The sequence below is a fragment of the Medicago sativa genome, chromosome 7 (assembly GCF_051527215.1).
Source record: "Medicago sativa cultivar Bolivia chromosome 7, Bolivia_mono, whole genome shotgun sequence".
In the NCBI taxonomy this organism is placed as follows: Eukaryota; Viridiplantae; Streptophyta; class Magnoliopsida; order Fabales; family Fabaceae; genus Medicago; species Medicago sativa.
Window position 1 is genome coordinate 47876481 of NC_140755.1, and position 72089 is coordinate 47948569.

Genomic DNA, 72089 nt, shown 5'->3' on the forward strand with positions numbered 1-72089 from the left:
ATATTATGGAAACGACAATGTTCGTATGAAGTCAATATCCTACGGGATACACGGGGATATGTTAAGAATGTATGATGTATGTGCAAGTAAATTTGCTAGGAAGTTTCAAGAACATGTTAACCACAATGTTGCATGTTAGATTGTCAGATAAAGTAACAAATTGATTTCACTTCTTGTGTAAAGCTATATGAGATACCCATGAGTTCGGATGCAATGAGATTGTAATGAAATTGGAAGATTTCTCAAGGCTCTAGAAAGAGATTCGTGGAATCATCTATACGAGTAAAGAATGTAAGAGGCATAAGTCGCAAAATGCGGTAAGAAAGATTATGTATGCATGAAAAGATGTTTTAAAGTTACAAGTAGGCACTGTAGAGCAAACCTGGTTTTTGGTAGGATTCCAGTTAAAAGGCAAATCCTGAGTGTTCATGTTTATGATAAGATATCTTTATGAATGGTTTATGCTAAGCGGGTAAAGTGCGAGTCTGAGACAATAAGTCTATGTGTAGCAAAGAAAGTTCCAAATCATGATGTAGCAAGTTAACTCTAAATTTTGAGTGATATTAAGATCAAGAAAACTATATGCTTATGAGTATGAATCAAGAAACAAGATGAAACACAAGCAACGATGAACTTCTTGAGAATCTGTGATTCGAATTTGTAGGGCTCAGACTGAAGATGATAAGTTTATGTCTTGATGATTGGTAGTCAGTCTCTAAATTTCGAGGACGAAATTTTTTTAAGGGGGGTAGAATGTAATATCCCGCCTGTCAGTATCGGTGTATTATCAGTCGATCACGTCAGAGGAATTAAAATCATGGAAAGTAAGTTAATGGAAATATTTTACGAAAAGTCAGCTTTTTACGGGAAAAGTATCAGAGTCGTTTTTGAACACGCTTGAGGCAAGGGCATTATGGTAATTTCATGGGAAATGATATTTATATGTTTTTGGATGGAAAATATCTTATTATTTCCTTATCCTTTCTCTCTCTTGTTTTTGGCAAAGACTTTCTCTCTCCTTTCTCTCTTCTTCCTCACGCCTCTTTCTCTCTTCCTTCACCAATCTTTCTCAAACTTCTTCCCACCAAAGACTCATGTCATATGAGGCTCCTTCAAGATCTTTTGTCACTAGAAGCTTGGATTTTGTTGTTTTCTCTACTCTCTACTCTTCTCCTCTTTGGATTTAATCAAGAAGCTAGGGTTTCTTTATGAGGGATGATTATGTTTGAAACTTGGTGGATCATTATGGATGTTAGGAACTTAACAAGCAAGGTTTAATCATGGGTTTGAATGGAAGCTTGAGGACAACTTGGAATCAAGAACAAGAATTAGGGTTTTGGAGGAAGCCTTGAGTTGGAGCATGGACTCTAAGTTTGGTAATCAACAAGTGAACATGGTGCTTTAAATTGCAAGAAAAATTATCAAGATTCAATGGTTTGATCAAAGGAAGTGGGTTGACATAAAACTAGGGTTTTGGCTTGTTGAGCTTGGAACTTGGAGATGTTGCAAGAACCTTTCTAGGTGAGTTCCATAGATAGCTATCCTACCCTTTGGGATTATGTTTATGTCATGCTAGAATGTTATCAAACTATGAAACTCTAGGGTTTTTATCTAGTGTTATGTTGCCCTTTTCTTTGTTATGCTTGCTATGCTTGTGAATGCTTGCTCCCAGACTGTTTTTCAGGTTTCCTATGACCACTAGAGATGTCATATGCCTTGGGAAACTTAGTGATGATGATTTATGGCTTAAAACTACATTTGTACAGGTTCTGAACTGCACTAACTCGCCACTGCGAGTGCAGGGCTCGCGAGGCGAGCAGGAAGAGTCGAATGGGGGTGGTTGTTCGCCCTAAGCTCGCCACTGCGAGTAGCAACTCGCCACTGCGAGTAAGCTTGCTCGCGAGGCGAGTGAATGGTGGCTGCTGCCCTGTTCGCTCGTCTCGCCTGATTATCATGTTTCGGTTCGGCTTTCTCTTACATAAACTTTTATAAATGTAAAACCTTCATAACTAAACCCCAAGGCATAGGTGTTTCAAGTAAATCTCTTGTAAGGGGCAAGTATTTAACAAGGTAATAAGACATAACATATGAGAGAAATATGTCATGAATGGGGTAGCAAGATAATCTTTAAGGAAAGGGAAGAACTAGAGCCTCGGTATAGTTATCGAGAACTAGAATAGCTAGTAAAGAATAGAATGCTATGCATTAGAGATATGCTTGATAAGATGCGAGGTAATAAAGATTATTATCTTTGCCTAGAAGCAAGTGTCATACGAGTATGGCAAGACGTGAATCGATTAGATGTCTATTCACGAAGTAAGTTAATCAAGCATATAAGTTTACCTCTAGTGGAATGTTTAATAGTATGAATAGGTCTAACCTTCATTCATGCATAAGACTAAGACTTATAAGAAAGAAAGAGTGTTATGTCTCTTGAATTCCTTCCAAGGTTGGATTCAAGGGGTTCCCCAAGGGGGAATGGTTAAGCCGAAAGGGAGCCGCATTTCACTAAGTTATGGTGCCGTGTCTTTTGTATTCCATCTAAGGATGGGTACAAAAGGTTCTCCAAGGGGAATGGGGTAAGCCGTAAGGGACCCGCACGTTCACTAAGGGAGTCCGGTGCGCTCTTGCTAAGCATTTCACCGGTAGTAAGGGATTATCTTCCGGGGTTACTCCACTCGGGACTAATCCATAAAAAGAATTCAAGATAATTGTTTGTTACACGCTAACATAATCAATGAAGCTAACTATGCATATTGTTTATATATTTATGTGTTATGTCATAGAGCCTTGACGTAGTTCGTCAAGAAGTAGTAAGTTAGCAAGATTCACTTTTGTGATAAGAGACGATATGTTGTTAGATGCAACATATTAAGCAAGTAGAAGCAAGTAAAGAAAGTTATGCCGACGACGTTCTTAGGTTACCCCTAATCGTCCGGTTTAGAATCGTGTCATGATAGAGATATAAGAGAGCCTTGATGCTTAGAGTGTACTCTTGGCAATGCGGTTTTAGTTCCCCCTTCACCGCCATGACACGTATAGTAGTAAAGCCTATAACAAGTTAAGAATATTAAGACGGCCCTAGCAAGCACCGTCGTCTAAGAATGCAAGTCCCCACACACGTATAATCAACCGTCAGGTTGTAATGTAGACACGTGGTGACCGTAGGTTTCCCCTTGAGGTTGCCTATAGCCTAGGATTTAGGGGAACTCACTGAGACATTATGTCTCATCCCAATCCTTATTTGTTGCAGACAAACAGGTTGGTTTTGCAAGCTTGAAGTCGGATGGATATTTCAACAAGTGTGCGTTCGTGTCGCTGCAGGATGCTTTGGGTTCTAAGGATGAATTATATATGTATGGTTGAGATGTATATGTTATTTATGTTCGAACGCAATTTGTTGTATAAATATTCACTCGTATGTAGTTTATGTTGTAAATTTTAATGTATCCAATACTAATATTAACGCACGTGCTAGACTTTCTAGATACGTCTGGTATGGGTGTTACAGAATTCAACTAAGAGGATATCTCTGCAACACTAGACCAGATATTGCCTTCTGTGTTGGTGTGATCAGCAGAGTTATGGACAGGCCTAGAGTATCACATCTCATGGTAGCTAAGAGGATCATGAGATATTTGAAGGGAACTATGAGATATGGAATTCTGTTTCCATGTAAGAGCAATGAGAATATGAAGGAATTGTATGGTTACACTGATGCAGATTGGTGTGGAGATAGAAATGATAGAAAAAGCACTGCTGGTTTTGTGTTCTTTGCAGGAACAGCACCTGTGTCATGGTGTTCCAAAAAGGAAGCTGTAGTTGCATTGTCATCATGTGAAGCTGAATACATTGCTGCTGCAATGGGTGCCTGTCAAGCAGTGTGGCTAGATACTTTAATGCTTGAACTCAAGATGAAGAATGAAGATGCAGTAGAGCTGTTTGTTGATAACAAATCAGCAATAAACCTTGCCAAGTTTCCAGTAGCACATGGAAGATGCAAGCATATAGAGACACGATATCACTTCCTTAGAGATCAAGTTACAAAGGGAAAGCTCAAATTGAGCTACTGCAGCTCAGAGGATCAATGTGCTGACATTTTTACCAAGTCCCTCAAGAAGGACAGCTTCAAGAAGATGAGGAACAACCTGAACATGATTGATTGTAGCAAACTAGATTAAGGGGGTGTGTTAGTTGTTTAATAAATAAATAATCTAGTTTTGGCATTCACATATATAGCTTACACTTTGTAAAGGCATATACATACATTCTGTAAGTGATATAAATAGTGTGACCCTGTGAATAAAATCAGTTCAGTTCCTTTTCATAGAAAATTCTGTTACAATTCTATTCTCTCTCTGAAAGTGTGTGTGTGATATCAGTGAAAACTCCACCATTGTTAATCAAGCTCCAACAGAAACATCATTCTTTGTTCGAACCTAGAAGCAATAACTAGAACCTTCAAAAATGTGTAAATAAAATAAATAGCATCACCTCTAATCCCGACGGAATGTCATATAAGTTTTTGTACTGCTAATTGTTATAGCTTTCATTCTGCTGGTTGAACGAGTACAAGATTCAGGGGCTATATATAGAAGCAGCATAGATCTAATCTTTATTTGCACTGGTTAAGTGTAGCATTCTCTAATTGTAATTGAAGAACAAACAATATGATTTACAAAGGAGATCAAGAAGCTAATCAGTATTCAGAAATCTAAAAGAAAAACAAACATAATACTAATGAATTAGCGCAACTTTAAAACTTACAAGACATTGCCAAATAAGTACTAATTAAATACAAAGACAGAATTGATACCATAGAGGCCGTTGAGGTGGAAGTTTTCATTAAAGAAGACGAGCAAACATTGACAGTGAAGATTCATCTCATTCTTTCCAGTTATAGGAAGCTCGGTCGACAACTAAATAGTCTCCTCTGATATCCTTTGCAACTCGGAGATCATCATCGAGGTATACAATATCAAACCTACAAAATCAAGATGCTACTACATCATCACTGACATCACATAAATAAAACGTGACAGACCAACGCAGGATTGTTCAGACATTTTGCTCAAAACAATCAAGGTGTGGAAAAAGAAAATGAGACAAATCATACAAATAAAATCACAAAGCTAAGATATACAATCGTAAAAACTTTGGAATATGGAATGTAGCTATAGGGGATGAGTGGCAAGGGGTATCACTATTCGATCTTCAGTTAGTGGTTGGACTGATAGAGAATCATCTTTGAATAATAACTCTGGTTTTCTTTATGAGTGGAGGCTCTTTTGCTACCTATTCAATGCATATTATTGTAATTCAGTAATCATTTCCTATATGTGCTATCAATTGGTCCTACCTGTCGGATTCTACTGGAAATTCAGTCATGCTACTACAGATGATGAAAGGAGTGGATCCGATGGAAGAAGCTCACAACGTTAGAGGATTCTATGAAGCTTTCGATGGTGGAGTTTCGGTTGCTTAGCAGTTGGAAATGACCAAGTTGCTGGAGCAATGTTCATCTGATGAGAGGAACGGAGCAAAAGTGGTCGGGGAGGGCGGGAGGCACAACCAATGGAGGAGGGCGTAGTAGTTTGGGAGGATGTTCTCGAATTTTCTACAAAGATTACTTTGAGGTGTATAAGATGGCAGCAAGCAAGGATGGTGGATGCTAGGGTTCTTTGAAAGAACACAAGTAGAAAAGGAATTATTCTTCCCTGCAATTTATTAATAACCAAAGGAAAAGATACACAAGAGAGAATACTCTCCTTGCACTGGCTAAAACCAATAAAATTTAATATATTGCAAAAGATCCTTCAAACATGGATGGAAATCTTATTTATAGACATCTTGTTTACGTTAAGGATCAATAGCAACTAACCTATAACAGAAATTCAAACAATACCCTGCCCTTCTAATTCAACCTTCTCAAACATGACGTTTAGGAACTGGAGTCCGGTCCTGAAGCTCAGCAGGCAGAACAGCTTCTACTGGATGATTTTCTACTGCATAGTATAGCTTAGAAATATTTAAAAAAAAAAAAAAAAATGTATAGTTGTATAGGTGCTTCTTTAGGAAGATGCAGTTGAAAGGCTACTGTCCATATTTGTTTCATCACCAAATTCCTAGCTGTCAGTTTTGGATGCAACCTGATAGGCTTAGATACCTGCCTGTTAGGATGAATGAGGGAGGATTTTCACGTCAACCCAATCACCCACTTGAATTTTGGATGGTTTACCAAGACGATTAGCAAGCTTGATCATTTGACTCTGAGCACTTTAAGTGAAACTTAAATTGTTTGAGAGCTTCATCTCTGGTGATTAAGTCTTGTGCTACTGCCTCGACAAAGGCTTTCCCAGAAACAAATATGGCTAGAGAGGGTGGTGGTCTGCCATACACAATTTCAAAAGTTGTGCATTTCACAGCCCCTTGATTACCGATGTTGCACCATTATTCATCCCAATGGCATAAAATCGTCCAAGTATTTTGTTGTTCTGAACTAAAACACCTCAAGTAAGTTTCCAAAGTTCTGTTCAGAACCTCAGTTTTCCCATCAGACTCCGGATGATAAGGTGTACTCATCATCAGCCCTGTCCCTTCCGTTCTGAAAAGTTCTTTCCAAAAATGACTAAAATAGGTTGGTTCCCTGTCACTCACTACGGATGTATGCAGCTTGACCGCCTTCTTGGCGAACATTTCAACTATGGATCTTGCAGAATAAAGGGGCAGGATAAGAATGAAATTCCCGTATTTGCCAAACCTATTAACCACCACCAACACCAAAATGGCATCAAACCCTTTTGATTTAGTAAATGATTCATCAAGTGAAAATCCACCTAGGCCGTGTCTTGCATCAAATTTGCCCACCATTGTGATTAATATAGATTCCGATCTAATCCTTTTTTTTTCCTTCACATTCTGATTGTTTCTAAATACTATTGCTTTCACCATAAATGGAAGATTATTCTTTCAAAAAAAAAAAATGGTAGATTATAAACAATCGAAGTGCTGGATAGGATGAAAGAGTGAATGTGTAAAGCCAGTGTTTCGAACTAGAGACCGTACATACAAACCAGTGCCCAACATATAAAATTAGTGGTCACTTCACTTCAGCTTTACAGTGAGACAAGTACATACATGTAACGAATTAATTAAATTTTGACTATAGCTAACATCACAATTTACAACACAAATTAATCATGCTCTCATTTTTTACTTAACGAGAATTTCTTCCTAAGGATTTCTTTCGGCCATAGAAAGTTCTTTTTAATGTCATATGAATTGCATACTAATGGTACGCATAAACATGTCTCAGCAAGTTTCGTCCGCATTGTAAACAGGTATCTGCCACTTTTTAGTGTTCTTTTTTGGGTCATCCGTAAGGCTAAGATCCGTTTCGTCTTCCTTGAACGTTCTAATAAGCGCTTTAGCACCCATCATTATAAGCCTCTCGATCATGAATAATTGGTAGTTATTCTCAATAACTGGATCCAACAAATGGCTATAGTTTGACGAATATGCCAATCTATACCTGCAAATTTGAATATCAAGAGCATAAAGTCAGCATTTGATATCAGCTGATAGTTTCCTTCAAAAACTAAGAATATATGATCAACTGATCATTAGCCTTAAAATCTAATAACAAACCATAAATAATCTAACAAAAAACAGAAAGGACATGATAAAATAAAACTAGCAGAGGGAATAAGATTGTAACTTAAAAATGTGAAGTGTTGTCTTGGTTCAACAAGGATACAATGAAATGAATATTAGCATACTACATATATTTCATTTTCAAATGAAACCACCAAACATGAAGTTAAAATTGACAAACCAATGCATAAACAAAATCAGTTATTCAGTTTCATACAAAATTAAGCAAATGTTTCAATTACTATCAAACTACTAAACATGCTTTATGCTGTCAAAGAAAATCATTGAATGTTTCAATTACTATCAAACTACTAAACAAGCTTTGTGTTGTGAAAGAAAATCATTGTGTATATTTCTAGGAACTCTCTCCTCGCCCTCGATGTGAACATGAAAACAGTTACCTGACAGAGAGCGGTGAAAAAAATCCTGTAGTCCTTTCATTTGAAGCAATAAACAAGGTTCTTCCAGGTGCAACCCACTTTGCTATTCGACAAAGAATAAACTCAGGGCGGGTATCCCTATCAAGATGTGGATGCAGGGTCCTTACCACACCAAACCTGTCCTTCCTGGTTTCTATTTTATCCCCACGACGAACATGGATGGCATCATAATCACCAAGTAGAGCTTTGATCTGTGAGCAAGTGTTTCATCAGAAATTGAAGTGTGTAACAAAGATAGATTGCTCAATTGTAATGCCACAGTTTTAACATGTCAAGCATATTACAGTCAGAATTTGAAGTTTTGAAATGTGGAGAATAATTAGAGCAGAATCATCTATTGGATAAAAAGATAAGTTTCTTCAATTATGTTCCAAGTTTTTATCCGTTTGGTAATTGATTCTATCTCAACTACCAATGCTAGCTTACAGAAAGGAAATTGAGGAACTCAAGAACATATTACATAATATCCTGTATCCATGTAATGTAGAAAACATAGATGATTTTTTGGGAATCTCGTATTTTTTCTTTTCTAATCTTGATTCTCAGGAAGCCAAAAAGGCAGCAACAAAATGATGGGAGGAAGCTCCTACAAAGTAATGCCAAAACACAGACTTGCTACCAGTTAGAAGCTAGGAAGGGCAACCCCAACTCAAAATCATGGTCAGGATTAGCTATCCAGACCGGAAGCATATTTCCTTACATAATACTAGTGTCCCCCACTTCCGTTTGATCTGACATTGGATAGCCATGACAATCCGGTGGCAAAAAATATTAACATTATAACAATTATATGCTCGAAGAAATAGATTTAAAATCCAATATCAAATTGTATTGACTCTACATGTGAATGTTAAGAACTTAAAGAGGTTATGAATGAAGCGAACCTTTTCTGCAGCATCTCTTGGCTTTTTTGCGGCCATTGAGGGCAGGAACGAATATGGTAACATTATAGCACTACGGTTGTTTCGATCCTTGCATTCCATTAACCTGGAAAGCCATCATTAGCACCTCGAAATTCAGAAGAATCTCTGCTTGTAGGATATAACAACTTATTATTTTATGAGCAATCATCTTCAGAGTCGCACCACAATGGCATTTTGTAAGGCATGATTCAAATCTCAACTTAGTTGAGTTATAATGCAAATAAAACTTCAAATTCAAGTACATCAGGCAATATATTGAACTAATAATTAGACATTGGTCATGTCATATCCGTTAGTTTTAAATTTAATGGATTATACAAATCTCTCTCTGTTACATACCAGCTTCTGAAATTCTGTAAGTTCAAATTGAATTCTTTAAATGAGAAAATATAGGTTAACTTAATAGTAGTTAATACAAGTTTCAATGTGGACTGAAGTCAAAAACACATTAGTATGTAGGGAAAGTGTCAAAAAGCTTCACAAAATTCACGAGTCACGAAAAAAGATTTAATGAAAATTCCATACCATAATAAATTTCGTTGTAATGACAAGGATCATGATCATGTTCACAGCTTGTCAGGTATCACCAATTGCACACAGAAAATTTGCAACCCACAATTTAAAACCTCAATAACAATATACCCCACTATATTCTAGACATCATCAACCTTAATGTTCAATATAATCAAAAAAAGATGAGTCTAAGCATACTTGATTGAACAGTTTCAAAGAAAAAAAGAAAAAGAAAACCTACCAAGAAAGAGGGCTAGCAGATTTGTTTATGAGCAACAAATCAGAGTACTGATTGTTTTCTTTAAGCACGACAAGACTAACTCCTGCCAAGTGAGCAACTCCTCTGGCTCCAAGCTTCATGCTGGTCGATAGAACCGTATACCACTCTTTTGAATTGTCAAAAATTACAGGGACAGTCTCCGACATGAGTTCTGCGTCATATAGAGTTCATGGCACAAGAACTTGCAGCCCACCTGTAATGGATAAACAAGGCTGTCTAAATGTGTGTTTGGTATCACAGTGGAAAATATTAAAATTGATTTTAACTAGAAGTGATAAAATGTAGATTAAAGGTTTTGCATTAGATCAGTTGCCTTCAAAATTTGGTTTGCATAGAAGTGAATTTTTTTTTATGACAAATTTTGCATAGAAGTGATAAAAAAGTAGCTTTTGTGTTAGGTTGTACAACTTATACTAATTATCATCAAACTTACTTTACACTAATCGTCTATGTTCATCAAACTCAAAAACATAAATGATGATGATAATATTGAAATGTGAAAAGAAAAGAAAAAAGAAAGAAACTCACTGATCCTCGGAAGTAGCATTAGTTGAACGATGAAGGATCCCTTTCTTATTATGTATAGGATTAATACACATCCTGGACAGCATAACAAAAGTTCTGCAATTCCAAAACCCAAGACCTTATGAACGGAACCCTGGGAAAGTAACTAAGAAGAAAAATGAATTTAAAAGGAGATACTAGACCAACGGAGATAGATTGCTTCCTCGAGGGCGCACCTAAGGCTGGATTCTAGGTGACCTAAACCCTCACAGGATCCACAGTGTTTTCCAGGGCAATCGATTCGTGTACCCCAATACAGGTACTTTCTGTCTTTGTTAGAATACTTAATGTATTGGGATTTTTGGGAACAGAAGCGCTAATACACTCACTATTGCGCCCAACACTACAATTCTGGATTTTTGATAACTACTAATTCACCAATAATCACCACATGAACAAGACCCGTTCTTGAAATGGTGAAATCGGCTATTATCCCTCACCACGATTTCCCTTCCAACAATCTTTGCAATAAATTTAATTGCAGTGTGGCAGTCCGTGCACACTCGAATATTCTTTATTACTCGGATGGTTGTACCAGCAGTAGTGCTAATGATGCCATATGCTATGGCAAGTCTCTCACTATGATTGAGTAACAACTCACGTTTAAGTTCCTCATCAACATCATGGAGCACCTGATTTGTGTCAATGACATAACCTTCTTTCTCCATCTGTTCCAATAAAACATCCAATGCCTTGTTGATTTTGTCATAATAAGGATGTGATTTATCTCCAGCCATAAAAGTATGCACTTGATTTCCAACTTCTATCCAGCTGCATGCAGGGGTTTTCTTCAAGCCCTTTTTTCTCATGTGTGTTCTCAATCTTGCAGCGTCTTTCCATCTCCGTGCAGCTGAATAGATGTTTGACATTAAAACATAAGCCCCCATGTTTTCAGAGTCAACCAAAAGTAACTTGTCAAGAACCTTTTCAGCTAATTCAACATTCTTACAAGCCCTGCAAGCAGCCAACAGTGTTGACCACACACTCCCAGTGGGTTGTGCTCCTCTCATGTTAGAAATGAAATCATAAGCTTCCTCCAATCTTCCAGCTCTACCAAGCAGGTCAGCAACAGCAGCATAGTGCTCCAAACCAGGAGCAATTCCAAAATCCCTCTCCATACTGTTAAAATACCTCCAACCTTCATCTACCAACCCAGCATGACTACACGCAGTCAAAACAGCCATGAATGCCACATAACAAGGCCTTACTCCATTCCCCAACATGTTCTCAAACAAGGAAACAGCATCAAGGGCATGGCCGTGCATTGCACATCCCATAATGATGGCAGTCCACGCCACCATGTCACGCTTCTCTATTCTATCAAAAACATATCTAGCCATGTTAATGTTACCACATTTTGCATACATGTCCACAAGAGAGCTAGCTATAAACTCATTATCATCAAAACCAAGTCTAACTATACATCCATGAAGCTGCCTCCCCAAATTCAAAGCAGTCAAATGAGCACAAGCAGGTATAACACTAGAGAAAGAAACAGCCATAGGTTTCACATTTTCCTTCAACATCCGACGAAAAAATCCAAGCCCTCTATCAAATTCACCATTCTGCACACAACCAGCAATGATAGAGTTCCAAGAAATAGCATCTTTCCTTGGCAAAATGTAAAAAGCACGCAGCGAACATTCCAGTCTATTACACTTTGCATACATATCAATCAAACTACTCCCAATAAAAACATCCCCATCAAACCCATTTCTTACACCATACCCATGAATCTCTTTTCCTTTATTAACCTCAACATGCTCCGCGAAAATAGGAAGAATACTCGAAAGAGTGAACGAATCCGGCTTCAATTTACCATTCTTCCCCATCTCCCTAACCATGTCCAATGCTTCAATATACATCCCATTTTGAGCAAACCCCGCAATAAGAGTATTCCACGAGACAACATCCCTAACAGGCATCATATCAAAAACCTTCTTAACACAATCAATCCCAGATTCCCCTCTCTTAGGAAATACATCAAACACCTTGCCTGCATTATGAAACTTAGCATACATATTGATTAGTGCATTGGCAATATAGAGATCAGAATCAAGACCGAGCCGAACGGTGCAAGCGTGGAGCGAATGAGCGAGTTTACGGTGTTTCAAAAGAGTGGAAGCTTTGAGAAGAGAAGGGAAAACATGGCAATTGGGTGGAACGGAGAGAGAGCGCATGGAGTTGAAGGAAGAGAAGGAAAGGTGAAGAAGAGAGTGAGAAGTGTAGCATTTGATTATAGAAGACCATGCAAGAGGTGGTGGAGGAGAAGGAAGGGAGTTGAAGAGGTGGAGGGAATGGTGTAAGAGGTTGAGGTTTGAGTAGAGTGAGAGTACGAGGATGTTGTCGGAGTGCAATGTTCCTTTGGTTTTTACGATGTGTGCGTGTAGTTGTTTTGCTTGTCTTGTTGAAACTGAAAGTGTTTTGTTTGAGGTTTTTCTTAGGATGTTGCTGATCCTGTGTTGTGTGAAATTACTCATTCTCTCTTTTCTTTTCTTGCTTAATGATGATGGTGGTGAGACTGAGAATCAGGTAATGAATTTATATCAAGAACAATAACTTATCTGGGGTTTTCAAAACAAATTTCAAGGAAAATGATTCAACTGAGATACCCAATTGAACTTGTAATTACAATTCAATAATGTTTATTCTTCTGTCTTTGTTAGAATACTTAATGTATTGGGATTTTTGGGAACCATATGTGAATACAGCCGAGGAAAGTAGAAACAGAAGCGCTATTACACTCACTATTGCGCCCAACACTACAATTCTGGATCTCACTGCCTTTGGTTTCCCCTTTGAGGCTCTGTTAAATGCCATTAGATTGGATTGGATTGGATTATATTACGAGTGTCGATTTAAGACCTCGGTAACGAAGGCATCTGTTTGTTTGTATTCATTGATTGATTATGAGTCACGTGAACAATGTATGTATGTATGTATGTGACTGTTTCCTGGGAAGCTGAGTATGGGTAGTTCACTGCGAGTGGCGACTTAAACCCTATGAAAGAAAGTAAGTTCAAAAGCCATGGTTTGGTTTAACACTAACAATAACAATAGTAACAATTACAAGGCGAAAACCAGATTTAGTAAATGATAATAACCCAGCAGCATGATTGATTAACAAATACCTGAAGAAGTGAAATTGGTGTAAACAAAATCAATCTGACTCTGAAGAACCTCAATTTGGGATTAGGGTTTGGATTTGTGAATCAATCAAGAAATGCTGCTGCTGCCTTCTCCAGAATCCAGATTCATTTGCAAGGTACACTCTCGCTGCTTTTCAACTACCCCCTACACAAATCTCCAAGTAGCACTTTGGTGCCATTAATGGCACCGTGCCATTAAATCTGGTCCATTAATGGCACCAAGATAGATGTGTTGTGTGGCCTAGATACAATGACAATGTGTGACTCGGATTTAATGGCACGGTGCCATTAATGACACTAAAATGCTACCCCAACTCTCCCCTCTTCTTAATTTAACTTCTTTAAAAAATTTCGTTCACTTTTTTTTTTCGAAGGGAAATTTCTTTCACTTTTAATCTTCAAAATATTTTCAGTCCATATCTTTTATCTTTTTTTGAGGGAAGTCCATATCTTTTATCTTTGTTTTTAAATTAAGTAATGTGTTCCTTAAAAAAAATTATAAAAAAAAAAAAAAAAAAAACAGATCATGTGTATCATTTTAATTTTTGAATGATTTTTTCAATGTTGTCTAGTATATTATAAGTATCTCTTAAAAATATTAAAAAAATTAACAAAACATGAATTTAATGTAAAAGTGTCGAAAACGTAAAATATTATGTTGGTTAGAAAATTCTATTTTTTTTAGAGATTCTTACTTAGGCTTTGTTTGGGAGTTTGGAGGGGAAGGGAGGGGAGGGCTCTGGAGGGTTGGAAATATATAGAAAAATGAACAAAAAATTCACATTTTTTGAAAGAACGGTTTTTTAGAGAATGATAAACTAATACTTATGATTAATATACTTTTAATTTTAAGAATATAATAACAACATAGATTGGATTTGAAAAATTCATATAAACCCTCCATAATCCCCCAAAACCCTCCCCCAATACAATTTTTGAGTTCCCCCAAATGAGGGGGATTTTTTATTATGAGTAAAAAATTAACCTCCAAAGCCCTCTCCTCCCAATGTCTTCTATTTCTTCCACTTGTTCCTTCCTTTTTTCCAAAACCCTCCCCTCCCCTCCCCTCCAAACTCCCAAACAAAGCCTTATAGTATTTTAAACATGATTGTGAATTTTTTTTATAAATAATACATATGAATTGAATTAAAAACAAAGACCAAAATTGATAATAGAAAATTTTTGGTGACTAAAAGTTAAAAGATTTTAGGATGAATATAACGAAAAGATGAAAAAATTATAGAGATTAAAAGCATACTTAACCTTTTATTTTATTAAGCAAGGTATCATGTAGTATTATAGCTTATTAAAATACTTTTTTCCCTTCAAAAAAAATACTTTTTTAAAAGAGAAATAGGCACATATACATAAATGATAAAATTTAAAAGAGAAATAAATTAAGTCACACCACTTAATATCATTTCACTTTTAAATTTATCATATATGTGTGTCCAAATCTTCTTCTTAGGCCATATGATTTCTTCTTAAATTGGATCTACGGTTCCTACACAAAAGATTGTGATGACCTTTGCTAAGATTTGTTTGCAAATACCATCGCCAGAATTCTCATAAGGGAATCAATTCAGAAATCTTGATAGCAGACTTAGCTGGTGAGTGTGACAATTATAACTTAGTCTGAACTTGACTCAAGTACACCTGTAATTGCAATTGCAATTAAATGAAGTATTTGTCTTCATCTTTCAGGTTTTGAAATAATTTCAGAAATACTCATGAAGCATGTCATACGCTTCGATAAAGAAACTTAAATTCAATGTGTCAAATTACCATATACTCCTATTTCACTAGGAAGTAAAGAAATATGTGGTCTGTAAGAATTGCAATTCATGCCTCAAGTCAATTCCCATATTGTAAGCAAAAAAACCCTCACTTTTTCCAGTGTCATTAAACAAAACACTCTTGCGGTAAAATTTGTGGCTGGCCTCAAAGTTGTATGATTCCAATTTTTGATATTACAGAGTCCACGAGGGGTGTTTCTAATGAGCTAAAAATCCTGTCATATTAAGATTTCATGTGCAACTGAACAGAAGATAGAATTGTTTACTTTTTGTTTGGTTAAACCCTATTTGTTCATAGAAAAAAAAATAGAAATGTTAAAAAGATTCACATAAATGAATATTCTGGTACTCTTAATGATAGATGTGTAGTAGAACATTGGAAGAAAACGAATATAGATAAAGGAGGAGGAAGGAGGTAGGAGAAGAAAGATTGAATATACTCTACCAAGTGAGTCTACGAAGCAAGTTTGTGCTTTATAATGCTGGTTAGTCTCACGTCGTGTAGTGCAGAGAGTAATTAAGTGTATGTGTGATATAAAAGCTGAAGTGAGTATCGCATATAATTCATACCTTTCTCCGCCCTTTCTTGGCCGTTTGGTTAAGATCAAGTATATCACGATATTAAATTACTTTTTTTTAGGAGGGAGTAGTTTGTTGGTTAAAATGCCTAACTACTTGCTTCGTGTTCTGAGTTGGAGCACATAGACTCCTACTTCAGGAGCGTTGGTGGAGTAGGAGTATCTGCGAGGTGTTCTAAGTGGGTACATGACCATTGGTCTTTGATTGGGTATTTTCACTACATGATCGTTGGTGTGTTGGTTTTTGATTGGGTATTTTCACAAAACCACCCCAAAACCCTTGACGAAGAAATCTTCAACATCCCAAGATGGGGCACTGTGCTATGATATTTTCTTAATGACATCAAAGGAATCTATAACCATTTGTGCAACATGCCGAAAAACTCAGTTGTATTACGAGTATAATTTGATACTATTTGTAGTTTATACTATTTTACTTTGATAATAATGTCAGGTGTTAAACAAAGGTATGCGACCACAATATAGACCGTGACATCAGAGTTTTCAATATATCTACAACTGCTATTGACCTCGCATCCATTGCATTTGACCGTGATAATGAGAAAGAAAAGATAGCACTAACCACACGAGAGATACAGTTGTAAACAAAGGTATGCGACCACGATCTAGACTGTGAAAAAAATACTATTTATATAGAATGTAGTATCTCATGAGAAATACGGTAAAAAAAAATAAATTGCTTCAGAGTTCAGAGTACTAGGCAATATGAGTAAGAATGTAAGAGTAACACCTCAAAAAAAAATATAAACATAAGATTAAGACGACTTGATGTTACAATTGGTTATAGACCTTTGCTTTAAAAAACGTATCTTGAAAATGAAAACTAAATTGGCTGCATTGGGGATGAGATGAAACAAGATATAGGGGAAATTTGGGTTAAGTGATTCGACGTTGTGGAGCTCAAGGGAATTTTGATTTTATAGAAATCACAACCACAACAACCAAGTCTTATCACACTAAGTGGGGTCAGCTACATGGATCAAATGACGTCACAATGTTATATCATAAACCAAATTTGGATTCAACTCATTGACCTCTAAATCCTTTCTAATGGTTTCTCTAATAGTTTTTCTAAGTCTTCCTCTACCCCTTCTAATTTGACTCTCCTCAAATTGATCTACTCTTCTTACGACGGCATCTACATGTCTTCTCTCTACATGCCCAAACGCATATTTTCTACCAACTTTTCTAATAGAAATCCTACCATAAAATAAAAAAAAAACAGAGAGGCTAATATTCTTACAAAATTAAAAAGTGCGATTTTTTTATATATATAGATTTAAGAATAAAATTGAAGATATTTATATTAAAAAAGGCTTGATGATTATATGCTATGCATTTCAACTTTAATAATTTATCACTGTGAACATATTTCACTTTGTTTCGTCATGAAGTTAGGAAAAGAAGAAAATTCTTAAATATTTTGAGACGGCTTGCATCAAACATATAATTCTTGGATCCCAAAAATTGTTTTGAAAACACCAATGGAAAAGTTCAAAGTATGATATTTGCCGTCTAGGTTAAGTGTTTTTTATTTCACTTTTAAATGTATGGCTTAATTAGTCCCCAGTCCCTTAACTTAATTGTTTGTCTCAAAATGGTCCCTTAACTAAAAAAACGTCTCAAAGTGGTCCTTTAAGTTTTTTGCCGTTATAGCTTTCGGTCCTCTCCGTTATCATCTAACCTTAAATGTCTTAGGTAGACCAATATTAAAAGGGGTTCACCATAAACCTTATTATTTTTTGAATATTATCTCTTTGATCTTTTTTCAACAAGATGACCGTTGGATCATGATGGTCTATCGTATCTTACACTAAACCAGCAACACATTATTTTTATTCTTCCCTTTTCTTCATCTTCTTCAATCATCTCCTTATCATCTTCAACAACAACTTCATCTACCTTCATAGAAAAACCTAGAAAATCAAAACAAATAAAATTAAACCCACTCTTTAATCACTACATCACCAACGTCATCTTCATCAATCACATAAAACCCAACCTTAATCATCATCAACTCAAACCCAAAATACTCCACCGTCACTATATCCATCCCAAAACCAAAATAAAAGCTCAAATTCATTACTTCCAAAACAAACATACCCAAAATCATATTTGTCAAAACAAAACTCCTTCTCATTTCCAAAGTTCTAGTCCATTATTTCTCAATGCCTTAACTCCACAATCCATACCCTTTCTTTCTTTCTTTCTCCACGTGTTGGTTGTATAATACTCAATCTCCATTGTTTTCAATTTAATTTCTTCTTCAATTTCAATAAGCCACTTACGATAGCTGGGCTTTTCCCATTTGAAAATTGATTCCAAGATTTTAACAAGGTTAAGATGAATTTGAGTGTATGAACTAGAACACGCATCCTGGGTTCAATTTTTTTTTTCTTGTGATTTTTGCGTTCCACTCTTCTAATTTCTGTTTGTTCATGTAATTTTTCCCTAATATATGTTATTGTTTTTGATTCGGAATGAAACACAAACATTGAGATAATTTCCCCTCATCTTTGTTGTGAAATAAATTGATTCTATTAATTTTGTGTTTCTAATTGTTATAATTTTGAAATGAAAGAAAGGGATTTATGGGATAAACACTTGTCTATTTTAATTTATCAAATAATTCTATTGATTTTGGAATGAATTGAATGAGATGAATTTGATTTTGGTTGAATGAGATGTGATTCTTGGATTTCTGGGTTTGAAGGTAATGAAGTTGTTGTTGAAGATGATGAGTTAACGTTTTTTGATAAAAAAAAAATAACAGAAAGGACCTAAAGTGTTAACGGAGCAAAACTTTGAGGACTAATTTGGTACAAATTATATTTACGGGACCAATTTGATACAAATAATTAAGTTAAGGGACTAGTGGACTAATTAAGCCTAAATGTATCTAATTTGATTTTAGAAGTGTCCTAAAACAGAAAATTTAGAAGTGTAAAATTCATTTTGACATTTGCATGGATTTCAATATAATTGATTTTGTATGTGTACTGTTTGTTGAATTCATGAGTGTTCTCTTAATCTTAAGTGCCAACTTCCAGCCAATACATCAATCGTTTTAAATCACTGGTATAAATAAATAGATTCGTATAAATAAATGGATTTAATTTTGCAGTATTTTCTGTTTACCATGTTACTGTGCTCTCGGGTTGTGTTCATCCTAAGCAGACCCTCGTGCGTGTAGTAATGGCCAATCTAAAGATACACCAACCCATTCAAGTTTGTAAATTTGCAAACCAATGTTCTGCACGTGACTGTGCCTTGTTCAATGATCTTTACAATTGAGGACATATGAAGATTTAATAAATAAATCGAAGGAATCATGATATATTCTACCAACGTTTATATAATATATTCCTAGCTAGCTAGTTTCTCGTACTTGAGACAAATAAATATCCTATGCAAAACAAAACAAAAAACATATGATACTCCCTCCGTCCCGGAATAACTGACCCATTTTCTAAAAAAAAATGTCCCAAAATAACTGACCCATTTCAATTTTCAATACAACTTTCATCATTCCCAATACAATATAACACTAAATAATACTACTTTTATCATTCCCAATACAATATATTCCACTTTCCCCTTTATTTATACATTTTTCTTAATCTGTGTGAAAAACCAAAGTATGTCAATTATACCGGGACGGAGGTAGTACATAGTATATATATAGAATTGAATCCATACATACTTTTCATTCACTTTGCACTCAGCATTCTGCAATATGATGGATCCATCACTCTCCATATCACAAAAACATCACCCTCTCCCTTTCCCTGACTCAGTGCCTTTCCTCTCCTCCTCATCATTATCATAATGACACATCTGATCTCTTTGTAACATCCCGATTTTCGCTAGTTTTATTTTATTATTTATTTATGTGTGCTATATATGTTTATCTGTGATTACTTGCTTTTGTGTGTATTTTGGTTGGGATTCGTAGAATTCGGTATTGGAGGGGTATTTTAGTCATTTGAACTTAGGGGCATTTTGGTCATTTTGAGAGCAGTGACAATTTTTGTAATTTTGTTGGAGGTTATTTTTAGTGCTTAGTAAGAATATTATTTTACCAAGTTACTAGAGGGTGTAGTAATTATTTTAATTACCGTTAAGTGACCATTAGTGATATAATTTATCATTAAGTGAGTAGTGACATTTTGGGTGTTAAAATAGAAATGGGTTAGGCCCATTAAGGTTTGAGAGGTAAGCCCAGTTGAGTAGAGCATATATATAAACTCTAGTTGTTGGTGAAATTAGGTTTTACAAACATTTCACATTTCATTTCATTTGAGAAGAGAAGAGATAGAGGCTAGAGAGAAGAACAACAACAAGGGTTAGAAGGCAAAGAGGGGATTCATCATCTAGGAGCTAAATTGAAGCTTGGGTTAGAGGATTTTGGTGTTAGAGGTAAGAGGGTTAGAATTCAACCATAATTCATAATTTTTTTTCCTTTTTACCCAATTTGTGAAATTGATGAATTGAATCTAATTGTTGTAAATTCGTGCATAATTGTTGTTGTTATGTTTGAGAACATGATTTGTGGGATAATTGTGTGTTAGTATGTGAATTAACATGTTGAAATGTAAAAATATGGGTATATTGTGTTCTTGAGTAAATTTGTTGAAAAATGAAGTTGTGGTGTTAAATTGTGCATGAATTCATGTTCATTAGTTGTTGTTATTGATTTGAAACATGTGGTTGTTGGATTGATGTTTTGGGTATCAAAATTGATGATATGAGATGTTGTTGTTGATGAATTGTGATGAATTCATGATTGGTTGTTGTTGTTGAATTTGTGAGGTGTTGTTGTTGATGTTAGAAACCTTGGGTAATCATAATCTTTGATGTTGTTATAAATTTGTGTTGTTCTTGAGGTTTTCATAAAAATGGGTTGATAATGAAGAAGTTTAATTTTGATGATGTTGAATGAATTAAGAAGATTGTTAGAATGGTATGATTTTCTGTTTTAATCACTTGGTTTTGGAGAGAAATTATTTTGGGAAGAAAATGGGTTTTTGAGTAAAAGTCATTTTAAGAGCTTTTACAAAATAAGTCATTTTGGGATGAGTTTGATTAAGTTGTTTTAATGTTGAAATGTCAAGTTTTCAAGTGTGGTTTGTATGGTCTAAGTGTTAGGAATGACGGAACTGAAATCGGATTCGAAAACAAGATTTTATGCATGAAAACGTAAAAATGCATTTTTGCTGTACTGGTGGAATGACACGACTGTGTGTCTGGATGACACGACCGTGTCAGAGTCTCCTGTAAGGGATGACACGACCGTGTGTCCTGAACACGCGACCGTGTCAGTTCTGCAGAATCCCAAAACCTTGTTCTTTCGTGTTTTTGTGTACTTTTAAGCATGCCAATGGGTTCCAAACACCTAACCTTATTCAATCAATTTATAATTAAGCTTCTAAGAGTATCATAGCTTGGGTCTAACTTGGTTTTGTTTTGGAAATGAATTGATTTTGCAAAATGATGCCAAGATACGAACTTCGTGATTTTTGGGAATTCTTCATGTGTGGCCGATGAAATGCTTTTGTAACCTCTACTGCACACACATGTGACTCGTGAGAATACATGGCATAGGCAATTGAACTTGTTAAATTGGTTTTGGTTCATAACTTCTAATATTTTCAAAGTTGTGAAATGTGAGACGAACTTGACGGAAAATGATTATTGAGAGTCAATTGCTTATGAACCCTTTATGAATAGATTAATATGATTACGAGAGGATGTATGAATGGTTGTTGAGTGATGAATATGATGTTTGTGATCATATGTTGTATTTGTTCCTTTATTTGAATTGTAAGGAATTATGTGGAAATGTGGCAACTATATGTTGATTTATGTGGAGATGATTAATGATGTATGTATATGTCAAGTGGTGGTGAATTGTTGTCGATGCATATATACTAATTGAATGGTGATGAACATGTTTATGTTATGTTATTTGTTGAACATGTTAAATGTTGATTGTTGGTGGTGTATATATGTGACAACTATATGTTGTTTGAATTATGGATGTTGTTGGTGATTGTACATATGCTAAGTGGTGGTGAATTGTTGATGATTGCATATATACAAGTATTGGTGATGGTGAGGTGATTATTGTTTGTGTGAACATATGCATTTGTAGTTGAGTCATATGTTCATGCATTCATGACTGATGGTGGTGGATTTTATATCCAAGACTGATGGTGGCGGATTTTATATCCAATTGAGGTGAGTACGATGTTTTTGTTGCATCGAAGGTGACGACCTTGAGGTGATTTGGTACCACATGCATCTAGAGAAGAGTCTAGAGCATCATATGCATTTGATTAGTTGATGAGTCGTGTCATAATTGAATATATGACTTGGTGAATTTGTGTATTGATGAAATTGGTGAATGTTGTGATTGTGTGGATTGGTGTATATGTATATTGCTGGATTTTGTTGATGGTTCTAAATAATTGAATTATGCTCTAATTGCATGTCTTATTTGTTTGTGCTTATACACTTGGTGAATCTATTTGATGATAATTAATTTGATAATAATGATGAAGTGAGAGTTGTATATGTATATGCATTTGATGTGGTGATTTCCTTGATGATGATGATTACTTGCTTATGACTTTGAAATGATGAATCGTACTCTTGAATTAAGTATGCTAAGTGGAGATTAAGGTGAGTAACCCTTCCATTGATTGATAATTGATGAACTTATGTCGATGATTGATTTAGAAATTGGATAAACTTGCTATGCATGTTAATAATGTGATAGCTTGAAATGCAAGTGATGGGGTATAATAATCATGTGATGCTAGTATTCTAGGAGGGATGGTTTGTATATGTGATATGTATGATTCCTTGAATACTATGTTTTCATATGGATTATTATGATGTAATGCTAACCCTCAGTGGTTTACCACCTACCTTTCTGTATGGACGGGTAGATGGAGTGCAGGATGCTTAGTTTGTTGCTTGTTGATGCCGAGGAGTGGAGTTCCTCTTTTTATGCAAGTGTCTAGATTAGGGCTCTGATCTAGGGTAGTCTTGCATGTTGGATTTTATTTTGGACTATGTATTTTGGAGTTGAGATGTTATTTGTTATTTGAGAATTGGAGAATACAATTGTATTGTTGTTGAGATCCGGAGATGTTTATTTATTATATGTATGTTCCGCTGCTATGTTGTGTAACATGATCTTGATGCATGTATTTTTGTGGTTTGATTCGAAGACGTAGCATCTATTTCTAGAATATGTTTGTATATTCGCGCGTTTTACCGCTTATTAGAAATAGGGTGTTACAGTTGGTATCAGAGCCGTGGTCGGTCTTGTCCAGACCAAAACCCGTTGATTTTCCTGTTTGTATGCGACATGTACGGAAGTACTGTCGGTACTTGTTGTGTTGTTCCGTTCTTTTAGGTGGGTTTGAGCGTAGTGGGGGAGTAGCAGGTTGTTTCAGGTTTGTTGGGTCTGGTAAGGGAATGTATCTTTGGCTGCGGAGGCTCAGTTGGTTGTGGTTTGTGTTAAGGTTCATGTTGATTTTGAGTTGGATCTTGTGTGTCTTCCGTTGAAGCATATGGACGTGATTTTTGGTATGGATTGGATGTTGACTTTTGGTGTTAACATTAATTGTTTGACCAAGAGTGTGACGTTTTCTAAGCTAGTAGCTGAGGAAGGTGGGAAGTTCTTGACCGCGGAGCAAGTGAAGAAGTCCTTGGACGGTGAAGCTAGTGTGTTTATGATGTTTGCTTCATTGAAGGAAAGTAGTGAGAAAGGTGTTGGTGATTTTTCGGTAGTGCAAGAGTTCCCACAAGTTTTTCCGGACGACATTACCGAGTTACCGTCGGAGAGGGAAGTTGAGTTTGCAATTGATTTGGTGCCAGGAACGAGTCCTATTTTGATTGCGCCGTATCGGATGTCTGCATCAGAGTTGGGTGAGTTGAAGAAGCAATTGGAAGAGTTACTCGAGAAGCAGTTTATTAGACCGAGTGTTTCTCCGTGGGGTGCTCCAGTGTTGTTGGTTAAGAAGAAAGATGGAAGTATGAGGTTGTGTGTGGATTATCGGCAGTTGAATAAGGTAAAGATCAAGAATCGGTATCCGCTCCCGAGGATTGATGATTTGATGGATCAGTTGGTTGGTGCAGAAGTGTTTAGCAAGATTGACTTGAGATCAGGATATCATCAGATTAGAGTAAAGGCGGAAGATATATCCAAAACTGCGTTCAGAACGAGGTATGGACACTATGAGTATTCTGTGATGCCATTTGGGGTATCTAATGCGCCAGGTGTTTTCATGGAATATATGAATAGAATATTTCATCCTTTTCTAGACCGTTTTGTGGTGGTGTTCATAGATGATATTTTGGTGTATTCGAAGTCTGAAGAAGAGCATGCCGAGCATTTGAGGATTGTGTTGGGAGTGTTGAAAGAGAAGAAGTTGTTTTCTAAGTTGTCCAAGTGTGAGTTTTGGTTGCGGGAAGTGAGTTTCCTTGGTCATGTGATTTCTAAAGGTGGTATTGTCGTGGATCCGTCGAAGGTTGATGCAGTGTTGCAATGGGAATCACCTAAGTCTGTTTTTGAAGTGAGGAGCTTTCTTGGATTGGCAGGTTATTATCGGAGGTTCATTGAGGGATTCTCTAAGTTGGCGTTGCCATTGACGCAGTTGACTCGGAAAGGACAAGCTTATGTTTGGGATGCTAAGTGTGAGAAGAGTTTTCAAGAGTTGAAGAAGAGGTTGACTTCGGCTCCAGTGTTGATTTTGCCGAATCCGAAGGAATCGTTTGTTGTGTATTGTGATGCTTCTAAGATGGGTCTTGGTGGTGTGCTTATGCAGAATCGTCAGGTTGTGGCTTATGCTTTGAGGCAGTTGAAAGTGCATGAGAAGAATTATCCGACACATGATTTGGAATTAGTGGCCGTTGTGTATGTGTTGAAGATTTGGAGGCATTATCTGTATGGTTCTAAGTTTGAAGTGTTCAGTGATCATAAGAGTTTGAAGTATTTGTTTGACCAGAAGGAGTTGAATATGAGGCAGAGGAGATGGTTGGAGTATCTTAAAGATTTTGATTTCCAGTTGAGTTATCACCCTGGGAAGGCGAACGTTGTTGCTGATGCTTTGAGTAGGAAGTCGTTGCATATGTCTGCTTTAATGGTGAAAGAGTTGGAATTGATTGAGCAATTTAGAGATTTGAGTTTGGTTAGTGAGTTGACGCCGGATGGTGTGAGGTTGGGAATGTTGAAGCTGACAAGTAATATCTTGGAAGAGATCAAGAATGGTCAGAAGGAAGATTTGGAACTTGCAGATCGAGTGGTGTTGGTTAACCAAAGTAAGGGTGGAGACTTCAGATTGGATGAGAACGGTGTTTTGATGTTTCGTGATCGTGTTTGTGTGCCAAGTGTTATTGAGCTTAAGAGAAGGATTTTGGAAGAAGGTCATAGAAGTAGTTTGAGTATTCATCCAGGAGCAACTAAGATGTATCAGGATTTGAAGAAGTTGTTTTGGTGGCCTGGAATGAAGAAGGATATTGCAGGGTTTGTGTATGATTGTTTGGTTTGTCAGAAGTCTAAGATTGAACATCAGAGACCGTCAGGTTTGATGCAACCGTTGTTTGTGCCAGAGTGGAAGTGGGATAGTATATCAATGGACTTTGTTGAAGCGTTGCCGAAGACTGTTAAGGGTTTTGACTCTATTTGGGTGATTGTTGATCGATTGACGAAATCGGCACATTTTATTTCTATTAAGACCGGTATGTCTGTGACGAAGTTGGCTGAGATCTACATTGAGCAGATTGTTAGATTGCATGGTGTTCCTTCTAGTATTGTGTCGGATCGGGATCCTAGGTTTACTTCTAAATTTTGGGAAAGTTTGCAAGATGCTTTAGGGACTAAGTTGAGGTTGAGTTCCGCTTATCATCCTCAGACTGATGGTCAGACGGAGAGGACTATTCAGAGTTTGGAAGATTTATTGAGAGCTTGTGTGTTGGAGCAAGGTGTCAGTTGGATTGAATGTTTACCGTTGATTGAGTTCACTTACAATAACAGTTTTCATTCTAGTATCGGAATGACACCATTTGAGGCTTTGTATGGTCGGAGGTGTAGAACTCCGTTGTGTTGGTATGAGTCAGGAGAAAGTGCTTTGTTTGGACCAGAAGTTGTGCAAGAAACTACGGAAAAGGTTAAGATGATTCAAGAGAAGATGGAAGCGTCTCAGAGTAGGCAGAAGAGTTATCACGATAAAAGGAGGAAAGACCTTGAGTTTCAGGTTGGTGATCATGTGTTTTTGAGAGTGAATCCTGTAACCGGTGTTGGTCGTGCTTTGAAGTGTCGGAAGTTGACTCCTCGTTTTGTTGGACCCTTTGAGATTGTTGAGAAGGTTGGGGTTGTAGCGTATCGGATTGCGTTACCGCCATCTTTGTCGAATCTTCATGATGTGTTTCATGTGTCTCAGTTGAGGAAGTATGTGTATGATGCGTCTCACGTGATCCAAGTGGATGAGTTGGAAGTAAGGGATAACTTGACCGTTGAGACTTGGCCAGTTAGGATTGAGGATCGTGAAGTGAAGCGTTTGCGTGGCAAGGAGGTCGTTTTGGTTAAAGTGATTTGGGTTGGACCGACTGGTGAGAGTGCCATTTGGGAATCGGAGAGTAGGATGAGGGTTTCGTATCCGGAGTTGTTTCCTTCAGGTAATTTTCGAGGGCGAAAATTCTTTTTAGTGGGGGAGAGTTGTAACAGCCCGATTTTCGCTAGTTTTATTTTATTATTTATTTATGTGTGCTATATATGTTTATATGTGATTACTTGCTTTTGTGTGTATTTTGGTTGGGATTCGTAGAATTCGGTATTGGAGGGGTATTTTAGTCATTTGGACTTAGGGGCATTTTGGTCATTTTGAGAGCAGTGACAATTTTTGTGATTTTGTTGGAGGTTATTTTTAGTGCTTAGTAAGAATATTATTTTACCAAGTTACTAGAGGGTGTAGTAATTATTTTAATTACCGTTAAGTGACCATTAGTGATATAATTTACCATTAAGTGAGTAGTGACATTTTGGGTGTTAAAATAGAAATGAGTTAGGCCCATTAAGGTTTGAGAGGTAAGCCCAGTTGAGTAGAGCATATATATAAACTCTAGTTGTTGGTGAAATTAGGTTTTACAAACATTTCACATTTCATTTCATTTGAGAAGAGAAGAGATAGAGGCTAGAGAGAAGAACAACAACAAGGGTTAGAAGGCAAAGAGGGGATTCATCATCTAGGAGCTAAATTGAAGCTTGGGTTAGAGGATTTTGGTGTTAGAGGTAAGAGGGTTAGAATTCAACCATAATTCATAATTTTTTTTTTCCTTTTTTCCCATTTTGTGAAATTGATGAATTGAATCTAATTGTTGTAAATTCGTGCATAATTGTTGTTGTTATGTTTGAGAACATGATTTGTGGGATAATTGTGTGTTAGTATGTGAATTAACATGTTGAAATGTAAAAATATGGGTATATTGTGTTCTTGAGTAAATTTGTTGAAAAATGAAGTTGTGGTGTTAAATTGTGCATGAATTCATGTTCATTAGTTGTTGTTATTGATTTGAAACATGTGGTTGTTGGATTGATGCTTTGGGTATCAAAATTGATGATATGAGATGTTGTTGTTGATGAATTGTGATGAATTCATGATTGGTTGTTGTTGTTGAATTTGTGAGGTGTTGTTGTTGATGTTAGAAACCTTGGGTAATCATAATCTTTGATGTTGTTATAAATTTGTGTTGTTCTTGAGGTTTTCATAAAAATGGGTTGATAATGAAGAAGTTTAATTTTGATGATGTTGAATGAATTAAGAAGATTGTTAGAATGGTATGATTTTCTGTTTTAATCACTTGGTTTTGGAGAGAAATCATTTTGGGAAGAAAATGGGTTTTTGAGTAAAAGTCATTTTAAGAGCTTTTACAAAATAAGTCATTTTGGGATGAGTTTGATTAAGTTGTTTTAATGTTGAAATGTCAAGTTTTCAAGTGTGGTTTGTATGGTCTAAGTGTTAGGAATGCATTGGCGAAAACGGAACTGAAATCGGATTCGAAAACAAGATTTTATGCACGAAAACGTAAAAATGCATTTTTGCTGTACTGGTGGAATGACACGACTGTGTGTCTGGATGACACGACCGTGTCAGAGTCTCCTGTAAGGGATGACACGACCGTGTGTCCTGAACACGCGACCGTGTCAGTTCTGCAGAATCCCAAAACCTTGTTCTTTCGTGTTTTTGTGTACTTTTAAGCATGCCAATGGGTTCCAAACACCTAACCTTATTCAATCAATTTATAATTAAGCTTCTAAGAGTATCATAGCTTGGGTCTAACTTGGTTTTGTTTTGGAAATGAATTGGTTTTGCAAAATGATGCCAAGATACGAACTTCGTGATTTTTGGGAATTCTTCATGTGTGGCCGATGAAATGCTTTTGTAACCTCTACTGCACACACATGTGACTCGTGAGAATACATGGCATAGGCAATTGAACTTGTTAAATTGGTTTTGGTTCATAACTTCTAATATTTTCAAAGTTGTGAAATGTGAGACGAACTTGACGGAAAATGATTTTTGAGAGTCAATTGCTTATGAACCCTTTATGAATAGATTAATATGATTACGAGAGGATGTATGAATGGTTGTTGAGTGATGAATATGATGTTTGTGATCATATGTTGTATTTGTTCCTTTATTTGAATTGTAAGGAATTATGTGGAAATGTGGCAACTATATGTTGATTTATGTGGAGATGATTAATGATGTATGTATATGTCAAGTGGTGGTGAATTGTTGTCGATGCATATATACTAATTGAATGGTGATGAACATGTTTATGTTATGTTATTTGTTGAACATGTTAAATGTTGATTGTTGGTGGTGTATATATATGTGACAACTATATGTTGCTTGAATTATGGATGTTGTTGGTGATTGTACATATGCTAAGTGGTGGTGAATTGTTGATGATTGCATATATACAAGTATTGGTGATGGTGAGGTGATTATTGTTTGTGTGAACATATGCATTTGTAGTTGAGTCATATGTTCATGCATTCATGACTGATGGTGGTGGATTTTATATCCAAGACTGATGGTGGCGGATTTTATATCCAATTGAGGTGAGTACGATGTTTTTGTTGCATCGAAGGTGACGACCTTGAGGTGATTTGGTACCACATGCATCTAGAGAAGAGTCTAGAGCATCATATGCATTTGATTAGTTGATGAGTCGTGTCATAATTGAATATATGACTTGGTGAATTTGTGTATTGATGAAATTGGTGAATGTTGTGATTGTGTGGATTGGTGTATATGTATATTGGTGGATTTTGTTGATGGTTGTGAATAATTGAATTATGCTCTAATTGCATGTCTTATTTGTTTGTGCTTATACACTTGGTGAATCTATTTGATGATAATTAATTTTATAATAATGATGAAGTGAGAGTGGTATATGTATATGCATTTGATGTGGTGATTTCCTTGATGATGATGATGATGATTACTTGCTTATGACTTTGAAATGATGAATCGTACTCTTGAATTAAGTATGCTAAGTGGAAATTAAGGTGAGTAACCCTTCCATTGATTGATAATTGATGAACTTATGTCGATGATTGGTTTAGAAATTGGATAAACTTGCTATGCATGTTAATAATGTGATAGCTTGAAATGCAAGTGATGGGGGATAATAATCATGTGATGCTAGTATTCTAGGAGGGATGGTTTGTATATGTGATAGGTATGATTCCTTGAATACTATGTTTTCATATGGATTATGATGATGTAATGCTAACCCTCAGTGGTTTACCACCTACCTTTCTGTATGGACGGGTAGATGGAGTGCAGGATGCTTAGTTTGTTGCTTGTTGATGTCGAGGAGTGGAGTTCCTCTTTTTATGCAAGTGTCTAGATTAGGGCTCTGATCTAGGGTAGTCTTGCATGTTGGATTTTATTTTGGACTATGTATTTTGGAGTTGAGATGTTATTTGTTATTTGAGAATTGGAGAATACAATTGTATTTTTGTTGAGATCCGGAGATGTTTATGAATTATATGTATGTTCCGCTGCTATGTTGTGTAACATGATCTTGATGCATGTATTTTTGTGGTTTGATTCGAAGACGTAGCATCTATTTCTAGAATATGTTTGTATATTCGCGCGTTTTACCGCTTATTAGAAATAGGGTGTTACACTCTTCCTCCTCCCTCACGTGACAACTCTCTCTACTACGTCGGTGGCGACACTTGTATCGTCGCCGTTGACCGTCACTCTTCCTTATCACACCTCTTTTCTCACCTCTCTCGCACTCTCCTTCATGGAAGAAGACCTTTCACTCTCAAGTACCATCTTTCCAATGAAGACCTTGACAACCTCATCAATGTTTCCACAGATGAAGACCTCCAGAATATGATAGATGAGTATGATCATTTGTCTTCAAACCCTTCTCCTTCACGTTCTCGACTCAGATTGTTCCTGTTTTTCTCAAAACCAGATACTGCTGTTTCCATGGGTAATGGTCACTTGGATAATCATGCGTGGTTTGTGGAAGCTCTCAACAACTCAGGGATTCTGTCTCGTGTTATTTCTGATTCTGCAGCTGCTGTTGATAACTCCCTCCTCAACCTCGATGATTATGATATTAGTGCTTCAAGTAACGACGAAAATACTGATAATAATGTTATCAAGGAGCATTTGATTGATGTTGATTATTTAGTGCCTGTGGAAGAGGAGGAGGACATGTTTAATTATTCAATTGCTAATCTTTCTGACATACGAGTTTGTGTTGATCATGATGATGATGGTAACGGGGCGAAGCAAGAGCAGAGGCTTAGGATGGAACAACAACATGATAACAACTTTGATGATGTGAAAGGGGTGGATGTGAAGCAAAATGATCCTTTTCTTGAATCTTCTTATTATCATGATGCCGGTGCTGGTTATGATTTCAATAGGGTTGTGCCCGATGATCAGAAGCCTCATTTGCCGTCGCTCATTATTCAACCAAGGACCAGCGGAGCTGGCCTTGGTATGCCTTCTCCAGATTCACTAGCAAGGTAATTAATATGCAACTATCACCAATCTATTCTATATGCAATTTTTTCTTTGTTTAGTTAAATTTTGTAAGGTAGTGTCATATAAAGTTTATTCAAGTAGTTTCTTGTAAATATGTCCACATGTTGATGTTATTTGATGATTATAATTTTTGGTTTATTTGAAAAGTGATACCAGTATTGCATCTGCACGTGTGGACAAGAAAGATACAACTTTGCCAAATAATATCAAAAGTGAAGTATTTGATCAAAATGAACAAGGGGAATTACAAGCAAAGGATCCTGATTACACCCCACCTCAACAACAATTGAATCAAAACCAGCAACCTCCAACATATCAACAACATCAATTTGTCTATATTCATCGTCCTATAGGTGCAGGTCAAGTTCCAATGTCATCCTACTACCCAGTTTATGCCTCACCATCGCAATCACACCAACAACTTCATCAGTATCCTGTTTATGTAATGCCAATTGGACATGGATCTACACAACCATACAACATGGCTTTACAATCCAATTTATCTGACACAAATTTGGTAGCCTCAACTAGACCAGTAATGCCACAAAGTGTTGTACCTGAGGTGAATCCAAGTGTTTATAAAACTCCTATGGCATCAAATTCATCTTTTAATCAAGTTCCTTCTAATCAATATCAGCAGCAATATGTGAGTTTGCCTCAAAATATTCATCATCCACCACATATTATTTATGGTTATGAATATGACGGAGCTACGCAAGAACAATTATACTACACACAGCAACAACCTGCAAACGCAAATGCACCTCCTCAGTACCAATCCATAACCCCAGCACCTGCTGCAGCAACACTATTAGATGTTTCAAAACACTATCCTATAGACAACAACATTCAGCAGCAAAACAGAACTTCACATCAAGTATAATTCGACTCGGAGAACATTGTGTCGCATGATATTGAGGGTTGATTGGACTTCCTATTCATTCTTTAGTGATTAATTATATATGAGATTGAGATCTTCCTTCTGAAAAACTAAGGCCTCTGACTATTATCTAATGTAAGATCATATATTTCAGTCTAGTTTCTGTCATGCTATTATCTAAGACAGTTCAATAAGGCAAGCTACTGCCATTAGTTTTTATCTATTAATATATACTAGTATGTACAAGTTCTATTAGCACGTGAACGTGTGGTTCGAGTAAATTAATGAAAATAGGTCCAAAACTTTAATTTAGTGACTCATCAATTTATGTCATCATTCATTTGATTCCACTTGATGGTTGTCGGATTGATGTCCAACCAAACTAGTACTGTGATTTATATGTTGCGAACTATTTCATCACTTTAAAATTACGTTTAATAAATGGAAATTGCAATAGAACATAATCAACATGACATAAATTTGGGCACTCTGTGCTCTGATATTTTCTTAATGGCATCAACGGAATCTATAATCGTTCGTTCAACATATCGAAGAACTCAGTTGTATCATGAATGTATAATATGATACTCTTTGTAGCTTATACAATTTTACTTTGATAATAATTTAAGGTTATAAACAAAGGTATGCGACCATCATCTAGATTGTGACATCAGAGTTTTCAATATCTCTGCGACAATAACTGACCTCACATCCATTGCATTTGACCACGATTCTCTATAGTATCAAGGATTTCACTGCAGCCTGTATTTTTAAAAAAGTTGAATACATTTATATTGCGCCTATACAATAATTGTCAAAGTGAGACAAATAACACAATGTATATATACTGAGTACATACAAAACAGCACAGAGTTTTTACTTTCACTTTGGAACCTTAAATTTCCACATGCATATATGTCTGTATTCTCTCATATGAAAACTAAGTATCAAGTAGAGCCTTTTTATATAAATATACATCAGATTATTAAAATGAAAAACGCATGAATTAAAAATTGTCATATGTATAAAATTAATGAAAATCAAACATTTGCATGTGTAAAAAAGAAGAATAGGACATCAAATTAGAATTGCATATTTTCCCAGTTCATAATGGTTTGATACTGATAAGCACAATTCTGACAATGGTAAGCAAATACAATTATGATGGTAAGCAAATGATAATCACAAATTTATTTCAATGGTATCTACATCAGGTAATATATGAGGCACAGAGGTAGGCAATGGATGTTGGCAACCGCACCAATCTAAACTTGAATGTTATTGTTCATTACAATGTTGTTGAAATGTGCAGGAGGTCAAATATGCAATGAAAAACAACTGTCGAAGGGAATCTGTGCTGAACCCAACAAGAGTTCGCAAAAAAAAAATAAAGTAATTAAATACTCACAGTGATGTTCATATGGGCAATCAGAAGTTCAGAACTCAATTCCGATAATTGACATGAAATTGGAGAATGTGTAATCAGGATCCAAACCCTCTCTTCATCAAGTAGAGAGCACACACTTTGCTTTCTTTGACTTTTAATCGTGATACAACAAGTACCCTAACCCATATTTAGTCCTGAATTCAGTTTCTTTGCTTTCTTGATCCACCTCTCGGTTAGTGTTGACGTGAACACAGGATTTCCAATGATAACTACTAATTCACCAATAATCACCACATGAACAAGACCCGTTCTTGAAATGGTGAAATCGGCTGTTATCCCTCACCACGATTTCCCTTCCAACAATCTTTGCAATAAATTTAATTGCAGTGTGGCAGTCCGTGCACACTCGAATCTTCTTTATTACTCGGATGGTTGTTCCAGCAGTAGTGCTAATGATGCCATATGCTATGGCAAGTCTCTCACTATGATTGTGTAACAACTCACGTTTAAGTTCCACATCAACATCATGGAGCACCTGATTTGTGTCAATGACATAACCTTCTTTCTCCATCTGCTCCAATAAAACATCCAATGCCTTGTTGATTTTGTCATAATAAGGATGTGATTTATCTCCTGCCATAAAAGTATGCACTTGATTTCCAACTTCCATCCAGCTGCATGCAGGGGTTTTCTTCAAGCCCTTTTTTCTCATGTGTGTTCTCAATCTTGCAGCGTCTTTCCATCTCCATGCAGCTGAATAGATGTTTGACATTAAAACATAAGCCCCTATGTTTTCAGAGTCAACCAAAAGTAACTTGTCAAGAACCTTTTCAGCTAATTCAACATTCTTACGAGCCCTGTAAGCAGCCAACAATGTTGACCACACACTCCCAGTGGGTTGTACTCCTCTCATGTTAGAAATGAAATCATAAGCTTCCACCAATCTTCCAGCTCTATCAAGCAGGTCAGCAACAGCAGCATAATGCTCCAAACCAGGAGCAATTCCAAAATCCCTCTCCATACTTATTAAAATACCTTCAACCTTCATCAGCCAACCCAACATGACTACACTCAAAACAGCCATAAATGCCACATAACAAGGCCTTACTCCATCCCCCAACATGTTCTCAAACAAGGAAACATCATCAAGGGCATGCCCGTGCATTGCACATCCCATAATGATGGCAGTCCACGCCACCATGTCACGCTTCTCTATTCTATCAAAAACATATCTAGCCATGTTAATGTTACCACATTTTGCATACATGTCCACAAGAGGGCTAGCTATAAACTCATTATCATCAAAACCAAGTCTAACTATACATCCATGAAGCTGCCTCCCCAAATTCAAAGCAGTCAAATGAGCACAAGCAGGTATAACACTAGAGAAAGAAACAGCCATAGGTTTCACATTTTCCTTCAACATCCGACGAAAAAATCCAAGCCCTCTATCAAATTCACCATTCTGCACACAACCAGCAATGATAGAGTTCCAAGAAATAGCATCTTTCCTTGGCAAAATGTAAAAAGAACACAACGAACATTCCAGTCTATTACACTTTGCATACATATCAATCAAACTACTCCCAATAAAAACATCCACATCAAACCCATTTCTTACACCATACCCATGAATCTCTTTTCCTTTATTAACATCAACATGCTCTACGAAAATAGGAAGAATACTCAAAAGAGTGAACGAATCCGGCTTTAATTTACCATTCTTCCCCATCTCTCTAACCATGTCCAATGCTTCAATATACATCCCATTTTGAGCAAACCCCGCAATAAGAGTATTCCACGAGACAACATCCCTAACAGGCATCATATCAAAAACCTTCTTAACACAATCAATCCCATATTCCCCTCTCTTAGGAAATACATCAAACACCTTGCCTGCATTGTGAAACTTAGCATACATATTGATTAGTGCATTGGCAATATAGAAATCAGAATCAAGACCGAGCCGAACGGTGCAAGCGTGGAGCGAATGAGCGAGTTTACGGTGTTTCAAAATAGTGGAAGCTTTGAGAAGAGAAGGGAAAACATGGAAATTGGGTGGAACAGAGAGAGCGCATGGAGTTGAAGGAAGAGAAGGAAAGGTAAAGAAGAAAGTGAGAAGTGTAGCATTTGATTATAGAAGACCATGCAAGAGGTGGTGGAGGAGAAAGAAGTGAGTTGAAGAGGTGGAGGGAATGGTGTATGAGGTTGAGGTTTGAGTAGAGTGAGAGTACAAGGATGTTGTCGGAGTGCAATGTTCCTTTGGTTTTTACGATGTGTGCGTGTAGTTGTTTTGCTTGTCTTGTTGAAACTGAAAGTGTTTTGTTTGAGGTTTTTCTTAGGATGTTCTGATCGTGTGTTGTGTGGAATTACTCATTCTCTCTTTTCTTTTCTTGCTTAATGATGATGGTGAGACTGAGAATCAGGTAATGAATTTATATCAAGAACAATAACTTATTTGGGGTTTTCAAAACAAATTTCAAGGAAAATGATTCAATTGAGATACCCAATTGAACTTGTAATTACAATTCAATAATGTTTATTCTCCTGCCTGGGGTGAATTCAATCATTGTTGAACGCAGTAGTCAAATATATGAGCAGTATTTAGAGAATGTGGTGCAGCTTTCTTTGGAAATTATAATACTTGTCCTTGAAAAAGATTTACTTCACTTCTTTCTGATTATTGGCGTCCTCTGTACCAGGTATCTGTTTTAGTTTCTAGAACAACTAGTTAACATATTCTATTCAAATTATATATTTGAACTTGCTTATTTTATCTACGTTTTTTGTTTTCGAGTTTCAACTACATTTTCTACTTATTGATGTGTTTGTGAACTATTAGTTGCCTTAAAATGATTTTAGCATAGTTTTTGGGCAGAAGTGAGTGTGAGGAATAGTATTGCTCTAAAGTTACGACTTCTGAGTCTAGTATAGCGTGCGTCACTGTTTAATTATATTGTATTCTTTAGTATCGATGTACTACTTAATTGTTGTACTCTCCTTATTGATGATCTGTGCAGCCATTGGATATTATACTCTCGCATGATCACAATCAAATAATGGCTCTGTTGGAGTATGTCAGATATGATTTTTGGCCAAAAGTTCAGCAATCATCTATCAAAATCATGAGTATTTTAAGGTATTCAATACCTTCCATTTTCTTATTCTCAAATTAACAGAATATCATTCTGAGTCTGCAATTGATATATTGTACTTTCTGGGTGCAGCTCTCATATGGTTGGGCTTATTCAGTTATTATTAAAATCTAATGCCTCAAACAGTTTGATAGAAGATTATGCAGCCTGTCTTGAGGCACGGTCAGAAGAGTCTCAGAATGTTGAAAATAACAACAATAATAATAATAACGATCCTGGCATTCTTATTCTGCAAGTTCGTCTTCACCCCTTCCATTTATTCGTTTCCCGTCTTCTTTTCTTTTCATTCATTTTAAAATGTTGTTTATATATACCTTCTACATGTTTTCAGCTTCTAATTGACAACATCAGCAGACCAGCTCCAAATATCACTCATTTACTACTTAGATTTAATCTAGATATGCCTGTTGAGAGGACAGTTTTACAGCCTAAATTTTATTCAGGTATTGTACATTGTCTGTCGCTATTTAATATCTTGATTCTATCAAATATAACCGTGCTCTTAAAATGTTATGTACAGTTGCATGAAGGTTATTCTTGATATTCTGGAGAAGCTTTCGAAGCCAGATGTAAATGCGTTACTTCATGAATTTGGTTTTCAGGTTAGCTGTAGATGATCTGTTGAGTAACCTATCTCAAATACTAGTGAATGGAGTTAGAATTTTTCATTTTTTACTGATTTCTAAATTGAATATTGATTTTTTTGTGTGATGCAGCTTCTCTATGAGTTGTGCATTGCTGCATTTACTTATGTTCCTACAATGGATCTGTTGTCAAATAAAAAGTACCAATTCTTTGTTAAGGTAAACAAATTTTAACGAGTTTGACCATCTTTATGCAATTGTCATTGATTGTGGTTGGTGTTAATTATCCTAGAGATATTTCTTTGTAACTTTTCCCTTGCTACATAATGCAGCACCTTGACTCAATTGGCATTGCTCCACTTCCTAAACGTAATAACAACCAACCGCTTCGTATCAGTTCCCTTCATCAGGTACTCTTCTCCTACATCATCTTGTATACCGACACACTATAAAACCCATACCATATATAGAGTTAGTTACTACTGTTAAAATTAAGTAAACCTGGTAATATTCCTAGATTGTACAACTTTCTAGATTACCTGTTAATATTCATTGACGATACAATTTCCTAAACTAGTGCTAATCAATTAGGCATTAAATGAATTTATTATTAATGCCATTATAAATATAAGTTGTGCGATCTGAGTCAAATCCATATTATTAACATTTCCCCCTCCCCCTACAAACTAACAACTAACATTTGCCTATAAAAAAAATACACATTGGGGATAGAGGTAGAATATTTGATAAGGAATTGGCAAAATCCTGTGGCAGATCTTCTTAAGGATAGGAAATGTCAATGGCCACTCCAAAATTTTATCCTTCTTAATAGGTAGGTATATACATTATAGTAGTTAGTTTTGTATATATTTATATATTATTTATTTTGCTTATTACCTTGAAGTGTATAGCGGCCAAGTGGCATTTGAATGTTTTGTAAGTCCTAGGTTATTGGTTCGAGTCCTTGTCCGTGATTTCTTTTTTGTATTTTTAGTGTAATTCATTTTACATTTCACAAATATGGTATAGACAGGATTCTAACACGAACACATGGGGAACAACTTAAGCTACCATAAGCACCGCACCAACCAATGATTTATAATATGTAACAGAAAATGTGTAATATATATTTTATTCGTTGTTGACCCCTCAATTAATTTAGTCAAGCTCCACCGCTGAACATGAGTCCTTTGGGATTTTGAAGTGCATATATTACATAGGCCCACAATGAATTCCAACACTTCAAGTGTTGTAAATCAACTTTTATTAGAATAATTATAGTGGCAAGCTTGAACAATAGATCAATTGCGTGAAGGCTTTAATGTATATCATGAACCAACTAGCCTAAAAGCTTAAGTTATTAGACAAAGATACATGAATTATTTTATTATATTTTGAACAATTATTATATATTATAGTTGAATTTACATAGGTGTTTTGTTTCTTTGCTTTGCCCTTCACAGAGAGCATGGCTTTTAAAGCTTTTAGCAGTTGAGCTACATGTTGGTGATGTTAGCAGCTCCAATCATAGAGAAGCTTGTCAGACAATCCTTTCTAATCTTTTTGGACAAGGTACCACTGGAATTGATGGAGAGCAGGCTATATATCCATTTTCACTTCAAGATAATTCTGGAAATGGTGATTTTAGAAGTGTCATTAAGAGTAAGGTGCTGATAGTCATTTATTGCTTCATGGTTGCTTTGCTATTATGGTCTTACACATGCATATATTGGATTTTATATTGTTTATTATAAGTTAAATGCAATATCATTAATTAAGAACTCAATTGATAAAATCACTAGCAAATATCTGCTTGTTGACTTATAGAAATTCCCTGGTTAAAGTGATAACCAATTTCATTGTTGGTTTGTTTTGGTTATGAGCGATGACCATTATGCTTATTAGCTATTTGTCTACAATCTCATGTTAGCGCCCCCTTGAAAATCATTGTTGCCTCAATCGCACCATAAGTTACGAGCGAATTTATGAGGGTTAGATGATGAATAAGTGGGCGGAGGGACAAACGACAAAGTGAAATTTAAACATCTTGGTAGAGCCAACTTTGTGCGCACTTATTGAACACGTCAGAGGGTTGGCACCATGATGCATGCTTTTTTATAGATGACATAGTATAAAAATTTGAATTAAAATTGGTGGAGTGTGCCAGCCTATGCAATAGTGCAACACATAAGAAACACTCGAGAAGTCCAATAGTAAGCTATTGTAATGACTCCTCCCCCTCAAAAAAGTAATTTAATATCGTGTGAACCATTGGTCCACATATTAGATATTAAACTGATAAGAACAGATACTACATTTGATTTTTTTTTTGAGCAATGATACTGCATTTGATGTTAGCCAAAAGGCCAAGAAAGGTATGACTTGAAAGAGAGACTCACTTCGGCTTTTATATTACACATCCACTCACTTTCTCTCTTGAACAACCGATGTGGGACTCATATTCAGCAGCATGTTATGTAGACAGACTATCAGCTCTTCCTAACTCTTTCTCCTCCTTTGTCTTTGATTTCTTTTCTTCCAAATTTGTTGCACTCATGCTTGAGCACCATACCGTATCCATTGTTTAGAGTGCGTCAATATTCAGAAGTTGGGAATCTTTTTTACATTTCTATCAGCTGCCCATTTTCACTTGAACTGGCTTACTGTTGACCCAACTAGAACCATTCCTCATGGAATGTATGTAAATTCACTTATTAATAACTTGTGACTTTTGATTCTTATACACCACAAATTTATTCTTTTTCCCTAAAACATTATCATCAATCAGAGTAAATGCATACACTTAGACCATCATAATGAAACCACAACAGAATTGCCAAAGTTAAATTGATGATATTCTTATCTTAAAGCAAAATATTATCATCTGATTCTTATCCCTTGATATTGTTGCTAGGCTAAGGCTATTATACTTTTCATCCTTGTGTTCATTCATTCGTTTTGCTGAAGGTTAAAAAAAAAGGACTGAAGGAAGCCCAGGAACCGCCATTGTAAAAACAACTCCATGCACACATCATCTTAAAAACAAGGAACATTTATGTTTCTTGGCGGATAAACTCTGCCATATTTTCTCAAATTTGATCCATAAAAAATAAGTTTGTGGCCGACCAACAGGGCATAGATTATGAATTTACATGGCAATTCTTTTCTCAATTCTAAGAACCCTCATCAATACACAAGGTCTCATACAAAAGGTAAAAATATTTCAACTTGAATTGGTGGGGTGCTCCAGCCCATGCAATAGTGCAACACATAGGCGACACTATTTAGTCTATACCTTTAAAAAAAGAATTCCACTCTTCACCCTGCACAAAATGTAACGCCCTACTTCTATTAAAGCGATAAAACACGCGAATAAAACATTTATTCAAGAAATAGACGCTACGTCTTCAACAAAAATCCAACAACATGCATTTATAAAAATATTCACGAGTCGCAGCGGATATAAATCATACATCTCCAAATATACATGTCATATCTCCAAATATATCAATACATGAAATCTCCAAAACCCGACATATGGGCAAAATCTCCATAACATAAACCAACGTCAAAATAAAAGACAAGATAACATCCTAATCAGAGCCCTAAGCTAAGACTCCAAAAAAAGATAGACGAGGTAGCTCCGCTATCCTCAAGCACTCACCAAGCAAGCAACAAAACTAATCTTGCACGCCGTCTACCCATTCATACAAATAGGTAGGCAGTCCACCACAGACCACTGGGGGTAAGCTTCACATCAATCATAATCAAGAATAAGAAAACAAAAGCATTCAAGGATTCATGCATAACACATATACATAGTCATCCCTCCTAGAATACTAGCATCACATGATTATTATCCCCCATTTCAAACACCTCAAGCTATCACCTTACTAATATAACACAACATGCATATTCAATCTCTAGTCAAGTTGATGACATAAGCTCATCATTCATCAACATCAATCAATGAAAGGATAACTCACCTTATTCCTCATTTAGCATACTTAACTCAACAAGTACAATTCATCATTTCAACATATAAGCAAGCAATCATTATATCAAAGAAATCACCACATCATATGTATATACAAATACAATTCTCACCTCATTACTATTACCAAAATAATTATCATCAATTAGATTCACCAAGTGTATAAGCACAAGTAGGCAAGACATGCAATTAGAGCATAGATCATTTATTCACAACTATCAATAAAATCCACCAATGCACATATACATCAATCCACATAACCACAACATTCACCAAATTTCACCAATGCACAATTCACCAAGTCACATATTCAAATATGCACGACTCATCAACTAATCAAATGCATGCAATGTTCTAGACTCTTCTAGATGCATGCAATGTTCTAGACTCTTCTAGATGCATGCGGTACCGTCACCAACAACAAAGGTCATCACCTCAAGATGCCAACAGAACATCTTATGTAAGAGTACACCTCCTCTTACAATTCAACTATGTAAAAGTACACATCCTTTTACATTTCTCATATGACTCAATATGACTATGATGCATGGACATACAAGCAAAGACCCAATAATGCAAAAATTCCAACATATATATATATATATATATATATATATATATCCACCAACAACAATGTAAAAGTACACCTCCTTTTACATTAATCAACTTCCACAACAATTGCATTATCAAGTATTTACATCCACACAATCAATCAAGTCATAATTCAATTAAGAGTCATCCCGACATTAACATTAACATAATCATCCTCATAATTATTAACAAACATCAACATCATCATCATCATCATAATTAACATATATGCATTACTCAACATCAACTATGTTTAATATATATGCACTCACCAACAATATCACCATCAAGTAACATATATGTATTCACCAACAATATCATCATCAATCAACATATATGCATTAATCAACATCAATTATATCATATAGTTCAACAACATAATTCATCATCTCCAATTCAACACAATTCAACAACAACAACACAACATAATTCATACCCAATTCATAATATGACATTAACAACAACAATCATCAACAGCCACAACTCATAATCATGGATCCAACCACAAATTAACATCAATATGTCGTAATTCATCATTTGAGCATAATTCACAAACTACTCATTTATATATATCATGAACATGTAATTTCAACAACAACAATTCAAATATCAACAAATTCATGTACCCAAACATCTCATCAAAACAAGAGCACGAATTTTAACAACTAAGTTCAAAACAATCACTTATGTATATGAAAAGAGGGAAGAATTAACTAAGTGATTATGCTTGAAATTTAACCCCCTTACCTCTTTTCTTCACAAAGTTAAGCTAATTATCCACTCCCCCTTGCTCTTGATCTTCTCTCTAACCCTTAGATGATTAGGACAAAGTTTCTATACTTAGGAATGGGTTTGGAAATGATTTGGATGAAGAAAAATGCCTTTTAAAAGATTCTGGTCAACCCAAATCGTAGTACGATTTTTACAGTGCCGAAAACACTCCAAAATCTGCTCAAAATCGTAGTACGATGGGCAAAATCGTAGTATGATGGCTGCTTGATAGACAACCACGTTTTTGCGCATAAAATCCAAACCGTTAACCCATTTTCGATGCCGTTTTCGCCTACGCGCTCCTGAAACTTATATCTATCATGATCTATAGAAAAATTGAAGTTTCAACCACCCCAAAAATCGATTTTCCAAACATCACATAATCACTTATTTCAATTAAGTACTTAGGCATAGAATTAAGAAGAAGCTACAACTAAAGATTATGATTGAAATCTAACCCCCTTACCTCAATAAGCAATAATCCTAGCAAAAGCTTCAATCTCCTCTTTCTCTCTTTCTCTCTTCTCTTCTCTTTCTACCTCCTTCAAATGTTGTGAAAAATGATTGCTCTAACCCTAGTTTTCTCATAAGTTATGGGTTGGATAGACACACCACTAATGGGCCAACTCTCAAAATGTTTTATGGGCTCAAAGCTTTAATTAATACACCCCACAAGTTTCTACTCCCTCTCTTACGGTAAAAATAATGAGTAAACATCATCTCTTAATTAATTACCACAACCCACTAACAACTTAATAGAGTAAATGGTTCTCACTTAAAACACTAAAAATACTCATCACTAAGGAATTACTAAATTCCCCTCGCTCACCTAAAGATAAATAATCGCACACAAGCGTATATAAACACATATTAAACAGATAAAAGCAATTAAAATTAATCTAACGAAAATCGGGCTTTTACAGTAGCTTAATTGGTAGTGGGAATGCATTGAAGTAGTACTTAACCCCAGGTACTAGGTTCGATTCCCACGGGAGGCAAAAACACTATCAGGGGGATAGTGATTTAGCTTGTGAGTAATAGTGTCGGGGTAGTGGGGTAGTCTTGCCGAAAGGGGGACCCACCTGGGCTGTTACACAAAACACTCGCGCCCTGCAGCCATGCCCAAAATACCCCTGCGTTAGTTAACTAACGCAAGTGTAAAAAATACTTGTCTTAGTTTTTACACATGTGTGAGTTAAGTCACGCTGCGTGAGTTAACTCACGCTGAAATTAACACATACGTGAGTTAACTCAGGCTAGTTTATATTCCAAATTCAAGTGAATGTATGTACTCACTTACGTAACCTGTACATGATCTGCCTCGTGGCTTCATTTGGTTGCACCACTGTTTCTTTCACATCCTTAATATGCTTACAACACAACAAACGGCATAGCATTATACTGATTTATTAATATTTTTCTTCGGGATTATTAACATTTGTTGTTTTTTGAAAGGAGGATGTATCTTCAAATAACTACATGCATGTAAGCAGCCTATTGTCTAACAACACAACAAACAGCATAGCATTCAAAGCTGGAAGAGAGAGGACAACATTAATAGCATGCATGAAAATTGCAACTAGCGTGAGTTAACTCACGCAGGGTGCGTGAGTTAACTCGTGCGGCGTGACTTAAGTAATGCATGTGTAAAAAACTAAGTCACGTTTGCGTTACTTAACTAACGCAGGGGTATTTTCGTCACGGCTGCAGGGTGTAAGCGAAAAGTGCAGGGTGAAGAGCAGAATTCTTAAAAAAATTGTGTAGATTTAGATGTGAAATTGTCTCAAATAAAACAACAATTATAAGACATAATAGAAAATAAGACGGGGGGACGTCAATAGTAAGGAATTTTAGAAACTAAGGGGGCGTTTGTTTCCGGGTTGTAAAATTTATTCCTGGGAATATGAGGATGGGAATGCGCGCACTTTCCCATGTTTGGTAGAAGGTAAAAGAAAAATATACCTGGGAACAAATTATACCCAGGAAAATTTTTAACCCATGATCTCCCCATTTTTATTCCCATTAAAGAGGAGTTGGAATGTTTTATTCCTAGGAATGACATTTGCCTTGCTTCGTGAAAACCCCGCTATGTCTCCTACCACCATGTTTTTTCAACTGCCAATTAATTTCTCCATGCAATGAACGTGTTGATTTTTTTTTTTACATACTCTACATCAAGACATTGTTATGGTGTATATTACTATTCAATCCATCTAATATTTCTTTGCCTATTCAACTTTTCAACAATATTTTTCTATTCTATCAATTAACTATATGAAAACATAACTTTAATTTATGGTGTATTGTGAAATGCTTCAAGTTATAATGAGAATAAAATACAGTAAAAATAAATTCAAATTGATTTAGAAACAAGGTAGGGGTATTTTTGTAATTGTATCATGTTTTTCTAAGAATATATATTCCAAACCAAACACCAATTCCCCATTTCTGTGAATTTTTGTTGAAAATATTCCTGAGAACTCGGGAATAAACTTCCCACTACTTTACTTCCAGGTAAGTTATTCTTAATTTATAAATCCCTGAAACAAACACCCTCTAAAATTTTTAAAAAAATTGAACTAGGATTGGTGGGGTGCGCCAGCCTTTGCAATAATACAATGCATAAGCGACACTTGAAAAATTCAATAGCAAGTTATTGTGATGGCTTCTCCCCCTCAAAAAAGTAATTTAATATCGTGTGACCCATTGGGCCACATATCAGATGTTAAACTAAAAATCACAGATACTACACTTGATCTTAGCTAAAAGGCCGAGAAGGGTATGAATTGTATATGGTGCTCGCTTCTGCTTTTATATCACAGATTCACACACTTTATCTCTTAACTCCTCGATGTGGGACTATTTCACTTGTTTACTCTTCAGAATTCAATCTCTGATGTAGTAGTTAGTTGCACTACATTCAACTCTTATTTTGTGGAGTTTTTTTATTTCTTTTTAATGTTCACATTCCGGCAAAATAAAACTATATACAGTTTTGGTTGATCAATTTATTAGCAGGAATTTATTTGAAAATTCATGTTTGGTTGATCAGAAAGACCTTATAAAGTTTCTTATGATAGAAAGAATGTGCTTTGCAATCTCAACAGAAGCAATATTTTTCATGTTACATTAAGTTTGACTCCAACAAATGCATGTACTCTTGTGAATTGTGATGCAGATAAAAATCTCTCAATCATCTCTCCTCATAAGTTCTAGTTAACTTTATTTACTCTAATTAGATCTTATGAAATTCTCTAACATCATCGTTGTATTTGCTTACCATTCTCAGAATTGTGCTTATCAGAACTGTATTTGCCTTTGAAGGATGATCTAAAGATGAAGCATAAAATAAATCCATTGTTAAGAAACCTTAATCCAATAACATATATTACAGAATCCTCAACAAGGAGGCTAAAAGTTTGGAAGATGAAATGTTGTTTGACACCAAAAAATGAAAATTCTGAATATAAAAAATTATACACCTATTTTAGGATGAGAATGTCCAAAAAAAAACATTAGAGTTTTTCACTCAGTGTCGAGCTGCAACCTGCTGCTTACAGACAGGGCAGAAATTTTTGTGTGCGACCCATTTTTGTATACATTGAAAGTGATACAAGTGATCACAGTTAAGCCTCCCAAGCTCATCATCTGCTTCAAACTCCTCTTGTACTCATAAATTAAACATGTATATCATAAATTTAATTGGCTCCAATGCAATTTTATGCTTTATTTACGATTTTGATCCCTCCATGTTTAAATTCATGATTTTGGTCCCACAATCTTAAAAATGTCTGATATTTCTTCCACATGTGTATTTAGGTTTTTTTTTTCCATTGACAAACTTATTTGATGACATGAAAATGAGTTATTAAGTGAAAATGCACTTAGACCTGTCATGTATTAAATTTAGTTGTTCTTGTGATATTGATTAATAGTGTAATTTTTGATGAAAAAAGATTAATTGTTAAGTGAGAATCTACCTTGCTCAAAAAAAGTGAAATCTACTTGGCCTGTGTCATATAATCAACTAAGTTGCTACATAAGTATCTCACAAACAACATCATCAACATTCAGCCTCAAAATACATAGGTAGAAGGAAAAGGTCGATCAATTATAAATTTGAGGAATCAAAATTGTGGATTTAAAAATAGGGGGACAAAATCGCAAATAAAGCAAAATAGAGTGATTGTACTTATGCTGTTTAAATTTTACACTACCTGGCAAATGCTGCAATTTTTGTCTACTTGATGCTTTGATGCATCGTCTGAAAACTGAAGCTTACTCTTCCTTATGTAAGCTTCCATCTCATCTTCTTTAAGTCCAGTATTGACATAACCAATTCTCTCACCGAGCTCAAGCAATTGCTGTCAAACACAAAATAGAAAATTACACAAACATAAAACAAAGATGCATGCAAGTACTGGACAACAACGTATCAACAGCTTGAGGATGTAATTATTAAAATAGAAAAATAATAGAATTCATTATTGGAGAAAGAAGTCACCTCATATGACATGTTATCAACATCTAGTCTCCAATCTCTGTAAAGATCACGTGAATTGAATCGTCCTCCCATTAGTATTCTTCCTTGAAGTGCCACTATCTTCAAAATTCCAACAATAATGAGAATATGCAAATTAGCTTTCAACTACAATAATAACTTAGCAAAGACTTGATCGGTTATAACACAATTTTGTTAGCGAGCACCATCAGATTGACTTACTCAACATCATCTACAAACTAGCATGCGGGGAAATTTTCAACATTCTTTTTCCTACTACTTGAAAAAATCATGCAGTCTAACATAAAAATTGCAATCAAGATTCTAACTCTCCAAATTATAAGGCAGACTTACGATGAAATCTATGTCGATATCTTCTCGGATGTCATTTGAAGTAGGCAACGGTTGAACTTGAAAAAGTCCCTCAGGTGAAAAAACTTGATACTTACTCCTCTTGCAAGTATGGCATGATGCTACATAGTTACCTTGTTTTTTGTGCCTAGCCAGTATATGGATTAAGAAACTCATGCAGTAACTTAAGGATCCGACAAGACGTGGATGCTAACACTAACCTTCCTTCAAAATGTAATATGTCATTCCCCAAAGTATTATTACCATGAGACTCGGGTTTCCCATGCAGATCCTCACAAATATTTCTTAAAATTGGGTCTTGTTGCCATTCTTCTTCAATGGAGTTACACATCCTGCCATGCTTGTGGCCTACCAAGAGATCTCTTACGGATTTAACATCAACTTAAGTTTATATCATGTATCCTATATTTTTTCCTACCTTAATTGTAATCTGCTCCTAGCTGCCTAATTTTGGCATTTGGGTTGCCTTCAGTGTATCCTCTAGCACCTTCATTCGTGTTGGGTTTGAATGGGTTGAGTTAGTTCCACATTGTCTAGAGATTTGGTCTAAATAGTGCTTATAAAGTTTGGGCAGTCCTACTCTTAAAAGCCAGCGTTGTAAGGCTGTGTTAGGTCTAATCCAAATTTTAAGGTAATTTTTTATAGATACATGAGATACCTCTTAACAACGAGCTTGACTCTTAGAAACTGTAAGTGTTTGAATCTTAAAGTTTCAACTATAATTATAAATAATTGCACCACTGTCATAATTGCTCCACTTTTCCAACCAAAAGCACAGGTATGTAGGGAGATCATTTAAATCACTAATTCTATATAGAATTCTGCTAAATTGTATGATGAATTATTCTACACTTTGTATAAAATATCTATATGACAATCAAGTGATGTAATTAAAAAAAGTGATGTAATTATTGTTTGGTCGAAAATAACACCTTATATTTCCAAGACAAAATTTCTATTCATGGATTCCTTAACCAATGTCCCAGGGGCACTGGTTAACAAGACCCGCATAACCAAATTCAACTTTTTCTTACAAGAATATAACAAACAAGGATTGAACTATAAACCAACTTTGTCAAAAACCTTGATACCTATTGAAATTACAGGGTTTAGCTGTTATAATGGATAATAAAACGAATTCCCCATTTCTCAACACCTAATGTATGAATTCTCGCAACTAGGCTATTTGACTAAAATAAACTTCAATTTTGTGTCAAAAACAATAATTTTATCTAAAAGACCTAGCTCAACATTCAATGTTGATATTGCTAGGTTGAATGCCTTCACCCGAGCTCGAACCAATGATATCGCGCTTGTTTATGCGTGTGTTTTAAGATGTTCTTGCCTCGGACAACAAAAACAAAACTTTAATTTAATAGCTTGAATAATAACTAGTTGAACCAAACTCAAAATTAATTAGTCAGATCAATTTAACAAAAGTATTAGGAAGCAAGATAAAATGGACAATAGAGAATTATTATTGATAGTTGAATGATTACAATGGGTATATATACACAAAATAGGGAGCATCATATCATAATATGTGCATGCTTTATCATAGTGAAACCCTAATCTCTATTACTTGCGCAACAAGCTAATGTGTATAACTAATCATTCTTATCATTCTCATCACCCTGTGATAGCCCCCCACAAGTTGGAGGTTGATAGATGTTGATCAACCCTAACTTGGATAAAAGGAAAGTAAAGGTCTTGGGAAGCAACGCCTTAGTGAAGAAATTAGCCACTTGATCTTGAGAAGAAACTGGCAGAAGCTTGAGGATCCGTGATTGCAACTTTTCTCTAATTAGATGGCAATCAATTTCAAGATGTTTGGTGCGTTCATGAAAGACAGGGTTAGCTGTTATATGAATAGCACTGTGATTATCACAATATAACATTGGCAGTTTGGTACATGTGATATGCAAATCTTTGAGGAGATATAGAATCCACTGAAGCTCACAAGTGGCAGATGCTAAAGCTCTATACTCAGCCTCTGAAGAAGATATAGACACAGTGATTTGCTTCTTAGTTCTCCAAGAAATTAAGGAACTGCCTAAGAAGAAACACTGGCCAGAAGTGGATCTTCTGGTGTCAAGACAGCCAGCCCAGTCTGCATCTAAAAAACCTTGTAATGTAAGCTTCTGGGAAAAAATAAGCCTTTACCAGGACAACCTTTGAGATATTTAAGAACCCTGCGGCCTGTGGAATGATGTGCTTGTGTAGGCTTGGATAAAAACTGACTCAATTGCTGAGTGATGAATGTAATATCAGGTCTGGTGTTGTTAAGATAGAGTAATCTCCCAACTAATCTTCTGTAAGCAGGAACATCTTCAAATGGTGCACTAGAATCTGAATGGAGCTTGAGAGATGAATCAGATGGAGTTGAAAGAGGATTGGATCCCAAACAATCAGTATCATCAAGCAAATCCAGGCAGTACTTTATTTGGCAGAGTGAAATACCCAACATTGAGTGAGCTACCTCAATGCCTAGAAAATATTTCAACAAGCCTAAATCTTTAATTTTGAACAAAGAGTCCAAGATAGACTTAATGTGAGCAAACACAGTGAGAGAATTGCCTGCAAGGTTGATATCATCAACATATACCAGAAGAATAGTGAAGGAAGTGGGAGTTTTCTTAATAAAGAGGGAATGATCAGATGCTGCTTGAGTATATTGATGATCATAAAGGACAGAAGTCAGCTTCTCATACCATTTTCTGCTTGCTTGCTTTAAACCATACGAAGACTTTGTAAGTTTGCAAACTTGATTTGGTTTAGTGGATTTGATGCTAGGAGGAATCACCATATACACATCTTCCTGCAAATCTCCATGTAAAAAGGAATTATTGACATCAAGCTGATGAATATGCCAATTGTGAATAGAGGACAAAGCAATGACAAGTCTGACAGTAGTGAGCTTGGCTACTGGGGAGTATGTATCAAAGTAGTCTAAACCCTCAATTTGATTGTAACCTTTAGCAACCAGCCTTGCCTTGTATCTTTCAACAGTACCATCAGCATGAAATTTCACCTTGTAAATCCATCTACAACCAATAGGCTTCACATTTGGTGGAAGATCCACCAGTTTCCAAGTCCTAGTTTTCTCAAGAGCCTGGAGTTCAACTTGCATAACCTGCTTCCAACAATCAAGCTTACTTGCCTCAACATAGGTTTTGGGCTCAGGTTGAGTATGTAAAGACATGACAAAAGAAGAGTGACAGTTAGACAAATGACGATGAGAAATATAATTAGAGATAGGGTAGGTAGAAGTAGTAATATTATTGCAAATGTAATCTTGAAGATAAGCAGGAGTATTAATGCTTCTGGAGGAATGTCTAGGAATAATAGGTGGTATATTAGATGGAGATGATGGGGAAGCTGGGAAGGAGGAAGAGTGTTCAATAATGTCATCAATGATAGGTGGGGACTGCAAAACAGGAGGGACAGATGAAATGTTAGGTGAAGAATGAAAATGAGAGAAATACTGCCAATCAGGAGAGGTGGAAGAAGGAGTGTGAGGATAAGGAAGGAAGTTTTCATGAAAGGTAACATGTCTAGAGATGAAAATTTCTCTAGAATTAAGGTCAAAGAGTGTGAAACCCTTATAACCTGACTGATAGCCAATGAATACAGATTTTCTGGCTCTAGGGTTTAGTTTGGTTCTGTGAGAATGCAAAGTGGAAGAGTAACATAAACAACCAAAAACTTTGAACAAAGAGACATCAGGGACTTTATGGTGAAGGACAAAATATGGAGATTGGTTTTGAAGAGTAGGTGTAGGGACTCTATTAATAAGAAAAACAACATGTTGTATAACATAAGACCAGTATGAAGGAGGTAACTTGGATTGATAAAGCAAAGCTCTACCAATATTGAGAATGTGTTGATGTATTCTTTCAACACGACCATTTTGTTCAGGAGTCTCAACACATGATTTTTGATGTAAAATACCATGTGATGAATAAAATGAAGGCAACATGAATTCAGGACCATTGTCAGTTCTTAAGACTTTAGGGGCAATATGAAAATGGTTTTGAATCATAGTGACAAAATTTTTAACATGGGAAGAAACTTCAGATTTGGTTTCAAGGAGAATAATCCAAAGCAATCTACTGTGATCATTAAGAATGGTCAGAAAATATTTGTGTCCATGGACAGATGCAGTAGAAAGAGGTCCCCAAATGTCAAGATGAATGAGATCAAAACATTTTGAAGCATGAGAAGTGCTTGCATTAAAGGGTAAATATTTATGTTTGGCAAAATGACACAAATCACAAGCATCTTTATTATTAGCAATTTTGACAGAAGGATACAATAGAGACATAGTTTGTTGTCTTTGTGAAGACAAATGCCCTAATCTGAAGTGCCATAAGGCATTATTGGGAACAAAGGAAAGGGATTTATTACAATGGGAAGGCAAAACATCATTACAAGAGACACTCTTATTGCTAGAAAGTTCTGAATTGCAATCTTTACTGGATGGATAGAACTTGTATAAGCCATCCATTTGTTTAGCCAAACCAATCATCTTCAAAGATTGTTGGTCTTGTATGAGACATTTGTCAAGAGAGAAATGAAAGAAACAAGTTAAGGACTCACACAATTTGGCTACAGAGATGAGATTAAGCAGAAAATGAGGAGAATAAAGAACATGATTAAGGTAGAATTTAGAGTTAAATTCAACAGTTCCAGCATAATGAACCAAAATAATATTACCATTGGGCAAAGAAACATGAACAGGTTTAATTTTATAAAATGAAGTGAAACAAGTAGAATCACAGCATATGTGCTCATTATAACCTGAATCAACAAGCCAAAATGAAGGTTTTTGTGAAGAAAAAAAAGGAAGAGATACAGGTATACCTGCAGAAGATTCAGCTACTGAAATGCTGGTTGAAAGAATGGGACCAGTAGCAATGTGGTTAGAGGTTGCTTGAGGAGTGGATGATGCAGGGACAACTAAGTTTGATTGTTGCATCAGAGACACAAGTTGAGACAACTGTTCTTGAGAGAAACTGAGATTGGAACTTGAAGAAGCACTTATACCATTAGAAGAAGAAGCACCAACATTTGAATCTTCTTGAGAAGCAGCATTAACACGAGGCTGCCCCTTATTTACATTGGGATATCCATGTTTCATATAACAAAAATCAACTGTGTGATTTGTACGATTGCAAAATATGCAATACCTAGAGGGTTTGTTTTGTGAATAACTCTTGCCACACCCTTGAGGTCTTCTAGTATCAGAAGCATTGGCTTGAATAGAGGTGTCATCAGTAACACTCAAAGAAGGAATTGAAGCATGATTACTCTCCTCTTGAACAATCAAAGAGTAAACCTTGTTCAAAGAAGGAAGAGGATCAAGAAGCAATACTTGAGTTCTAACCACAGAGAATTGGTCATTTAAGCCAGTAAGAAACTGCATGATCTGATCTTCATTACTATGAATCTTTGCAGTTCTAGAAGCTACACAACGACATTGATGAACACAACACAGTTTGGAATATGTCTGTGTGAAGAAAGTTCTTCCCAAAGGGATTTCATTTTAGTGAAATAATCCAAAACACTTTTATCACCTTGCTTCAAAGTGTTAATAGAAGAACGCAAATTTGCTATACGAATACGATCTATTTTGGAAAAACGTTCTTTCAAGTCAAGCCAAACCTCAAAAGTTGTATCACAGAAAACAACGGTTGGTGCAATTGATTCTGAAACTGAATTGATGAGCCAAGATTGCACCAAATGATTACAACATTCCCAAGTTGCACGATTCAAATCATCTCCATCAGGCATAGGAATAGAACCATTGATAAAACCGAGTTTGTTCTTCGTTCCCAAAGAACGTTCAACTGTGCAACTCCATGCAATATAGTTGGAACCAGTGAGTTTAGGAGTAATAGAAAGAGAATTCGAATTCTCACTAGGATGAACAAAGTAAACTGATTCAGTTTCAGGCAAAGAATTGCGAGGCGCCATAGAAATTCAGAGAAGAATTCAGGTAACAAGAAACAGTGTATGGGAAAGCTTTAATGAAGAAGATGAAATGATGAAGAAGAACAAGGAAAAACTGCAAAACAAGGATAATCAATGGCGAAACAAGGTTGAATCAACCACAAGAAACAAGAATCACAATGGATAAACAAGAATCAACACCGGAAAAGCAAGAAAAACAACGATCAAAGATTATCAGAGAAGAAGGTGCAGCGGAGAAAAACGGTTGCAAAACTGGGATCATAACAACCTTTCTCTGATTGAGAAAAGGCGCGTGATACCATATTAGGAAGCAAGATAAAATGAACAATAGAGAATTATTATTGATAGTTGAATGATTACAATAGGTATATATACACAAACTATGGAGCATCATATCATAATATGTGCATGCTTTATCATAGTGAAACCCTAATCTCTATTACTTGCGCAGCAAGCTAATGTGAATAACTAATCATTCTTATCATTCTCATCACCCTGTGATAAAAAGTAATACAAATTATTTTCAATTACTCACTTGAAGTTCACTCTCTGCTCCGAAGCAACTTCAATATTCGACCGAACAAAGAAAACACCATTTTTTCTCAAAAAAAAAAAAAACCATCAGGAGGAAAAGTAATAACATTGTTAAGACTCAAATTCTTCACATCAATAACCTGTAAAACATCTCCAGCTTTAGTTCCAAACAATCCAGCCTTCTCAATGATGAACAACTGCTCCTTCTCAGTAGTCCAGAGCAACCGCCAAGTTGTCGATAGGGAATCACCAGTGGTTACTGTACCAATGCCAAGCTTGACCATTGAATCGATCACGGTAACGATCGACACTAGCTTGGTGGGGTTGTTTTGGGTCTTGAGGCCACGGTCTTGGTCAGAGATGAGGGTGAGGAGGTTCTTTTTGGCGGTTAGTCTTTTGTTGGTGGTTTGAGAGGTGAATGGGTTGGGGAAGAAAAGGGAAGTGGTGGCGGTGGTGGTGGTGGTGATTGAGTTGAGTTTCATGGTGTTGATAGTTTGTGTGAGGTTTTAGTGTGTGGAGGGAGTGAGTTTGGAAAGATTTAGCGTTAAAAAATAGAAAAATATACCAGTTATTTGAATTTGTTTATTTGAGTTTATTTATTGACGTAAGTTTTGTGAGACCGATTGAAGGAGTTTATGAAAATAGTTTACAAAAAAATTTCTAAGTAAACACGCTTTTTCGCTTTTGTGAGACCGCCTTCGTAAGTATTTATTTATTTATTTATCATCAAAAATGAAGAAGGCCGAGGATTGCCTATGGTGCGTGTTACCTGAAGGAAACACGCTTTTTCGACTGTGGTGGTATGATTTAGGGCCCACTCTGTGGTCGGTCCACAGACCTATTGGAATAGCAGCCTTCATTGTATGCCCTTTATCTCTCGGCACGACATCAACAGAAAGGAATGGGTACATGTAGTGCATCCGCCCCCTTCTTAGTCGATGGGGCAGCACACGTTCGGCATCTACTAAAAGAGTGAGAATCCACAGTTTTTTTTTGAAGAGACTAAAATGGAATATATTGTTCAATCAAAGCGTTCTTCCTAGCACAAGCACAAACTATTTACAGAAAGGTGGAAACTAAAAGCAAAACGAAAATATAGAGAAAGAAATAGTATTATCCTATGCCCAACGTAGTGAACGGACTAAGCCACCAACCATGGTAGTTGACAAAGAGGTGAGGAATTTTCGCCTTCAACCACATGTATGAAAGATACTTAATCTTGTCAACTATCTGATATGTTGGACAATCTTTACCATTAAATAAGCTGCTATTTCTTTCACCAATTCAGATGCAAAATAGATTATCGCACCTTAGAGCAATTACCACCAACAAAATCAAACAGAATGAGGTATTCTGCCGGCACACTAGGGATAACCGAACAGACTCCCAGCCAGTGATGGATCAGATGCCAGACATCCCCAAAAACAGTACAGTGTAAAAATAAATGGGAAGAAGATTCTAGTGAGCCACAACCACCCGCGCAAAATCTATCCTCTGAACTATAACTCCTCGATGAAACAGATTATCCTTAGTTGGCAAACAATCACGGAACAGACGCCAAGCAAAGAGAACAACCTTCAAAGGAATATCCTTATGCCAAAGAAGCTTTGAAGAAACCATGGTGTCAATTTGATGCTCTTGATTTAGGATTTTATAAGCACTTCAAACAGTGAAATCTTTACTCGATTCCAAGTTCCAAAGCCACATGTCCTCCTTATCAACCTGCAAAGTCACATTTTGAAGCAATAAACAAAGTTCCCTCACGGCCTCCTCCACCCACGCAAACAGCCCCCACCTCCACTTCCAAGCCTCACCACCCTCCCCCCAACCTAACTGACATATTTCAAACACAGACACCTCCTTAAGGATCGAAAGATCAAACAATCTACTAAAGTGCTCCTTAAACGCCACACCACCAACCCAAACATCCGACCAAAACAAAGTGAGCTTACCTTTACCCACCTATCGACTAACATGTTCACTGAACCAGTTCTCCCTACGAATGGTAGAGATGACCCGCCACCAAAAAGAGGCAACACCACCTCCTTCTAACAACTAGCCGCCCTCCACTCCATAACGGGCCGACATCACCCTAAACCACAAACTTTTCATATCTACCAACAACCTCCAACACCATTTTCCTAATAAAGCATCATTAAACTCCCTAATTCTCCTTACCCCCAAACCACCAACCTCCTTACTCCTACAGACAGAATTCCAATTCACCCAAGATATTTTCCTGTGGTCCTCACTCCCCCCCCCCCCCCCCAAAAAAAACAATTTAAAAGAGATTTAATAGAGGAAATGATACCTGTCGGAGCCTTGAAAATAGAAAGAGCATAAACAGGCAAAGATGATAGGACAGACTTCAGCAGAACCAAACGGCCACCCAAAGATAAATGTTTTGACTTCCAACCTGACATTCTAGCCTTAATACGCTCAATAATAGGTTCCCAAAACGACAGACGTCTCGCGTTACCACATATAGGCAACCCCAAATACACAAAAGGCAGAGAACCCACCCTGTACTGAAGCAACCTGGCCGCCTCTGATATCCACGACCCCACTACATTAACACCAACCAATTGGCTTCTGGAAAGGTTCACCTTTAGGCCAGACAAAGATTCAAAAAGAAGAAGAACTGCCCGCATACCCCTTTCATTGGCCCACGACTTCTCACCCAAAATATTTTCATGCATAAATATTTAATAGCTTACAATTATTTTCAAAATATTTTGTTATAACAAAAACAATTTTGTTATGAAATTGATCCAATGTATTGCAAAATATTGTAAAGTATATAAGAATTGAGTGAAAGGGATAAAGAGAGACAAGATAATATATTGTATTACTTCACAAGTGTGTCTTTACATTGCAGTATATGTCTTATTTATAGGACACAAATAGGTAAATGAATAAACAAATTATAATCCACTTACTAGTGGGAGTTACAAGTATGTGGAAGGTTAATAGATGGACATCCACTAATTGATATAATCATGACATTCTTCCTTGGATGTCCATCGAGAATTTTGGTGATTATGTGATGAAGTGGAAACATACTAGTTGGATTATTATGCTTGTATGTTTGATGGTTGAATATGTTGAGGGGTTGTTATGAATGTTTTTAATTAAGTGTTGTTAATCATGTCTGATTAATTATGTCATTTTTCTTTCATTTGATTATGCCTTATTGTGGAATGTTATTTAACCTTCAGTGGTCGTATGGTTGACCGACTACCTTATTCTTATGAATGGGCAGACGGCGTGCAAGATTAGTTGCTTTGCTTTGCTTGATGTGAGTATGCTTGAGGATAGCTTTGGAGTCTTAGTTTTTAGGGCTCTGATTAGGTGCAGTTGTCGTTGTTTATTTATTATGTTTTTTGAGATTATTACTCACTATGTTGAGGATTTGAGATTTTATATGGATGATGTATTATTTAGTATAATGTCATGGCTATTTGGAGTTTCTTTATATTTAATGATGAATCGTTATGATGATTATTCCGCTGCGATGTTTTAAAGAAAATTATTTTAGCATGATGTGGATTTATAGAAGAAGTAGCATCTAAATTCTTTATATGATTGTATCATTAGCGTGTTTTAACGCTTTTACAGTTTAGGGTGTTACATGGTGGACCTCTCTTTTGTTCTATCTATGCTATCTTGTATTCCACCTCTCTGCTCTTCACAAATCTCAGATATGTTTCTGGCTACGGTTATTCACACTTTGCATGCTATTTGGATCTCCCGTAACGACATCAGGTTTTCATCAAGCACGACATTACTCCATGATGCAAAGTTTCGTATTCACACATTGGTGGCTTTGAGCGGTAATGCATCGCAGGTAAATGTTTGGTCTCATATTACAACTTTCTTGACTCTTTCTCGGTTTCTCCCCATAACCGTCAAGTCAAGGATATTATTATGGTATTGCAGAAGGCTCCTTCCCCCTTGAATTTTTTCGTGATAGGTGTGGCCTTCCTAACTGCAGATACCCCTAGTATGTTAGTGTGCTTGCTGTTTTTATTTGCTTTCTTTGTTTTTCTGTCGACTTTTGAGGGTTTTGGTTTGGTCCCCCCTCTTGTAATTATTTCCCCCCCTTTTTAATAACATTTTGAGATTGACAGTATATGATGGAGGTTTCTCGGGGGACCAACCTAGTTTGGATATCGTTGTTGCCTCTTGATGTCTACCCTATCTCCTGGCTTATAAAAAAACGTCCGAAATAAAAGTTAGTATGGGTATTCTCTATAACCTATTTAAAATAGTTAGAAAAGATGTTATTTAATGTTTTATTATTAATTTTTGTTATTTTCTTTATCATTTTTAAATAATTTAATATTTTTATTGCATTAAATGTTATACTTATCTAAAATAAAATACACTTTTAAATGGTTTTATTTTTGTACTAATGTCCATATTACAACTATCACGAGTGGGATTCAATCTTTATCCCTTGAGGTTATAAGATGACACCTATTTGATTTTTTAATGGTTTTATTTATATTCCTAGTTTTATACTTAAATGTTCAAACAACAATTAAAAAATAAAAATTATATTTTGAAAATAAAACTATTCAAAACTATCATAGTTTGAATGTTTTAATGAAAGTATATTTAAGATATAAGGGAAGCAAGTAATTCATTTTAAATCATTTTTTGTCTTAATCATTAACCATTTGAAATATAACAATTACCTTTTCCTAATATGAAAAATAATAAAATGAGTAAAACTAATTAATTTATGCTTTAGATAGTTTTTTTTAGATATTATTAATAATGGCTGTTTTTTGAAAAATTCAAAATTACTTTTGACCAATTCATAATATTAGTTTTTTTGTAAATATTAATAATAATATTGTTTTTTGACCAATTCATAATAATAGTTGCTTTTTATTACTAATACTGTTTTATGACCAATTCATAATAATAGTTGTTTTTTGACCAACACATAATAATAGTTTTTTTCTTATAATATAAAAAAATTAAAAAATTACCAAAAACCTTAATTTATTTTAAAAATCAAATGCAAGTCAAATACTTAATATATTTTCCTAAAAAAGTGTATTATTTAATGTACTTTTCATAATTTATATTTTAAAATTTATTAATTAACTATTCTTAAAACATTAGGAAAGTTGAAAATATAATATAAAAATATAATTCATTATTAATTATAAAGAATAATTCATTATTTAAAATATTTATCACTATATAATAGGGAGAGATGTATATAAATTATATCATAATAGGGAGACTAGGTCAATTTGGACCTAACTGGGTCAACAAATTCTTTTGTGTTCTCTCTTCTTTTCTCTCTCGTTGTTTTCTACTTTTGGCTTGTGTTTATAATTGTTTCATACACTTTGATTTTGGTTGCTTAATTATTCCTTGTTCCACACATCAAGTTTGTTATTCGTGTGTTTTCTCACCGAATTCACAACACAAAGCATTCATATCTGCTTCTGATAATCTTGCAATTCTTTTCAAATCAGTCAACGAAGGCGCCACTTTCCTCCTCTTTAAATTGCGGCTTTTAAGAACCCCGCCACTACTCTTCGACGCTCCTTCCCCTTTGAAGACGCAACAACCGTCTTAGAACTGACACTTGCTTTCTTTTTCTCATCCTCCGGAGTCACCTTAATCACAACAAGCACCTCTTCCTCCTTATTAGAATTCGAGACTTGGTTCACCGTTTCACTTCCTTTAACTTTTTATGCCTTGATGTTTTATTCCAATCCTCATGCAATTAATTCACAAGAGAGTCCACTAATGGTTCATCTTCATGCAAACCCATAGGAACTGAGCATAATGACTAGTTATATCTTCATACTCAGCGAAGCAAGCATCTTCAGCTAACCCAAATTCCAAATCTTCAATGATAAGAATAGAGTATTTCCGCCCATCAATCCAAAACTCTTCAACATTTTAATTCCTTCAAAATCGGAGTAGCTACCAATAAGCGAACATAATCCAACCTCTCTATTACTAGTGATATCATAAATTTTAAGGAGTCTACCTTGTGATGAAGCTAACTCCAAAAAGAAAATATTATTCCAAGCATGTAAGGATACCTCGTAACATCTTACCCAAGTTCCCATCTCATAAATCAAATCAGCATCCTTCGACCAAGGTATAACCTCATACAAAAAAATTCAGCAGCTTTAGAATAACCTCCATCACAACACCATGACCTTGCGGATACAATAGCACATTATCACCTCCCAAAGAAATTAACTTGAGGTCCAAGAAACCAGCATCCTCAAATGATTGTTGTATAAAAGAGACACCACAACCATTTTTAATTTTTGCCAGGACCCCTCTTGATGCCCGGTCAATATTTTCTTGAAGCGGCAAAAACTTTTTCTCCCCCTCTACCCTATTCCCAATATCGTTACTGATCGTACCTGATCAAAAGGTGGTTGTCAGTGCTTCCTTGAATGTGGTGGTTCACGGTGGTGAGAATACTTCAGTGAGCGTTGGACCAAATGGGGGGTTTATACATGCAGACACTCCGACGCTCAAGTCAAAAGAGGTTCAGAATGGGGGGTTTGAGAGTGAAAAGAGATTCTACCTTAGAGGCTGTGAGGAGCCTCCTATTTATAGAAGTGGGTGAATGCAGAGCCGTTGTAATGGGTCCGACTTCGAGCACCCCTCCCCCCTCGCGGAAAAGGGGTGTGCTGCGAGTAAGAAGTCAAATACAACATTGGGATTAGTTCGTTATTGGGCTTAAGCAATTTGGCCCAGTTCAGTTGACCGGTCCAGAATAGTTACCTAAGGCAACTCCAAAACCACTTCCCCACCACCGGAATAACCTTCTCCTCCCCACCCATGCTCACCTTCGATATATCCCTTACAACTTCCTCCTTCCTCAAACCCGAACCACCTCTCCCTCCCTTACTCCCCTTCGCCCTCTTCCTTTCCTCCTCACTTCTTAAAGCCTTTAATAGTCCATTGATTGGTTAAAATTTCCAATGATAATACAATAGTTCTATAATAAGTTCTATAATAATTTATAATTAAAAAATTGTGATGTATGTATCTATAATAGCTACCGTAGTCATCATAATGTATAATACATATCAGAAAACATGTGAGATGTGGCACCAACACTTACAACAGGCTATTGTGGTGGAAAAAACGCAAGCATAAGAAAGAAAGAAAAAAAAAAGTAGCAATAATGGAACAAAGAAAATTCTTTAAAAAAAATATGGAACAAATTTTTGCTAAAACAATAAAATAATTTGCTCAAAAAATTCTTCAAAAAAAACTTGCTAAAAAAAACAATAAAATACTAACAAGATCCACACGTGCACCAACTAATTTTTTTTTCCTTTTGCTGATGCAATTATGTCCCCTTAATTTTGATTATGTGGGGGACAGAACGAGACTTCAAATATCATCATGACCCAAATCTAATTAGTCAACTACGTACCATAATTTTGTCATAATCAGCCTGTCAAATCTAATTTGCGAACATTATTATAATAAAATAATGAAGACAATATATTCAAAGATTTTCTTAAGAGACCTCAGTGGTAGTTTCATCGGACGGTGGCATTTAGGATGGGTCCATAGAATACTTTCCCACCATGGCTCAATGGTATTTAGTGATTGGATCAACTGAAATACATTGTTTTATCATAGACTCACTTACACTCTATTTTTCTTCACACTATCTTCTACCTCCATTCTCTCTCCTCCATACCCATTCATCTATCACCACCACCAACATTAAACCCACTTTTCCAACTATCCTTCTTCCATTGTATGTGTTTCTTTATTGTTGATTTAATTTTCTTAAAATAAAATAAAATAACGTGAAATTCTGCCATCCAAAATTGTAATCCCCAAAAAATAATAGTGTGAAAGAAGAAGCAAAGAGACAGGAAATGAGATTTTCAGATCCTGATTTGGGAGTTAGGAATTTTTATTTATGTTCTTCCAATCTAAAGAATCCTCAATTAATTGTAAATCAAATTTTTACTCTCCAACGCTTTTTCTAAAATTAACAGTAGTAGAATTTAGTTTACACTTCAATTTAATTCAGAGAGCAACGACGTTGGCTTGCGAAAATTCTCTATTGTTGTTCATAAGATAACCGCTTGATTTGAAACATTTGGACAAACTTAAATGACTCATATCAGTTCATTATTAATGAACTGGACTTTTTCTCAAACATTAACATAAATAGCTTTTTCAAATGATGATTGTGTTTAGGGATATTAATATCCAACATTGGAAAGAAACTTTTGATTTTCTGTGTATCACTGTGAAAATCATTTGGTAGTTGTAGAAAAATCAAACACAACTGAAATGGAGATTGCTAATGGTGGTGGTTGAGTGGGGACATGGAGGAGAGAGAGGATGCAGGTAGAAGATAGTGTGGAAAATAAAACTATCCAATGTGGTGAGTCTATGATAAAGCTATACTCTTTAGTTGATCTCATGGTTAAATAATAATTGGGCCATGGTGGAAAAGTATTCCATTGACCCACCCTAAATGCCACCTCCTCGGACACTTCCCAATGGCAACATAAAAAAAAAAAAAAAAAAACACATAAGAAAATTATTAATGTATAAAACAATATATAGTATTAAACCTTAAAAGAAGCCATCAAATGCATCATCAGAAAGGAGAATAATATAGAAGTAATAAGATGCGTTTTGATCTTCATCTCCATGGATAATAAATAAAAATATGTAGCCACTTTTTTTTTTTTGAGGGAAAATATATGTAGCCACTTGATAATTTTAACTTTTTATAAGCAATATATATGCTATATATGATGAGTACGTATAAACCAATGTTAATGCCCCCCCCCCCCCCCCCCCCCCCCCCCCCCAAAAAAAAATATTATTGTAATTTTTATAATGGAATGTTATTAACTTATGTTTCATAGTTTTATGGCACAAAAATTGTTACCAACATTGAGACTGTAGGGTACCCTATAGGTTCCATTTAAAGCATTCTCCTTTCACAACTTTAATTGTTTTTGTCTATAATAAAATGGAGAATTGGTAAATTAGTTGGAATCATACACCCTTTTAGATATCGAAATATGTGGGGGAGATCCTCTTCATTTCTCAAAAATAAAATGATCGCATTTAGAGAAATAAAAAAAAATTAAAAATGAAAATATATACTGATAAATAATATTTGTGACACTACCTTTATTTTGTGTATTTTTCTTTTCAAAGTTGTGATTTTGTGGTGGCTCAATGATTTTTGTTATGATTTGTATATGTGGTGTTTTTTTTTTTGAAGAATTGTATATGTGGTGTTTATTTACAACCACTTGGGTATTTTGATATGATTTTTGAAAGTAATATTTGGCCCCTCGTAAGAGTTCGGTGTCATTTGTATAAATTATTATAGAATAATATATGTTTCGAACTCCTCTTATCGCATATTACAATTTTAGGATTTTTAACACATCCGGAATTTAAAATTTTGGTGTAAAAAATGCACTTTTCAAGATTTTCACACATGTGAATTTTAAAATTTTGATGTGTAAAATTCAGTTTTTGGTTAAAATAGTGGTCCGTTATGTTTGTTTGTTTATGTGGTTTCTTATTATCATTTGTTGCTATGTGAAACATTTTATCATGTTTGAACAAATGTTAAGTATTAACACTAAACGGGGAAAAGTATATATGTAGAAATCAATTTGTCAAGATAAGAAGATAATTTAGAACTTTGCTACATAGAGGGGTTCCGACCTTGTATAAAGCGTGTTAAAATTCTAAAATTCAGATGTTTAAAATTAACTATCCCGTATCACTAAGTATCATATAAGCTGATTATCGTGACAATTAGTGATACGGGATAGTTACTTGTATTGCAAGTTATTGTTTAGATATGCAACTAATTAGTTACTTATATGTGTGTGTGTGTGTGTGTGTGTGTGTGTGTGTGTGTGTGGATCCTACCTCACTTGTAAAACTAGATTGGTAAATAATGAAATTTCCATTCATAAGCTTCTTCTTTTTCATAGCTTTGTGATTTACAAGCTTTCTTTTTTCATTTACGGAGCATGAGATTATCCTTTCACATAAGCTACAAAATTACATAGTAGTGACACTTTAAATTGTTAGCATCCTGTTCAGTGTTTGTGTCTATATTAATGTTCATACTTCATAGCTGTAAATCGTCTGTTATAAAGCAATATCTAGAACCTAGAAATTTCATTCTTGTTTGAATCAATTAACTTTAAAATTAAATTAAAAAAATTGAATCGTTCAAAAATGTGTAAATAAAATAAATAGAAGCTTTTATTTTATTATATTGCTAATTGTTATATCTTTCATTCTGCTGGTTGAAAGAGTACAAGATTCAGGAGCTATATAAAGAAGCATCATAGATCTAATCTGTATTTTGCACTGGTTAACTGTAGCATTCTCTAGCTGTAATTGAAGAACAAACAATATGATATACAAAGGAGATCAAGAAGCTATTCAGTATTCATAAATCTATATGAACAACAAACATAATACTAATGAATTAGTACAACAAGAAGAGATACAAGACATTGCCAAAGACTAGTTAAGTGCAAAGACATAATTGATACCATAGAGGCAGTTGAGTAGGAAGTTTTCATTAAAGAAGACAAACAAGTGGTGACAGTGAAGATTCCTCTCATTCTTTCCAGTTATAGGAAGCTCGGTCGACAACTAAATAGTCTCCCCTGATATCCTTTGCAACTCGAAGGTCATCATCGAGGTATACAGTATCAAACCTACAAAAACAAGATGCAACTACATCATCACTAACATCACATAACTAAAACGTGACAGACCAACGCAGCATTGTTCAGACATTTTGCTCAAAACAATCAAGGTGTAGAAAAAGGTAAAATGGGACAAATCATACAAATGAAACCACAAAGCTAAGATTTATGATCGTAAAACTACTGGAACATGAAATGTAGCTATGGGGGAGAGTGGCAAAGGGGTTTAACAATTTGATCTTTACTGATAATGGTTGGACAGATAGAGAAACATCTTTATTGAGGCTCTTCTGCTACCTCTTCAAGTATATTATTGTAATTAAATAATCATTTCCTCTATGTGCTATAAATTGGTCCTACCTGTCTGTCGGGTTCTACTGGACATTAATCATGCTACTACAAATGATGAAAGGAGTGGATCCGTTGGAAGAAGTTCACACCATTAGAGGATTCTGTCAAGTTTTCGATGGTGGAGTTTCGGTTGCTTGGCTGTTGGAAATGACCAAGTTACTGGAGCAATGTTCATCTGATGAGAGGAACGGAGCAAAAGTGGTCGGGGAGGCACAACCAATGGAGTAGGGCGTAGTATTTTGGGAGGATGTTCTCGAATTTTTGACAAAGATTACTTTGAGGTGTATAAGATGGCAGCAAGCAAGGATGGAAATAATACAAGTGGAAAAGGAATTATTCTTCCCTACAATTTATTAATAACCAAAGGAAAAGATAAATAAGAGAGAATGCTCTCCTTTTGCACCGGCTAAAACCAATAAAATCTAATATTTTGCAAAAGACCCTTCAAACAAGGATGGAAGTCTTAATTATAGACTTCTTGTTTACAATAAGAATCAATAGCAACTAACCTAAGACAGAAATTCGAACAACACCCCGCCCTTCTAATTCAACCTTCTCCTCGAACTTGACGTTTAGGAACTGAAGTCTGGTCCTGAAGCTCAGTTGGCAGAACAGCTTCTACTGGATGATTTTCTACTGCATACTATAGCTTAGAAATATATATAAAAAAAAAAAAAAAAAAAAAGATGTATAGTTGTATACGTGCTTCTTTAGGAAGATGCAGTTGAAAGGCTACTGTCCATATTTGTTTCATCACCAAATTCCTAGCTGTCAGTTTTGGATGCAACCTGATAGGCTTAGATACCTGCCTGTTAGGATGAATGAGGGAGGATTTTCACGTCAACCCAATCACCCACTTGAATTTTGGATGGTTTACCGAGACGATTAGCAAGCTTGATCATTTAACTCTGATCACTTTAAGTGAAACTTTAATTGTTTGAAAGCTTCATCTCTGGTGATTAAGTCTTGTGCTACTGCCTCGACAAAGGCTTTCCTAGAAACAAATATGGCTAGAGTACACAATTTCAAAAGTTGTGCATTTTACAGCCCCTTGATTACCGATGTTCCACCATTGTTCATCCCAATGGTATAAAACCGTCCAAGTATTTTGTTGTTCTGAACTAAAACACCTCAAGTAAGTTTCCAAAGTTCTGTTCAGAACCTCAGCTTTCCCATCATACTCCGGATGATAAGGTGTATTCATCATCAGCCCTGTCCCTTCCGTTCTGAAAAATTCTTTCCAAAAATGACTAAAATAGGTTGGTTCCCTGTCACTCACTACGGATGTATGCAGCTTGACCGCCTTCTTGGCGAACATTTCAACTATGGATCTTGCTGAATAAAGGTGCTGGATAAGAATGAAATTCCCGTATTTGCCAAACCGATTAACCACCACCAACACCAAAATGGCATCAAACCCTTTTGATTTAGGCAGACTTACTATGAAATCTACGTCGATATCTTCTCGGATGTCATTTGAAGTAGGCAACGGTTGAACTTGAAAAAGTCCCTCAGGTGAAAAAACTTGATACTTACTCCTCTTGCAAGTATGGCATGATGCTAAATAGTTACTGTGTTTTATATGCCTAGCCAGTATATGGATTAAGAAACTCACGCAGTAACTTAAGGATCCGACATAATGTAATCTGTCATTCCCCAAAGTATTATTACCATGAGACTCGGGTTTCCCAAGCAGATCCTCACAAACTTTTCTTAAAAGGGTCTTGTTGCCATTCTTCTTCAATGGAGTTCACATCCTGCCATGCTTGTGGCCTACCAAGAGATCTCTTTCGGATTTAACATCAACTTAAGTTTATATCATGTATCCTATATTTTTTCCTACCTTAATTGTAATCTGCTCCTAGCTGCCTAATTTTGGCATTTGGGTTGCCTTCAGTGTATCCTCTAGCACCTTCATTCGTGTTGGGTTTGAATGGGTTGAGTTAGTTCCACATTGTCTAGAGATTTGGTCTAAATAGTGCTTATAAAGTTTGGGAAGTCCTACTCTTAAAAGCCAGTGTTGTAAGGCTGCTTTAGGTCTAATCCAAATTTTAAGGTAATTTTGTATAGATACATAAGATACCTCTTAACAACGAGCTTGACTCTTAGAAACTGTAAGTGTTTGAATCCTAAAGTTTCAACTATAATTATAAATAATTGCACCACTATCATAATTGCTCCACTTTTCCAACCAAAACCACAGGTGTGTGGGAGATCATTTAAATCACTAATTCTACATAGAATTCTGCTAAATTGTGTGTGATGAAATATTCTACAGTGTGTATGAAAAATCTATATGACAATCAATACAATTTATTGTTTATATAGATGGAATGTGAAGCAAACAACTAGGAAACTTATTAAACTAGATTGTAAAGACCTAAATCATTAAATAAAATTTTAGTTCAACAACATTATAAACTTGAAGTACTTACCAACCCTGTCCGAATGGTGGCAATGGTATTTCCCAGTTCTTTCCACGTAACACTGCACTCGTAAATCTGAAACGACCAAATATTAGTTTTCACAGGTAATATGAATTTTTATTAAATATATAATAAATAATACCAAATTAATTTTGATTCATAACCAGTCTACCAAATTTTACACAGTGACACGTGTGATGGCATTCTTTTTTTTTTTTGGCCAAATAGCCCAGTGGCTAGACTCACACACTATAAGTGTGGAGAAGTGGGAAATCCAGGGTTCAAACCTCGGCCCCTGCATTCCAATGTCCATGGAGCTACCAACTGAGCTATATTTACTGGGATTAAACTATCAACCACTTGGTCAGAAACCTTGATACCTATTGAAATTACGGGGTTCAGGTAGCAGTTATGATGAATAATAACAAAATACAAAATGTCTGCACTGATTAAGAGTGGTTGAGTTTACTTAACAAGAGTTCCAAAATTTATAGAACTCAAATGGCAAAATAGCAACAAACTATGTCCTAAAAGACATCCCTCTCTAATGCCCTGTATAAATGAACTTTGTCAAAGGCTTAATCCCATGTTTTAAGACATGAGTGGTCTTATAAGAATGTTTTCATATAACAATGTCAAGCTTGAAGGGGGGATGGGTAGCTCAACTGGTCTGAGCTAAGGGTTAAGGAGTTAGAGGTCCAATGTTCAAGTTCATCAGAAAAGAAAAAAAAAAAAACACTTCCAAGCTTGAGTACGTCAGAAAAAACAAAAGACTCGAATTTGAACAAAACCTACCTAGAGATTCAAGGTTGGTCGCTTAGATATTATGAAGTAGTCATCTAGCAATATAGTACTTCAAAATCACATTTGAAATTCAAGTTGATAATGAAAACATTGCATTTGAAAACTTTTTACTTCAAAATATTAATAATAAGACCAATTGGAATTGCCCCATGAGTACAACTCCACTGACACCGCTTAAACATTAGATATGTAATGTTGGGGTACAAGTTCGAACCGGCAGTTCCCCATTTCTCAACACCTAAACACCTAATGTATGAATTCTCGTAACTAGACTACTTGACAAAAAACTTTAATTTTGTGTAAAAAATAATAATTTTGTCTGTAAAACCTAACTCAACAAGCAATGTTGATATCGCTAGACCGAATGCCTTCACCCGAGCTCGAACCCAGGATAACGCGCTTGTGTGTATGAGTTTCAGGTGGACCGAAAAAACAAATTTAATTTAACAGCTTGAATGATAACCAGTTAAACCAAAATCAAAATTAATCAATTAATAACATCAATTAAACAAAACTAACACAATTTATTTTCAATTACTCACTTGAAGTTCACTCTCTGCTCCGAAGCAACTTCAATATTCGACCGAACAAAGAAAACACCATCAGGAGTAAAAGTAATAACATTGTTAAGAATCAAATTCTTAACGTCAATGACCTGTAAAACATCTCCAGCTTTAGTTCCAAACAAGCCAGCCTTCTCAATGATGAACAGCTGCTCCTTCTCAGTAGTCCAGAGCAACCGCCAAGTTGCCGACAGGGAATCACCTGTGGTTACTGTACCGGTGCCAAGCTCGGCCATTGCATCGATCGCGGTAACGATCGATGCTAGCTTGGTGGGGTTGTTTTGGGTCTTGAGGCCACGGTCTTGGTCAGAGATGAGGGTGAGGAGGTTCTTTTTGGCGGTTAGTCTTTTGTTGTTGGTTTGAGAGGTGAATGGGTTGGGGAAGAAAAGGGAAGTGGTGGTGGTGGTGGCCATGGGAATGTGTGGTGGTGGTGGTGATTGAGTTTAGTTTCATGGTGATAATAGTTTGTGTGAGTTTTTAGTGTGTGGAGGGAGTGAGCTTGGAAAGATTTCGTGTTAAAAACAGGAAAAAAAAATATATATTTGGTTATTTGGATTTGTTTATTTGAGTTTATTTATTGACGTAAGTTTTGTAAGACCGATTGGAAGAGTTTATAAAAATAGTTTACGAAAAATTTCATAAGCTTTTTTTAAGTAAATGCTTTTTGAGATTGATGTTTTTTTTATTTATCTATCATCGAAAACGAAGAAGGTCGAGGATGGCTTACGGTGCGTGTTATCTAAAGGGAACAAGCTTTTTCGACCGCGGTGGTATGATTTAGGGCCCACTCCGTGTTCCGCCCACATGCCTATTGGAATAGCAGGCTTCGTTGCCTGCCCTTTATATCTTGGCACGAGAAAGCGCTGGCAACAACAGAAAGGAAGGGGTACATGTAGTGCGTCCGCCCCCTTCTTAGTCAATGGGGCAGCAGGGTCGGCATCTACTAAATAAGAGAGAATCCACAACTTATTTTTATAAGTTCTTTAATAGCTTACAATTATTTTCAAAATATTTTGTTATAACAAAAACAATTTTGTTATGAAATTGATCCAATGTATTGCAAAATATTTTTAAGTAAGTAAGAATTGAGTGAAAGGGATAAAGAGAGAACAAGCTAATATATTGTATTAGTTCACAAGTGTGTCTTTACATTGCATTATATGTCCTATTTATAGGACACAAATAGGTAAATGAATAAGCACATTACAATCCACTTACTAGTGGGAGTTACAAGTATGTGGAAGGTTAATGGATGGCAATCCACCAATTGATATATTCATAACACTCTTCCTTGGATGTTAATCAAGGATATGCCTCATTAAAACCTTACTAAGAAAAAACTCAATGGGAAAAAATCTCAGTGGAGAAAAAAGAGTACAATATCCGATATATTTGCTTTGTTAAAAACCTTACTAGGAAAACCGAGTAGGAGAAAACCACGGTGAAGGGAAAAAGAGTGCAAAATATATTTATATCTCCCCCTCAATCAAGCAATCATCTTTGAAACGATGAAAGTCAATATTTTGTATTTGTTGTTCAAAAATTATGCTTGGGGGTGACTTTGTGAAAAGGTCTGCAAGATTATCACATGAACAAATTTGTTGACCGCTTATATCATCATTCTTTTGAAGATCGCCTTCTTTCAACTGATCAATGTGTAACACCTTGAACCCCACCATTAATATTTAATATAAATACAACAATTAATTCATATTATAATCAAGGTGCCACGTCATTAAAACTCAAAACATGCATATTATATTATTCATCAAAGTTTTGCAACGGAATAAACAACATCTCCAAAATCATATCAAGGTCTCAGCAACATAATTCAAATCTCGGATACGTCAAATAAAATAACAAGTTTATCCATATAATTCCAGCATAGAATATAAATAAAATATCTCATAAAAGATCCTAATCAGAGCCTAGACTAGACTCCAAAGCAAAAGAAAATGAGGAAGCCTCAAGCTAATCATCGGTACTCACGCCGTCTCAAGAATCCCCAACCTGCACGTCTACACCATTTTACAATGGCGAGGCGACAAAAGTCACTGCAGGGTAAGTTTACATTCAACATTAAGAAACTATGAATTCAAGTATAGTATATTAAGTGTCATACCTCAATTTTTGACCTAAGGTCCCAGTGACACATGTCTTTTGACTAGGAATATTCCTTGTTTTTTTTCAGACCTCCTCTCACTTTTTTTTTTAATTTTTATTATTATTTATTAGTCTCTTTTTTTTTTTTTTAGTTTCCATCTTTTAATACTTTATTTTTATTTAGTCTTTATTTTTATAATTTACCTTTTTTATTTTTTTTAGTCTAATTATTTCTTTTAGTTTTTTTTTAACCATTTTAATGAGTCCGAAATAATTGTCTCTGGGGTCCAAAGAAAATTCTATTCCAATCATGGCACTATCACAGCCTCAATCACAAAGTCAGAAAGTTCTTTCCCATTTTTCATCAGGAACGCGTTTCATCATCAATACCTCTTCTCACTTTTTTTATTTATTAGTCTTTTTTTAAGTTTTTAGTTTTATTTTTATCGTTCATTTTTATTCAGTCTTGATTTTTATTTTTTTTTTATTTTCCATTTTACCATTTTATTTTTATTTTTTTTCGTTTAATTACTTCTTTAGGTTTTTATTAACTTTTTTTAATAAGTCCAAAAATTGTCAAAAAATATAGTGTCAAGGTCCAATTTTTTTCTTTTTCAAGTGTGCCACCAATCATGCCATTTTTACATGTCAACTCTCCCATTTGAAAAATCATTCAAATCACATTCCAAAACCATCAATCTCATTCAAATCCCCATCAAAGTGCATTAAACCAATTTTCCATTTTTCATCAACCTTAGAACCTATAAATAGAGCTCTCATCCTTCACAATTTCACACACCAAAAGTTCTCTTGAGTTGTCAAAGAACTTTTCTCTCTTCTCCCTCATTTAGCTTGTGTTGGCGAGCTATTCTTTTCTTCTCTCTCTTTTTTCTGTCCCTTCGGAATAAGTCCCTTCGGAATTTTGTCCCTTCGGTAATTTTTGTCCCTTCGGTTGTTCCTTTCTTTTATTTTCTTGCATTTTATTTCTTTTTAGCATTTTATTTTATTTCTATTTAGCATTTTAATTATTGTCATTTATTTTCCAGCAATTAGAATTTATTTAGGTCCAATGTAAATATAAATGAGAAAAGTGTGTGTGTGGGTGTGTGTGTGTGTGTGGGCGCGTGTGTGTGTGTGTGTCTTTTATTTCTTTACCGCTTTATATATATCAAAAAAAATACAAAAAAAATTAGATTAGGGATTTTGTGGTGACTCAACGTCACTACAAAAATCCACGCACTTTTATTTTTATTGCTCCGTTAGTTTAATTTTTATTTAATATTCAAAAACAACAAAAACATTCAAATAATTAAAAATCACAAAAATATTTTCATAATAAACCTTGATTTTCAATC

At 35.5% G+C, this 72089-nt stretch overlaps 4 protein-coding genes, 2 long non-coding RNA genes, 1 other non-coding gene and 4 pseudogenes across 11 annotated transcripts; 3 read left to right on the forward strand and 8 right to left on the reverse strand.

The window, feature by feature from the left end:
* The first annotated feature begins 3223 nt into the window (after positions 1 to 3223).
* Positions 3224 to 4181, forward strand: LOC146906313 (secreted RxLR effector protein 161 pseudogene; annotated as a pseudogene).
* A 2885-nt stretch (positions 4182 to 7066) lies between these two features.
* On the reverse strand, positions 7067 to 10683 carry LOC146906315 (uncharacterized; annotated as a pseudogene). Its single transcript, XR_015020156.1, has 6 exons — positions 10517 to 10683; positions 10338 to 10430; positions 9771 to 10002; positions 8978 to 9080; positions 8055 to 8284; positions 7067 to 7531 (listed from the first exon to the last, which is right to left on the reverse strand). The product of XR_015020156.1 is annotated as an uncharacterized LOC146906315 (transcript).
* Positions 7067 to 13668, reverse strand: LOC146906314 (putative pentatricopeptide repeat-containing protein At3g23330). Of its 3 annotated transcripts, XM_085722653.1 has the most exons (7): positions 13505 to 13668; positions 10517 to 13374; positions 10338 to 10430; positions 9771 to 10002; positions 8978 to 9080; positions 8055 to 8284; positions 7067 to 7531 (listed from the first exon to the last, which is right to left on the reverse strand). In XM_085722653.1, the coding sequence occupies exon 2, from the start codon at positions 12851 to 12853 to the stop codon at positions 10748 to 10750; it is 2106 nt and encodes a 701-aa protein (XP_085578779.1). In that variant the 5' UTR covers positions 12854 to 13374; positions 13505 to 13668; the 3' UTR covers positions 7067 to 7531; positions 8055 to 8284; positions 8978 to 9080; positions 9771 to 10002; positions 10338 to 10430; positions 10517 to 10747. The 3 variants fall into 3 exon arrangements, with proteins under 3 accessions (XP_085578779.1, XP_085578778.1, XP_085578780.1); XM_085722652.1 differs by having other exon boundaries at positions 10517 to 13668; XM_085722654.1 differs by having other exon boundaries at positions 8055 to 8679; positions 8794 to 9080; positions 10517 to 13668.
* Positions 13048 to 31895, forward strand: LOC146906316 (uncharacterized). Its single transcript, XM_085728793.1, has 3 exons — positions 13048 to 13300; positions 30123 to 30842; positions 31216 to 31895. The coding sequence occupies exons 1-3, from the start codon at positions 13048 to 13050 to the stop codon at positions 31893 to 31895; spliced, it is 1653 nt and encodes a 550-aa protein (XP_085584919.1).
* Positions 31896 to 33304: 1409 nt separating this feature from the next.
* LOC146906317 (putative pentatricopeptide repeat-containing protein At3g23330 pseudogene) lies at positions 33305 to 35770 on the reverse strand (annotated as a pseudogene).
* A 1578-nt stretch (positions 35771 to 37348) lies between these two features.
* LOC146906318 (uncharacterized) lies at positions 37349 to 57215 on the forward strand. Its single transcript, XR_015017530.1, has 3 exons — positions 37349 to 37428; positions 38482 to 38685; positions 56973 to 57215. It is a non-coding gene; the product is annotated as an uncharacterized LOC146906318 (long non-coding RNA).
* LOC146906319 (U2 spliceosomal RNA) lies at positions 39172 to 39397 on the reverse strand (annotated as a pseudogene).
* LOC146906320 (uncharacterized) lies at positions 40354 to 42820 on the reverse strand. Its single transcript, XR_015017531.1, has 2 exons — positions 42351 to 42820; positions 40354 to 40768 (listed from the first exon to the last, which is right to left on the reverse strand). It is a non-coding gene; the product is annotated as an uncharacterized LOC146906320 (long non-coding RNA).
* Positions 44963 to 45157, reverse strand: LOC146906321 (U2 spliceosomal RNA). The gene has a single exon (XR_015021031.1). It is a non-coding gene; the product is annotated as a U2 spliceosomal RNA (small nuclear RNA).
* On the reverse strand, positions 45706 to 47578 carry LOC146906322 (E3 ubiquitin-protein ligase MBR2-like). The gene is made up of 5 exons (XM_085724847.1): positions 47448 to 47578; positions 47230 to 47374; positions 46879 to 46977; positions 46589 to 46738; positions 45706 to 46035 (listed from the first exon to the last, which is right to left on the reverse strand). The coding sequence occupies exons 1-5, from the start codon at positions 47576 to 47578 to the stop codon at positions 45904 to 45906; spliced, it is 657 nt and encodes a 218-aa protein (XP_085580973.1). The 3' UTR covers positions 45706 to 45903.
* A 6929-nt stretch (positions 57216 to 64144) lies between the features above and the next one.
* LOC146906323 (Plastid-lipid associated protein PAP / fibrillin family protein) lies at positions 64145 to 69179 on the reverse strand. Of its 2 annotated transcripts, none has more exons than XR_015018671.1 (3): positions 68611 to 69179; positions 65348 to 67339; positions 64145 to 64496 (listed from the first exon to the last, which is right to left on the reverse strand). XR_015018671.1 is itself a non-coding variant. In XM_085725774.1 (3 exons), the coding sequence occupies exons 1-3, from the start codon at positions 69042 to 69044 to the stop codon at positions 64397 to 64399; spliced, it is 600 nt and encodes a 199-aa protein (XP_085581900.1). In that variant the 5' UTR covers positions 69045 to 69179; the 3' UTR covers positions 64145 to 64396. The 2 variants fall into 2 exon arrangements, 1 of the variants encoding a protein (XP_085581900.1); XM_085725774.1 differs by having other exon boundaries at positions 67274 to 67339.
* Positions 69180 to 72089: the final 2910 nt, after the last annotated feature.

Coding starts and splice junctions, on each gene's coding strand:
- LOC146906314 (XM_085722653.1), bottom strand. CDS start 12,853: ATGAGTAATTTCACACAACACAGGATCAGCAACATCCTAAGAAAAACC.
- LOC146906316 (XM_085728793.1), top strand. CDS start 13,048: ATGTATTGGGATTTTTGGGAACCATATGTGAATACAGCCGAGGAAAGT. Junction 13,301..30,122: donor TTATGAGTCACGTGAACAAT/GTATGTATGTAT, acceptor TATTAGAAATAG/GGTGTTACACTCTTCCTCCT. Junction 30,843..31,215: donor GAAGCAAAATGATCCTTTTC/TTGAATCTTCTT, acceptor CTTTGCCAAATA/ATATCAAAAGTGAAGTATTT.
- LOC146906322 (XM_085724847.1), bottom strand. CDS start 47,578: ATGTGTAACTCCATTGAAGAAGAATGGCAACAAGACCCAATTTTAAGA. Junction 46,978..47,229: donor ATATCGACATAGATTTCATC/GTAAGTCTGCCT, acceptor GGAATTTTGAAG/ATAGTGGCACTTCAAGGAAG. Junction 46,036..46,588: donor ATTGCAGCATTTGCCAGGTA/GTGTAAAATTTA, acceptor TGAGTACAAGAG/GAGTTTGAAGCAGATGATGA.
- LOC146906323 (XM_085725774.1), bottom strand. CDS start 69,044: ATGGCCACCACCACCACCACTTCCCTTTTCTTCCCCAACCCATTCACC. Junction 67,340..68,610: donor GAGCAGAGAGTGAACTTCAA/GTGAGTAATTGA, acceptor TGGTCGTTTCAG/ATTTACGAGTGCAGTGTTAC. Junction 64,497..67,273: donor CCACCATTCGGACAGGGTTG/GTAAGTACTTCA, acceptor TTGTTTTTGTAG/GTTTGATACTGTATACCTCG.